We start from the raw sequence: 69,721 nt of genomic DNA on the forward strand, positions 1-69,721 counted from the left end.
AGACACACACACAGACACACACACGGACACGCACGCACACTCCACCACTTACCCATGAGGTTGCTCCAAGCACCGCTGCGAGCAGAGTCTGTGCAAGTGCTCAGTGACAAGGGCCCCCGGGGAGCAGGGGTGGGGGGGACAGTGATTCCAGCCTCAGCCCCAGCTGGTGCACGGGATAAAGATATTCCTTCACTCTTGCAGGTCCGAACTCAGACCCCAGAGGACAAGCCCTCCAGAGGGTACAAGGCCAGGACCCCAGGTGGGCGCCCAGGGCTTGCCCAGGGAGACCCTGAATGTTCTAGTCACTGCCCTCACGCCGGCTCCCGGCGGCCGGAGTGACTCGGAGAGGAGAGGGAGGTGCCCGGGGGCATGAAGACGGATTCGGAAACTCCCCTGGAGGAGAAGACGTCGGAGCCATCCCTGGGTTGCTGGCAAGTCACCCCAGCTGAAAAGGCCACTGTGTGGGGAGCTGCCGCCAATTAAATAGGTCTCACCGAGAAACTGGGTCCCTCCCTCCCGCCTCCCGGACGCCCCCGCCACCATCCCCCAGGCCCACCTCCTAGAGTCACCCCTCCACGAGGGAGCCATGAGAACAGGCGTCTCTGGGCTGGGGGAGGGAATATCATCTCCAGCCTCTGTCCCTCTCCCTTCCGGGGAAGCAGAGGCCAGAGGAAGAGGTGTGAAAGCCCCCTCCCCCGCCCTGTCACACAGCAACCAGTCCCCATTCTTGGGTAAGGTCCCATGGGCCGCCCCATTAAGCATCCCTCCACCACACACGCCCTCCTGGGGCTCTCCTCACTCAGGACATTCCAAAACCCAAATGAATAAGGACGGGAGAGACATCGCCGACCTGGTTCCATCCAGGGCTTCCCATAGGGGTTCCCCCAGCCTCGCCAGGAGTGATCCCTGAGGGTAGAGCCACAAGTAAGTCCTGAGAGCACTGGGTGTGGCCCCAAAGCAAACACAATTAAAAAATCAAAAACAAAAAAACTGCACAATGCAAGCAGAAGCCGCAAGGGGGAAGCGGGCGGTGGCACTATGGAGCCCTGAGCCCTTCCCAGAGGCCCTGGGGCAGGCCTGTGCCTCAGTTTCTACCCCTCAGGATCGCCCCACTCTCGGGAGAAGAGGAACCGGAGGTCCAGGAGTCATGGAGAGCTAAGTGGTGAGGATCTGGCTCAAAGTCACCAGCTCGAGCCAGGGCGAGGCTCCCGCAGCACAGCCTCTAATTAGCAAGGGTGAGGCCCATCCCAGGCACGGCCCCTCCAGCATCAGCAGGGGCGGCCCTCCGGCTGCCTCCCGGCACCACTGGACATGGCCCCGGTGGTCCCCCCAGCTATGTGGAATTAGTGTATCTGATGAGTCGTTTGAAATCTCGCCTGCCCGCAGCTATCTCTAGCCAAAGCAGGTTGGCTGGGACTTAGCGGCACCAGGAGGTTAAAGGATGCCCCAGACAGACAAAGCTCTCTGGCCCCTCACCTGGACCCAGACAGACCGCAGGACAGCAGGGGTCTCACCCTTGGGTGTGTGGCTGGAGACTAAGGAGAGCCGGGGGCACGGGGAGCTGCCGGGGTGCAGTCCTAGAGAGGCCCCGTGACAGGCACCAGAGCAGCAGCCCCTCCAGGGGACACAGGGCACAGGGCTGCAGCAGCAGCTGCCCAAAAGGGTGTGCACAGTGGCTGGGAATCGGCAGGACAAGATAAGATGGGGCTGCCGTGCACGGAGGGCGGCAGACGGCCAGGGACAGGGACAGGACATCATGATGCAGACGGCATGGAGGGACCAGGATGAGTGCATTGGAGGAAGGGCTCAGACTCATCGACCTGGACTGTACAATAAACCTGGACTTCTTAAGCATCCGGGTTTTTGGTTTTTGGGCCACACCCAAGCGATGCTCAGGGGTTACTCCGGGTCACTCCGGAATCACTCGTGGTGGTGCTCCGGGAACCGTATGGGATGCCAGGGACTGAACCGGGGTCGGCTTCGTGCCAGATGAGCAATCGACCCGCTGTGCTCTCTCTTCAGCCCTGCACCTGAGTTTTCCATGCAAATCTTCTATACAGTTCTCAAGAACCCGCAAGCTTGGGGATCAATCAACTTTCACAAGTACCGTTGGGTCAAGCTTTGAGGCGACTGACCCTTCCCCTGCCCACTCCCTCCCCACCCACCCAGCCCCAAGCACCTCTGGCTGCAGGGCCCTGGAAAATTCCCGACAGTGTGCCTCTATGAGAGGGGAAAGAGTGTGAGGGGGGAGGGCACACAAAATCACCACCTGCCTCCTAGACTAACGCTGTCTCCTGGAACTGAATTTTCAGCTTCTGATGAGTAGCTCATTCACCTAATTACACCCCCTGATGCAGAAGAGATGGAGATCTGATGCAGACTGATTAACACTGTTAATGACCCACCCCAGGAAGAACAAAAGAGTCATAAGGCAGAGCACGAGGTTTCTGAAAAATAGCCGTGGTTTATTGAGCTCTGAGTCAGGCCTGAAACTCAAGCACTGCACAGTTTGTGTGCCAGCCAGCCCTTGACATTGGGAAGAGAGTGTCCCATCCTACAACCAACCACCTGCCAGAGAGGTTGTTTTTCCAGTCCCACAGACGGGCCAGGAGAGCCAAAAACGAGGCGGCTGCAACCCCCAAGCTGGGGTGGCAGGACCAGGATGCGGAAGCATGAGAGGCCAAGCTCCGGGTTCTCTGCCCCCAACTCCTCACTCTGGGACCTGGCCGGGCTGCCGTTTAGCCAGGCCTGTCATTAGCGCAGCGCCTGAGAACGTGGAGCTCTGATGATTCACCCCTGGGAAGCCCACACAGCAGAGATCACAGGGCCCTTCTGAAGAGGACACGGCGGCATGGGTGCCAACTAGAGACAGGGTGCACACCCTGAGTGCCCTTTGCCCAGACCCGAGGGAGGCCCTGAAAAGTCTAAAGAGAAAAAGGTGAGAACCCCTCCCGGGCTCTGTGAGGAGCCTTTGACAGTGAGAAACCGGGGGCTGGAGAGATAGTACAGTCCAGCAGGTTAGTCTAGGGCCTCTGTAAGTCGCCTTGCACACAGGCGAGCTGGGGTCCGTCCCCCGCACCCCAGATGGTCCCCCAAGTACCACCAGGAGTGATCCCTGAGTGCAGAGCCAGGACGAAGCTCCGAGTAGCCAAAAGCAAACCATAAACCATTCATTGAGAGGGGCTGGAGCGATAGCACAGTGGGTAGGACATTTGCCTTGCATGCGGCCAAGCCGGGATCGATTCCCAGCATCCCATATGGTCCCCTGAGCACCATCAGGAGTAATTTCTGAGTGCAGAGCCAGGAGTAACCCCTGAGCATCACCGGGTGTGATCCAAAAAACAAACAAACCATTCATTGATAAACCACTTTGTAGTACACACAAGTTTATTCCCCTCGCTGGGTTTACCCACTGGAGATAAACATACCCCTCATTCTTCGCCCCCTTTCCTCGGGCAGGAGAGAAAGGTAGGGACCACCTGAATAATTCTCACTGAGCAAAGATGCTCTCGGGCTGGCTCAAGAGATAAGCCCGAGACAGCCATGTCCCAGGGCAGTCTGAAGACTTTCTCCTCCAGCCCAGAGAAAACAGAAAGTGCAGCCTCATCACTCCCGTTTTGTGTGCAATCATGGTTGCGTTCTTATAGCTCGTGTTCACCAGATTCAGAGCACGAGGTTTCTGAAAAATAGCCGTGGTTTTTCAGAGCAGAGAGCTGACGCTGGGGGAGGGGTCAGCGACCTCCCAGGTCCCACGGTGGAAGCAGGTCTGGGATGAGAACCGTCTCTCCTGCCAGCAGGTCCGTCCAAAGACTCATCTCTTCTGGGGCCCCTGTGAATAAAGGCTTACCAGACAAGCAGACCAAGGGACAGAATGGTACAGAAAAAGCTAGAAAGGAGGCTAGAGATACACAGTACAGTGGTTAAGGTGCTTGCCTTGCACGCAGCCAACCCAGGTTCAATCCCCGGCAGCCCATACGGTCCCTGAAGCACCACCAGGAATAATTCCTGAGTGCAGAGCCAGGACCAACCTCTGAGTATCACTGGGTATGACCCACCCCCCTTTAAAAAAAAAGGGAAAGAAAGAGCTGGAAAGTTCTAAAACTTTGGTTTTAAAGGCGCCACTAAGAAGCATCCATCATCTAATCTAATCAAGTTACAGTGTAACTGGGTAAACAGAACCAGCCCAAAGTCACATAGGGGAAAGGGGCAGATCAGGACCAGAACCCAGTTCTCTGGCAGCCTCATCTTTAGGCAAACAGCACCTGGCAAACTCTAGTTCTCTCGCGGAGATGGCAAAGCAATCGATCCACATGGTTTTGTTTTCTCAATACCAGATCAGGGCCATGCACAAAATAAACATAATGTACTGTCTTCGACCTTGAGAACAGCGAACCCAGCTAGAAAAATGGGCACATGCGCAGGAATTTTTTTAAAGGGCATTAAACATCATTCAGGGCTCCATCAAGAACTCAGAGGAGGCGGAAAGCGGCAGGCCGGCTATGTTGAAAGGCTTCCTGCAGGAAGGCTAAGGAAAGACGGGTTCCGGGTTCTGAAGCAAGCCTCGGAGTCCCACTGACGGGAAAAGATTAGGGACGGCTGGGCAGGAGTTCCCCTTTATGAAGGAGTTTTGGTGGGGGGGTGAAGTCTACACTGCAGGTGAAGGGTGAAGACCACGTCTCAGAGGCTGGGGGTCCTTCCACTGCAGAGCGGGTTTGACGAGGGGGCCACGAGGGGCAGTGCTCAGCATCCAACGGGGGCCTCCTACGTGGAGAGCACGTGACGCTCCAGCCCAGAGAAACGACTCCGGCCGCCCCGTGAAGGGTCTGTGGCCTGGGGCGTCCCACACGCCCGGCAGCACAGAAGCCGGCGCCTCGCAGCTCTTCCTGGTGAACCAGGGTTCACTGGGGACAGGGTGGCCATCAGAAAGCAGCGTGGACACTCCACCTGTGCAGCCACAACCACCGCCACCCGCGCTCCCGCCAACGAGAGAAACAGGCCCTGGAGTCGGACGGGTTCCATCCGGTGCCGCTGTGGAAGGTTTGTCCAGTGTGACTCGCGCACAGCAGGTACGGGGGCCACTGGGCTGAAACACCAGACGGGAAGAGGCACTGAGCACGGGAGAACATTCCAAGCACGACTGTTCCTCAGACTTGGGCCAGGCAGGCGGTCATACCATCTGAGAGGCCCCAGGCAGCGTCCTCTCTGAGCCTCAGTTTCCCCACCCGGCACAAAGGTGCGGGGGATGGGAGCATCCCCTGAGACTACGAGAGTGGACACCAGGTCGGCCCCTCCTCTGGTCGTCTTCGCAGGCCCTGGGCTCTCCAGACAGCCAAAGGTGTGGGTACAGCCGTTCCATCCTGCCCCGAGGAAGGTCCACTCAGGGATTTCCCCTTCCAGACAGGCCAAGGGTCAGTGCGGGCGGTTGACAAGCTGTTCTGTTTCCCCGCAGGGTCCAGGAGAGGCACGACACCCCGACTCTCCCCGCTGGCTGTGGGGTGCCCGACGCCCCCGAGCACGACCCGGATGTTTCCTTATGAAGCCATGTGAGCTCGCCCCGACGCTCACCTGCACTGCCGTCTGTCCCGCGGTCACCTGGCCAGGAACGGGCAGCACCCCGTGCCCAGGACGTGGGCTTCTATGAGCTGGCAGGGGCACGGGACCGTCGGGGAGTCTGTGTGCCTCGGGCCTGCTGTCGGGGGGAGCTGCGAGGTCACCAGGAGGCGGATGTAGTAGCCGCCGAACACCGCCAGCAGCTGCTGAGCCATTTCCTGGAAGAGACCAGAGCAGAGTGGGGGCCACCGAGACGCGCCCCTGTGTGTGCCGCAGTGGGGGCCGAGCCCCTCTCGCCGGCGGGACGCTCTCTAGAGACCCTCGGCCAAGCCCTTCGGGAGATGTCCCAGCTGGATCCCGGGCTCTGCCCCTCACTCTCCACCAGGCGCCTCCAGCCTCACATTGCTCTTCCCCAGGTGGCTTGTCTGACTTTGGACAAGTGGGGGCAGCGGCACCAGGAGCCAGGGGATGACCAACAGCACATGGCACGCACTCTCTAACACACACACACACAGGTCACAGGTCAGCAGCGCATAGACACACACACACACACACAGAGACACACACATACACACGCCTTCACATCTCTACCATGCACGGGGTCAAGTGCACATGAATGTCACCGGCAGTGGGGCCAGAGGGCAATGTCTCGGGATGACAGCTCTCTCCCTCTCTCTCTCCCTCTCCCCTTCACACCAGCGGTCTGACCTGCAGTCCAGGGTTCGAAGTGTATTAACACTGTGCTGACCTGGGCAGGAGCAATGGCACAGCCAGTATGGGAGCCTGCCTTCTACGGGGACAACCTGGGTTCTACCTCTGGCACCACCTATGGTCCCCTCGGGCCCCACCTGGAGGCATCCCTGAGTGCAGAGCCAGAAGGAAACCTGAGCAGAGCCTGGTGCAGGGCGGACGGGGACACACACACACACACACACACACACACACACACACACACACACACACACACTGCTAAGTTGTTTACCAGACCTGGAGAGAGCTCAAAGGGCTGAGAAGGGGTCCTCTGGGCACTACCAGGAGTGACCCCCACCTGCGTCCCCAGCACTGAGCCGTGGGTACGGCCAACTGTGGCTCCAAAGTCCTGCCAAAACTGGATTTATCACAATTATCACAAAAAAAGACTTATTTCCCTTTAGCAGAGACACCTAGAGGGCGACCCATCAGCAAGGCTCCTTCCTGGGCACAAGGTTCTGGGTTCAGTTCCCAGGGGAAACACACACACACACACACACACACACACACACACACACACACACACACAAAGGTGTTTTAAAAAAAAAAAATCTTTGCTTTTCAGAAACCTGTAAGGCCAACATGCACTTAAGTCTAATGGTGAATGGCTACTGCCAAGTTAAACAATGTGGAATCTAACTATCACTCCCTGCACTCCCACATCAAAAAAATAAAATAAAAAATAAGGTGGAATGATGGTTTCTAAGCGCTGAACTGCATCCGAGAGGAAGCCCAGCATCTAACTGGAGCGAGGAGGAAAGGGAGAGAAGCACAGCACGTTCAGCATGCAGTGCGGTGAATGGCACCAACATCATCAACAACAACATCACTGCACAGTCGCCCTGCTCTGCGGCAGTGCCGGACCCAGCCTCCGCGCTCGGAAAAGGAGACACGCCGAGTGTCTGCCGCTCAGAGACACTCGTCTTCTCGACCCCCGCCTGTAAAACCACGGAGGGAAGAAGCCAAGAACGCAGAGGGGGAAACCCGCCAAGTCAGAAGCAGTCACGAGGGGCTCCAGCCTTCGCCCACTGCCCCTTGTTCCTAGCTTGGGAAAGTCAGCTGACCTCTGCGCCCAACACCCCGCACCAAGGAAAAAAGGAAAACAACTCATACCTCAAGCATTCGCAACGAGGGCTTAAGCATGATTAGAGATCTGTTTGGGCCTTTCAGTACCAATATTGCAAACCACAATGCCCAAAAGGAGAGAGAGACAGACAGAGACAGAGACAGAGAGAGACAGAGAGAAAAGCATCTGCTAGAGAGGTAGGCAGGGGGTGGAGGGTGGAGGGTGACGGGAGGGAACCTGGGGACACTGGTGCTGGGAAATGTACACTGGTCGAGCGATGGGTGCTGGAAGACTGTATGACTGAAATTCAATCGTGAACCGCTTTGTAATGCTTTAAAATAATAAATAACGTAAAATAAAATCTGTTTGGGGCCAGAGAAATAGTCCAGCAGGAATGCACTTTGCCTCCCAAGAGGCCCAATGGCATTCAACCCCCCCGCACCCCAGATGGTCCCCCAAGCCCTGCCATGTGATTCCTAAGTGCAGAACCAGGAGTGTCCCCTGAGCATTGCCGGGTGTGGCCCCAAAACAAAACAAAAAATCTGTTTAAATGTAAGAGATCTAGGGCCAGAGCAATAGCACAATGGGTAGGGCGTGGTTTGTCTTGCATGCAGCCAACTCAGGTTCGATTCCCAGCATCCCATATGGTCCCCCAAGGGGCTGGAGTGATAGCATAGCGGGTAGGGCGTTTGCCTTGCAGGCGGCCAACCCAGGTTCGAATCCCAGCATCCCATATGGTTCCCTGAGCACCACCCGGAGTAATTCCTGAGTGCAAAGCCAGGAGTAACCCCTGTGCATTGCCGGGTGTGACCCAAAAAGAAAAAAAAAAAAAAAGAAATTCCCCATATGGTGCCCCGAGCATCACCAGGAGTAATTTCTGAGTGCAGAGCCAGGAGTAACCCCTGTGCATTGCCGGGTGTGAACCAAAAAGCTAAAAGAATAAATAAATAAATGTAAGAGGTCTTTGCAACTATTTCTCTGCCTTTCACAAGTCCCAGGTTCTGCCTGAAACATAACAGTCTCATCCATGCAGAGTCCTGGATCCTGACGATCCCCAGCTAAGCTATAAGAACAGCTGCTTTAAAAAACAGGTGCACACACACGGAGACTTGATATTCATGACAGGAAGTTGTATTCCTATGGCTTTAGATGAATTTGAAAAAATAATTTAAAAGACCCATCATCTTTAATGGGCTATTTCAAATAAAACCAGGCAGGTGTGCCACAGTAAAAGATGTGACCTTATCAATCTCATCTGCTCTTTTAATAAAGAGGGGGGAAGCGGGGCATGAGATGCAAGGAAGAGATTGAGATATGGGTCATCTCTTTTCGTATTCTGATTTGCAGCCTCTCTCACTTTGGCTGAGTGCGAAAGGGGGACTCCGAGCTGGCCCCTCCTTTACACCCCACCTCTCCTGACTGCAAAGGAAAGGCAAGTGCTCTCCCGAATCACATCACGGCTCCCTGTCTTGCAGCCGGTGCATCTGCAGAAGCTATAAACCACCTGAACGGCTTTCTAGTCTACCAGCATTTGGCTGTGTCCAACAGGCAGGACCCAAGAGAACTCTGAGGCTGGAACAGGAAGGTGAGACCCCCGTGGAGAGACGCATATGAAAGTTAAATCGCCAACCTCAATTTCAGGCGCTCGATGCACAGATGATCTTAACAAGGAGATTAAAAATACCCCAAATATCCACCCACATGTTCCTGGCTATGATCCAACAACATGCGATGACATATCCCATGGGATGACCAAAAAGAATCTCTAGACATCTCAAAGTGGCGGAAATTCTCAGGATGCATAAAATAAATCTGCAAGCTTTCTTTCTTTCTTTCTTTCTTTCTTTCTTTCTTTCTTTCTTTCTTTCTTTCTTTCTTTCTTTCTTTCTTTCTTTCCTTCCTTCCTTCCTTCTTTCTTTCTTTCTTTCTTTCTCTCACTTTTTGGGCCAATACCCGGCCATGCACTCAAGAATTACACCTGGCAGTGCTCAGGGGACCATACCAGATGCCAGGCCCTGTGCAAGGCAAACGCCCTCCCCGCTGTACTGGCCCCAAGCCTGCAACCTTCTTTTTTTTTTTTTTTTTTGCTTTTTGGGTCACACCCAGCGATGCTCAGGGGTTACTCCTGGCTTTGCACTCAGGAATTACTCCTGGCGGTGCTTGGGGGACCATATGGGATGCCGGGGATCGAACCCAGGTCAGCCGCGTGCAAGGCAAACGCCCTACCTGCTGCTGCAACCTTCTTAGTTAAATATTACAGTAAAGAAAAAATAATTAACAATTGGGCAACCCAAACAGCAGATTCCAATTGCAGGTTCCAGGTTCAAGCAAAAGTGGGAGGGGAGAAGGTTGAAAATCACTTGCCGGAAGAGCTGGTGGTTCCGACCAACTCTGCAAAATTGCAAAATACATCCCCGGGGTGGAGGGCAGAGAGACAGCACAGGGGTTCAGCGCTTGCCTTGCTCACGGCCAAGCCCCACTCAACCCTTGGCACCACAGACGGGTCTCGCCCAGGCACAGTCCACAGAGACCCCCGAGCAGAGCTAGGAGTGAGCCCCGAGCAGTCGGCAAGCCCCCTCCCCAGAACCAAACCTACATCCTAGAGCACAAGCCCCTCCGCCTGGGAAAGTGGCCCCACGGGCTGGGAGCCCTTACCTCCGGCTCCGCCTCGGGCACGAGCTGCCGAAGTTCAGTGTGCATGAGCGCCTTCTCCGGGGGATGCGGGCTGCCGGGCAGGAGAGGCGCGTCCTCCAGCAGGTCCTCGGGCCCCTCCACCCCCATCCCGGGGCTCACCCCAGTCTCCATGACAACACATATCTGGCTCAGTCGCCTTCTCAGCAGGGACTGCGGAGGAGATAAGAGTGGGTGATGTCATGAGGCTGACACCCAAGGACGGTAGATACAAGGGCCAGGGGGACTGCCCCATAGCTGGAAGCCTGCTTCATGGGCGGAGGGGAGGAGGCAGATGGAATAGAGAAGGGATCACTAAGAAAATGGTGGCTGGAGGAACCAGTTGGGATGGGAGATGTGTGCCGAAAGTAGATAATGGACCAAACATGATGACCTCTCAGTGTCTGTGTTGCAAACCATAATGCCCCAAAGTAGAGAGAGAGTATGGGGAATATTGCCTGCCATGGAGGCAGGGGGAGGGTGGGAAAGGTGGGGGGGTATACCCGGGATATTATATTGGTGGTGGGGAATGTGCACTGGTGGAGGGATGGGTGCTTGATCATTATGTGATTGTAACCCAAACATGAAAGCTTGTAACTATCTCACGGTGATTCAATAAAATTTGGAAAAAAAAAAAAAAAAACCTTCTAAACAAGGGAACGCCAGTTTGAGCACCTGACACTTTCTTCTAAGAGGCTCTCCTAGCCTCAGGAGTGAGAGTGTGGCTAGGAATAAACATAGGCAGGAGAGACAGCACAGTGGGTAGGGCAGTCGCCTTGCATGCAGCTGACCTGGGTTCAACCCCTGCCACCGCATATGGTTCCCTGAGTCCTCAGAGCTAAGAGTGAGCCCTGAGCATAGCTGGGGGAAACCAAAAACCAACAAGGTGTGGTGTGTGTGTGTGTGTGTGTGTGTGTGTGTGTGTGTGTGCTCACCATGAGAAAAACAAGCGAGGTGAGGAGTTGATGAAGAGTCATCATTCCCTAAGAAAATAACTACTGTTGCACTTTTTTCTTTTTGCTTCCTTCCAAGTCACCCTTTCTTAGACATTGTTTCAACAGTGAAGCAATCCAACCTTGAGAAACCCGGCTCCTGGTTCAATGTTGGTTTGTGGTTTGGTTTGGTTCCGTTTTGGGGAGGTGGGGTAGGGCACACCCAGCCAGTGGCGCTTAGGGGGTCGCTGCTTGCAGCATTCAGGGGTCCCTACAGTGCTGCTCCCTGATACAAAGGAGCTCCTTGCGTCCAGCCCTTTCAGCCTTCTCCCTTCGAGACTGAGGGGAGCTCACCTCTCGGCTCGTCTTCATCTCTTGCACGTGATCAGATAAAAACTGCGCACAGTTCTCCAGGTCAAAGTAGACGAACCAGAGCTGGGGAGAGAAGAGGCCGTGACCGCAGGAGCCCTCAGTCCCCCACCTCGCGCTGTCCATCCTGACACCCCCCACCCACCCACCCACCCAGTCCCTTTCTGCCTCCAACACCCGGACCTCTCCCAGAGAGCGAGTTCCAGCTCTGAGTTTCCACAGGGCTGAGAGAGAAAAAGGCTTTGTGTGCAAATCTGGAAAATTGCCACAGCCCGTTGGAAATGACCATAGCCACCGGGGCATGTAGCCGACGTGGAGGGGATCAAACCCAGAGACGGAGGCAAATGAAAAAAATCCTAATAATCCTAAATTAAACTGGCTGTGGCCCCAGATTGACTGCAAAGTCATCTGAACCGTGTGCTTCCGCCTGGGGTCACGACCTTCACCAGCCTGGGTCAGGCGCCCTTCTGTCGGGACCCCTGAGTGTATGTACATTAGTGAACCCCAACAGAGGAACCCAAGCCCTGCCAGAGCCCCGGGGTGGGGAGGGGGGCAGGGCAGGATGTCTTCAGCGCCCCAGTCCCCTCCCGCCCCGTCTGACCCCAGAAGGCAGGCTCAGCTCTGCCGGGCCACAGTCCTCCATGAGGGCCACTACCTGCTCCCCACAACCTGAATCTGTGGGCGCCTGGTGGCCTGCATTCTGCCCCTCTGTCCATTGAGCTCTTCCTCTGGGCCCTGGCCCCTCCTCCTGTCGAGTGACCCAGGAGTGACCCCGGAGGCACGAGGTCCCATTCACCCTCTCCCACTGCCTCTTCCCCAAGAGAATCTGTTGTTTTTTTCTTTTTGGGTCACACCTGGCGATGCACAGGGGTTCCTCCTGGCTCTGCACTCAGGAATTACTCCTGGCGGTGCTCGGGGGACCGTATGGGATGCCAGGGATCAAACCCTCGCCCTACCCGCTGCAATATCATTCCAGACCCCAAAAGAACCCCCTTTATTTCTTTAATTATTTGTTTGGGGGCCACTCTCAGGGGTGCTCAAGAGCTACTCCCAGCCCTTTGCTCAGGAGGAGACTCCTGGCAGTGCTCAGGGGACCACACGGGGTGCCAGGGAACCGACCCGGTCCTCCCTAAAGGCAAGCACCTGACTTCTTGTCCTATCGTCCAAGTGTCTTGTTTACCAGGCTGAGTTACCAATCGATAAAGCGAACCCAGAGAGCCTCGGGACGGGGCTGAACAGGACACTGCCTGCGAGGTCACCTTTGCCCCATCACCCCCCCTCCAGCGACCCCACCCGGGAGCTCTGGGTTCCCGGTGTTAGACAGCCAGAAGGCTGCAGATGTCTGTTCCCTGCAACCACAGGACCTAGAACAGTGCCCACCTGCCTGCCGGCCCTTGGGAGGCCTTCAGGACCACTCTGGGGGATGAACTGGCCTTGTGCGCAAGGGGCTTCTTCCCAGACCCCCTACCACAGGCCCACCCGGGGCTCCCCAGGCCGGGCAGAGCAGAGTGTGAAGACTGTGAGGGAGAGGCGCCAGGCACGGCTATGTCCCAGGGTCACTGCGGGACTTGTGGTGGGGAGGAGTCAGTCCCTCAGGATCTCCCCGACTGAGTGGAGGGACCAGGGTCTGACCTGGTCACAGGCTCAGAGGGGGCCCCAGTCCCCGCACCCTGCTCTGCCCCAGGCTGCCTCTGAGCCGCTAGGTTGGGCCCAGAGGGGAGTGTCCAGGAGGGAAACGCTAACGGGGAGGAAAGGGAGGGCCCGAAGAGACCTCATCCACTGAGCAATGTCTAGGAGTCACCCCCTCCCAAGGGAGCCGGTGGGGCTAGCCCTCCCCCTCAGCTCCGCCCACTGGGGGGGCCCTCCAGGAGGGAGACCCTCCCCTTCCCCCTGAAACAAACCCAGTACCTGAATAACGCTCTGGCAGCCTTCCACGGTGTCCGTCACGCCCAGCAGCACCCGGTGCCTGAGGAGCGCCCTGTTGGCCGCGGCCAGCCTGAGGTCGGTGTTGGTATTGGCCTGGAAGACCAAGGCCAGCGTGAGGGTCAAGCACTCAGCCCCAGGCCACCAGGGCACAGGCCGCGTGGAGGAGATGCAGCCGTCCTCTCCCCCACCCCTCCCCCACCCCCCGCTATAAAATGGGATGTGGGCTATGGAGACAGTAAATTCAGCGGCGTCAGACAGTGTCGACACCCAGCCCTGCTGCTTCCGGGCGCGGTGGCGAGGCCTGGACGCTTGCCTGGGCTTGAGCGTGGAACCAGGGAGAGGAAGGAGGAACCAGTGAGACTCCTGAGATTGTTTTTCTTTGTTGTTGTTGTTGTTGTTGTTTGTCTTTTGGGGTCACACCCAGCAATACTCAGGGGTTACTCTTGGCTCTGCAACTCAGGAATTACTCCCGGCAATGCTCCGAGGATCATATGGGGTGCCGGAGATCGAACCCGGGTCAGCCCCATGCAAGGCAAATACCCTACCCTCTGTGCTATTGCTCTGGCCCCGAGAATCCTGGGACTGTGTATGAAGGACTTAACCCCAGCCACGCGACAGCCGTCAGCTATGGGGCTGTGGGGTTGAGCACCTATTAAACGAGGCATCCGTTCAGTCTCAAAGGCCCCTGGTCTCCCAATCCCTAGCCCTAGGCCCGCGCACACAAGGGACTCTGGGAACCCATCACCCTGGTCTCCACCCAGACCCACGGCCACGAATTTAGCTGACTAGGGGGCTGCTAAGCAGGGAAAAACAAGCAGTGCAGGCCAACAGCCTGGCCGGGGGAAGACACCCCATACGGACCCATGTCCGATCAGGACAGCTGTCCCCAGAAGGGTAGGCCCCACAGGAGATTTCCACAGCGTGAGCAGAGTCTATGGCTGCTGCAGGGGTGGGGATCAGGTGAGGCTGGAGAGAGGGGGGCCCGGCACCCTGACCCCGTGCCCTCCACTGTTGGCACTATCTAATGCCCCCCTCCCGGGCGGGAAGGCAGATGAGACAGCCGCCCTAGTTCTCTCCCTGGCCAACCCAACTCCATCGTAAGGCTGACAGGTTGGTTCTTAGTGGGCTCGGATGTGTGGGATCTCTCCAGGAACTTTCTCCTCTGCAACCCAGGGGTGCTTGTGTGGGACTTGGCCTAGGACTTCGCCTGGGGGTGGCTCAGACACCCGCCTCACCCAGAGAGTGATGCACTCACACTGACTCCTTCTCCCACGCCGCCGTGTGGTAACCTCGGGCCCACTGCCCCCCCATCTCCCTGCTCTGCGCCCCCCGACCCTGCTTCCCCAGAATGGAGGTGATGATAATGCCCCGAGCCCCACACCTGGAGGTGAATGCGGCAGAAAGGAGGAAATTCAGATAGGCATTGAGAAGATCAACACTCCATACACCGGGCCGATGTATGCATCCTGATCATGCCGTCGGACTTAAATTAAAATTTTCGCAATACAAAGCTGTGAGCGGGGCTGGAGCGATAACACAGCAGGTAGGGCATTTGCCTTGCATGCAGCCAACCTGGTTTCAATTCCCAGAATCCCATACGGTTTTCCCGAGCACCACCAGGCGTAATTCCTGAGTGCAGAGCCAGGAGTACCCCTGAGCATCGCTGGGTGTGACCCAAAAAGCAAAAAAAAAAAAAAAAAAAAAAGGCTGTGGGCGTAAGTTAAAATCCTCGCATCCTCGCAATACAAGGCTTCGGGTGAGGCCCCGTGTGGGACACGGCCTGGTATGCCTGCGACCTGGGCTGTAAAACCGGAAAATACCAATAAAAATGTCCTGTTTGCCACTGTTATCACATTGGCCATAAAGATTATGCGGCATTTCCTGCACCCTGCCAGTGTGCTTTTAGCTTGCTGGGGAAGCAAGGCAAGACCTCGCCCGCCTTCTTGAACCTTCCAGCCTTGAGAGAAGCTGATCACGCTCCACGCAAGGCCACGCGGCCAATGCCTCGGCTCCCACGGGTGCTGTGTGACCTGGCAGGGACTAACAGTCAGCCCAACAAGGTCAGGAGGGGAAAGCTTCATGGTCGCGAATGGCAGGCCTTGCGGGGGGGCGGGGGGGACCCAAAGGAAGACCTGAGCAGGACTGTGTGACCCCTGACTAGTTACTTATCCTCTCTGAGCTTCCACTTCGCTGCGAGCAAGCTGAGTCAATAACAGAAAAAGCTTGCTGAGCACTTGCTTTTCTGTCTTTTTTTCCCCTTAAACCGTTTACATGTAGCCACTTTACTCCTGTCCCCGGGATGCTGATTAGGAAGGCCTGTCTCACAGATTGGGACGCTCAGGCCCTACAGGGTTAAAGGTCCGTGACCCCAGGCTGCAGAGCTAGCAAAGGGCGGAGTGCCTGCTTCCTCCCCAGGTGGTGGAAGGGAGGGGCCCAAGCACAAGACACGGAGTAAGGGCCTCTTGGGCCACAGTCCCTGGCTGAAAGGCTCCCCCCCTCCCCCCACCCCCCCCACCCCCCCCCACCCCCCACCCCCCCCCCCCCCCCCCCCCCGCGGCCCTGGGCCTGCCATCAGCTGCATCAGGAAGGCCAGAGCCCAGACGCCTGCTGCAGCTCCTTGGACACCTGCGCCTCGGGAAGGAGAGGAAAGGGGACAAAGGACAACCGACCCGGGCTGCAGCCACGGCCTGGAAGCCCGCGCCAGGCGGCTCTGGGGCTAACGCCCGGCACTGTGCGTGCAGCCCCGCCGACAGAAGCCGCCTGCAGCAGGAACTGCGGCTCCATTTGCTTCTTTATGGGCCAGGCGCAGGACCGCGGAAGCGTCCACAGAGCCCCAGGGCAGCGTTCTTTCGTCAGTCTCTCCCGCAGGCCTGACAAAGATCCTTTCAGAGTGATGCAAGCCATCAAGTTCCTGTTTGTTCCTGAGAGCCCGGCAGTAGCCGGGGTTCACAGCCTGACCACGTTTCCCAATAGCCCGTCCTCTCCTGAGTCAGGCGACAGGGCTGTGCTTGCAAAAGACCTCAAAGTTCAGGTGTGGGGGCTGAGTGTGTGTGTGCGCATCTGTGTGTGTGCATATGTGTGCGTCTGTATATGTGTGCATGTTTGTGTTTGTGTGTGCATGTGTGTACATGTGCATGTGTATGTGTGTGCATGAATGTGTATGTATGTGTGCGCGTGTGCATGTGTGTGCATGTGAGCATGTGTGTATATGTGTGTGCATGTGTGTACATGTGAGCATGTGTATGTGCGAGTGTGTGCATGTGAGCATGTGTGTATGTGTGTGCATGTGTGTACATGTGAGCATGTGTATGTGTGCATATCTGTGTGCATGTGTACATGTGAGCATGCGTATGTGTGCACATCTGTGTGCGTATGTGAGCATGTGTGTATGTGTGTGCATGTGTGTACATGTGAGCATGCGTATGTGTGCATATGTGTGTGCATATGTGCATGTGTCTATGTGTCTACACACATGTGTGTGCATGTGGGTGCATGCTTGTGCACAAGAGGAGCTCCTGGGAAGAAAGCAGAGTCATGGTCATCAGAACAATGACTCTGATCTGAATTTCCAAAAGCCGTGAATATGGCATGTTGCATGGCGAAGGCTGCAGATAGAATCAATGTTGCTGATTAGTTATTGCCCCAGAATGAAGATGACACTTTTGGGAGATTACAGGCAGCCAGCAAAACCCCAAGGGCTGGGGCTGGAGCAACAGCACAGCGGGTAGGGCGTTTGCCTTGCACGCAGCCGACCCACGTTCGATTCCCAGCATCCCATATGGTCCCCTGAGCACCACCAGGAGTAATTCCTGAGTGCAGAGCCAGGAGTAACCCCTGTGCATCGCCAGGTGTGATCCAAAAAGAAAGAAAAAAAAACCCCAAGGGCTGTGCAGGTGGGTGCAGAGGGAGGTGGGAGAGTCTGAAATGTGAAGGTCAGAAGAGATCTCAGCCTGCTGTGAGCACGGAGGAACAGGCCACAAGCGAAGGCATCAGGGGACCTCCAGGAGCTGAAACGGTCAGAAAACACTCTCCCCAGGAGCTGCCAGAAAAGATGCTGCTAAATTGTTGGTTTGGGTTGGAGTAAACACGGGGTGGGGGTTGGGGGCAAGCCGGCTGGAGCTAGAAGCTACAAAGCTATTCCCAGCTCAGTGCTCGGCGTTCACTCCAGCGGAGCTGGCGGGCTGCCTGGTGTGGGGATGGAACTTGAGGTTCCCACATGTGCTTTAAGCCCTTCTCACGGCCTCCCTGGCCCCTCTGTGTTCTAACTGACAGAACAGTGACAGGAAGGGAACGAGCAGGTGTTCTTTGGAGCCGCTGCACTGCCAGCCCCTTGCCACAGCAGCCGGAGCAGACAGAGATCAGTGGGTTCTGCACGGGGAGCGCAGCGTGGAGGCTCAGCCTCCGGCCATAATCCCAGCTCTACCTTTTACGAGCCCCGGGACTCGGGCTGCCCCTCCCGACTTCCATAGCCTCCGGTGGTGCCCACACGTCTGCGAGAGGAGTTCAGCGCCTCTCCCCAGGGATTTCACCCCGGTTCACGAGTTAACATCCGCAAAGCCTTTAACAAATTGACCTGGGCAGAGCACACCCCCCCCCCCCCGAGCAATTAAGAAGACGCTGAGGAAGGCTTTAGGGAGTCTTTTTCCCAACCACGATGTACCGGTCTCCTGTGTGAACGAGACGGGGAATCCCAGGGCTCAGGGGGGCACGCCGACCCCCCCACCGCTGCACCACACATGGCGGCCTGAGTCTGCTAAACCTGATCGTGAGAGGCCGTTCCCGGGACTCATACAGACAAGATTGTCAACCCAGGAGGGTCAGGTCAGCCTTGGCTGCCCGGCCTCATGCCTCAACCTCGGGCACCTCATGTGCCCAGGGGAGCTCAGGCCAGGCCTCTGCCTGCTCCTGAGTGTCTGGGGCAGAGAAGAGGGGCAGGGGAGGGCTCAGGAATCTCTTGGCACCTGAGGTGGGTTGCTTTCTGGGGCCCTCCTTCCTGCCCCGATGGGCTCTGTAAACACAGTTCGCCAGAAATGCAGCCACGGCTGGAGGGGGCGCTGAATCGGAAAGACAGGGCGGATCCTGTCATGGGCGAGTGGCACGGGTGGGACCAGTTCTTTGAGGCGGGCAAGAGACAAATGGGGGATTCCGAGTGATCGTGCAGCGGGTAAGGTGTTTACCTTGCACGCGGTCAACCTGAGTTCAATTAACAGCATCCCACAGCGTCCCCTGAGCCATGCCAGGAGTGAGCCCTGAGCACGGGGCCAGGAGTAAGCCCTGAGCACCACTGGGTGTGGCCCCAACACCCCAGCCCCCACCCCCAAATCTCAGGTCAGCTTGGCATTGTGCCCAACTGAAAGTGAAGCAGGTGTGTGCAAAGGCTGTAAGAGGGGGAAGCGGGGTGCCCGAGCACGTAGGGGTGTGGGTCTGGGGGTTCCCTTCACTCAGGCTCACCGGGGAATGTCTAGCATAGAGGGAGATAAATCTCGGTGTTCTGATACAAAAAGATCCCCAGATAGTCCGATGAGTTACACGTCAGCAAATATAAATTTTAAGTTTAAAAACAAAAAAATAAAACGGGCCAGAGAGATAGTACCGCAGGTAAAGTGCTTGCCTTCCTTCACGTGGCTAATAGGGGTTCAGACCCCCCCCACCCGAATCCCGGGATATGGTCCCCTGAGCACCACCCCCCAGGAGTGATTCCTGAGTGCAGAGCCAGGAGTAAGCCCTGTGCATCATTGCATGTGCCCCCACCCCCCACCAAAAAAAAAAAAGAAGGAAACAGGACTTAGGGCTTCTCCTCACATGACCCCCCTGCAGGGAGAGGGTAGGGTGGGGGTCTCCACGCATCTCACCTTCTTTTGCTGCCTCTCAAAGATGAGCACGAGAGTCAGCGTGAGGGTCACGGCGGCCAGGGTCACGAGCAGCACGCCCACCCAGTGGTGGCCCAGGGCGAACAGCTGGCTGGTGGAGTAGATGTTGGCCCACACCACTACGTAGAAGACCTGCAGGAGCCAGAGAAAGTGCCACCCTCAGCCGGATCCCCGCTCCTCGCCGCTCCCACCCTCTCGGGGGCGCTCAGGGAGAAAGAACCCAGCAACGGTCTGCTCATACGCCAGTGCCTGAGCTAAGGGTTCAGATAGCTTCTCCAAACCCTCGCCTGCCCCGACTTTAAAATAAGACAGAGAGGCTGGAGCAATAGCACAGCAGGTAGGGCATTTGCCCTGCATGCGGCCGACCTGGGTTCGATTCCCAGCATCCCATATGGTCCCCTGAGCAGTGCCAGGGGTAATTCCTGAGTGCAGAGCCAGGAGTAACCCCTGTGCATCGCGGGTGTGACCCAAAAAGCAAAACAAATAAATAAATAAAATAAATAAAATAAAATAAAATAAGACAGAAAGGGCCGGAGCAGTAAGACAGCTGGGAGGGCATTTGCCTTGCATTCTGCTGACCTGAGTCGAATCCCCGGTGCCCCATATGGTCTCCTGAGCACTGCCAGGAGTGATCCCTGAGCTCACAGGCAGGAGTCAGCCCTGAGCACCACAGGTTTTGGCCCCCCCCCCAAGCCAAACCATAAGAAGACAAAACAGCACGGGCGTGGGCATGAGGCAAACTCGGATCTGAAACCCAAGTGGAAGCTTCGGCAGGATAAGTTCTGAGTCCTTCTGGGTCTCGGTGGCCTGGTCCTACATGGAACTAGTGATGCCTGCTTCACGGGGTGCCAAAAAGGAGCAGACAGGATGCGGGGAGGCACCTGGGGCAGGGGGGTGGAGGGGAGGCAAGCCAGCCTCTCCGGACTTGGTGTGCACGGCACCCTTCGCTCAGTCGCTAACACCACAAAGGGGACTGAGGACGAGAAGCATCCACAGAGCTGACAGAGCCCGGCACTCACTCTCTAGAGGGCTGAGAGCTGCTGGCTGCCTCCGTTCCCCTCCCGAGAGCCGGGCAGAGGGGGTCGGGCGCAGCATCTGACCCTTCACGCCCTGACAAACGGCCCACCCACGCTGCCTGGGCGCAAACCCCGGCTCCACACATACATGTCTGCTCACAGGTACATGCATGGGAGGGCAGTACACTTCCATGTGTATGTACATAGACACGTATGCACACATACACACACACATACACGCACACACACATGCACACGCAGGGTCAGAGCTGAAACAAGCCTCTTGAGGCGACCAGACCGAGAGGCAGGTCTCGACCGAGGCCAGAGCTGGATCTTCACAGTCCAGGGGAGCCTGCACACTCCCCACCCCCAGCTCGGCCCTCAGCACCCCCCCATCCCCCTTCCCTTGGAAGCCACATTACAACGACCTCCCTAAATTTCCTCTTACGCCAAGGTCAGAGAGTGCAGAGGGCTCCTTCCCGGGCACCAGCAACCAAACTGCCTTCCCTGTGCCCACAAGGCTCCGGGACATGCTGGGCCCCGGCAGGGGTGAAAGGGGTGGGGAGGGGAACAAGCATGAGCAGAGGGGTTGGGGGGGCACCTCCCTCCTTACCACAGCGAAGGCCAGCCGCATGGGCCTGGAGTTGTAGATGATGTATCTCCTCACTTGGGGCTCCAGGAGCGCGCTCTCGGCCAAGCTCCTGTACTGGTCGGCCGGGATCTGCGGGTGCCCAAGAAAAAGAGATGGCAGGGGATGGGGGGACCGGCTAGGGGGAAACGGGCCCCACCTCGTGCCACCATCTCCAAGCTGCGTGACTGGGAGGCAAGGAAATGCAGGGGGGCAGGAGGAGGGAGCACTCAGAGCTCGAGGCAGAAGAGGGTAGGGCGTTTGTCTTGCATGTGGCCGACCCGGGTTCGAATCCCAGCATCCCATATGGTCCCCTGAGCACCGCCAGGAGTAATTCCTGAGTGCAGAGCCAGGAGTAACCCCTGAGCATCACCGGGTGTGACCCAAAAAGCAAAACAAGTACAAAAAAATAAAAGACAACTGTTTAAGAAAACGTTCTTCTGGGGCTGGAGCAATAATACAGTGGTAGAGTGGGTAGGGCGTTTGCCCTGCACACAGTACACCAGCATTTCGATCCCTGGGACCTCACAGGGACTCCCAAGCACTGCCAGGAGTAATTCCTGGGTACAGAGCCAGGAGTAACCCCCGAGCATTGCCGGGTGTGGGTGGCCCCAAAACAAAGAAGAAAGAAAAATGTTTGTCCGAGAACTGGGGCTGAAGCAGTCAAGCACATGTCTTGCATGTGTTAGAGATCAGGTTCGATTTCCCCCAGCACCCCCAGGAGGCAAGAGAAAGGGGAGGAAAGAAGGAGCGGGTCCCGGGAGAGAGCACAGGTGGACGGACGGGCCAGCGGGAGGAAGAGGGGACGGCACTCACCTGAATCCCCCAGGTCTGCAGCTGCTCTTCAGCCGCTGCCAGGTCGAAGGAGATGGGGGCGCAGGTATTGTCCACGCGGAGAACCGTGAGAACCTGCCCATTGTGCAGCTCTGCAAGCACCAGAAGCCTCTGCTGGAGAGAATGTTCCCACCCCACCGTCCGCCCGTCCCCACCCCTGCCCTGGAATTAGACAGCAGCACCCCCTCTGGCCAGCATCACCTCCTCCCCCAGCGAGAACCTTTTCATGGAGAGGAGACACAGTAACCCTCCTCAGACCACCACCCTCCCATCCCCCTCCACACACACACACCCGGGAGAAAGACTGCACGACTGCATGGACCCAGACCAAGAGGAGGCTGGCAAGGTCCAAAGCATGGGGGATGGACACATGATCAGGGCACAGCACGAGGCCTGGTAAAAGCGTCCCAGACGGGGTGGGTTGATTTTTTCCTCCTGGCCCCAACCAGAAACCCGGCAGCCGAAAAACCTCTAGAACCCAACCGCCGCCACGCTCAAGGCCACCCTCCACACGCCTCACCCAAGTGGGATCTGGCAGAAAACCCGGGTATGGGTCTAGAGCAATAGCACAGCGGGTAGGGCGTTTGCCTTGCACGCGACCAACCCAGGTTCGATTCCCAGCATCCCATATGATCCGCTGAGCACTGCCAGGAGTAATTCCTGAGTGCAGAGCAAGAAGTAACCCCTGTGCATCGCCGGGTGTGACCCAAAAAGCAAAGAAAAAAGAAAACCTGGGTATGCGGGAACCTGTGACTGAGAACTCCAAGCCTACTCGGATTGGGACTGGGTCTCCTCCACCCAGATCCCCAGTTTTCCAGTAGCTTGGCAGTCACACCCACAAACTGCCCCCGCCCTGTCATGTACACTCTTCAATGGCCAAGATCTAGAGACTATAAATCAAAGCACCCGGAAGAGAGCGACAAGACCTCTTATACTCTAGCCCACTCATGTACCAAAAGTAGCACACATTTGTTTGTTTTCAACAAACTTGTTTGTATTCTCTTAAATAGGGGCTTAAATGGCTCCAGAATGAAATACAACAACATACAACAACCTGCACACACTTCTCTCTTCTTGTGGTGGGAAGGTGTTCGGAGGTGGGATTGGTGTTCGAATGTTATCTGCCATGAACTACTGTGAAAATAAAATATTTTTGAAAATAAAATATTTTTTGAAAATACTTGATGAAAATAAAATATTAAAAAATTGCAAAAGTAAAAAAAAAAAAAAGAATGTCCCAGACGGGGAACGGGAGGAGGTGGGAACCCTCTGAAGAAGCTGCTCTGGGGGTCTGAGCCGGCATTTACCCCAATTGCTGTCACTGCCAGTGGGCACAGAGGCCCAGCAAGAGATGACCGTGGAAGGGCAGGGGGCAGTGCCTAGATTCTCCAATCGCCAGCATCCGGGAGGATATGTGTTACCTCACAGGGCACAGCAGTGGCTAAGTGGGTCCTGAACGGAAGGGCCACCCCGGAATGCCCAAGCAGTCCTGAGGCAAACACCAGAATCCTGCCAAGTGGCAGAGGCTGGAGGGAGGAGGAGAGGGCAGAGAGGGAGAAGGGGAGAGGAGAGAGAGGAAGGGAGAGGAGGAGAGAAAGGTAGGAGGGCAGGAGAGGGAGGGAGACCGGGAGAGGAAGTGGAAAAGAGGGGGGGGGAAGAGGGAAGAAGGAGTAGGAAAGAAGAAAAGAGAAGGAAGTGGGGAAGGCGGACAGGAGGGGAGAGGAAGGCAGAGGAGGAGGGAAGCAGGGAGGTGGGGCCGGGTTTAACTCAGTGGGAGCAGAATCAGGCCTGGCCTCTATGGCCCCCATCAGCAGTCTATGCTACAGCAGCCCCAGGAATCCCAGCCCTGCCTGACTAGGGGTGACTATGTGCCCCCCCACCTCCCCAACACACACACACACACACACACACACACAGCTGCACACAGCTGCATCTCACTCAACTGAGATGCCTCCTGTAAGGCATGGGGGATGGACACGTGATGTGTCTGTGCCCTGATCATGTGTCCATTTGGGTGCCTTCCAGGAGGGGATCCTGACCTCAGAACCAGACCTCACCCCGGGGAGCTGGTGGGCACAGTGCCCGTTGAGAAGGGGGCTGAGCCGGCCAGAGCTGAGGGGGATAAACACGCCAAGGGTCAAAGTCCACCGGGAAGAAGCCCCCCCACACACACACCGGGAAGAAGACCCCCACACACACACCGGGAAGAAGACCCCCTCCTGGAGCCGGGCCTGGCTGGCGGCTCCGGGCCCCTGGTCCTGCCCACACTCCATGCTGCAAAGAACTGACAGTCACCTCGTAAGGAGGAAAGGTGGGAAGATAAGTGATACATTCCAAAACAGGGCCGGAGAGAGAGTCGGGGTGGGGTTCCTGCCTGGCACGAAGCCCACCCGGGTTCCATCCCAGGCACCCCCTATGGTTCCCTAAGTGCCTCCAGGAGTGAGCCCTGAGTGCAGAGCCAGGCGTAAGCCCTGCGCACCACCAGGTGTGGCCCCCAAACTAAAATAAATAAACTGCACTGTCGCACTGTTGTTCCATTGTTCATCGATTGGCTCAAGCGGGCACCAGTAACGTCTCCATTGTGAGACTTGTTTTTACTGTTTCTGGTGTATCGTATACGCCACAGGGAGCTTGCCAGGCTCTGCCGTGCGGGCGGGATACTCTCGGTATCTTGCCGGGCTCTCCGAGAGGGACAGAGAAATGAAACCCAGGTCAGCCGCGAGCAAGGCAAACGCCCTACCCCCTGTGCTAGTGCTCCAGCCCAAATAAATAAACAAATAAATGTAAGAATGTCCATCAAAGAGGAAACGAAACAAAAAGAAAGCAGGAAGGAAACAGAACAATGCGGGTAAAACGGATCAGGGGCCGGGCATGGGGCAGGTCCTCGGGGCCGACGCCCTCCTCACCATCCTCAGGAGAAAGGTGCAGTCGGCTGTGCCGGCTCTCCGTTGCCGGGGAACGGGAGAAAGAGAAGGGGGGGGGTGCAGGAAGCGGTGAAGGGGCCCTCCCAGGACCAGACGGAAAACCACGAGCATCCGCGAGCACGTGAGCCTCCCAGCCCGGCCGGGCACTGCGCAGTGTTTGTCCGCGTCGCAGAGGCTCGCCCAGTCCTTGTTTGCTCTGCAAATCCCGAGTTCCTGGGCTGGCGGCCGTAACCTTTCTCAGCCGGGGGCTGGCCGGGCTCCTCGCGGCGGCGCTTGTTTTCCCGCTGATCTAAAGCATGGCTGCACCCGGCAGGGCAGCACTGACAAGGGCCGGGCTGGGGAAGGGGCTGAAGGTCCGGCAGCGGGGCCCGCTGCACCACGTGGCCTCAGGAAGGCTGCACCCGGCCTCTGCACCACAGGCACCAAGGTGGGGGGCACGGCGTTAGCCCAGCTAAGTCAGGAGGAGAAAAACCGTCGCAAGCACCACACCTAAAAATAAGCGTGAGGGCCACAGGCAGGAAATGTGGCCTGCAAGTGTGTGAGCACCAGAACCTGATGCAGGCCCCACCCCCAACCCCTACACCCCCCCCCCCGCCCCGTCCTCCCGTCACACACACACACACACACACACACACACACACACACACACACACACACACGCTCAATGAGCCAGTACCACAGCCAGGCTAGCATGAAGCCACCGGCCCCACTGTGTCACCAGCACCGACGACGGGCAGGCGAGAGGGGACGCACAGAGTGGAATCTGACATGAAAACCAACTTGAAAGTGAGAAGGATGGGGCTGAGGAGACGACTCCAAGCGCTGGGTGCAGGCTTTGCGTGCAGGTCTGGCGAGGCAAGGCCCCGGCAGGGTGAGGCCCCCGAGCAAAACACACAGAGACAAACTGCTCCCTCACAGGTGGATGTGAAGAAAACACAAGAGGACAAAGTCAAACGAAAATAAACTCTGACCACAGAACTGAAGTCACCCAGAAAGCAGGGGAGGGGCGAGGAGGGGCAGAGGAAGCCCGAGGGGCAGCAGGGAGGGGAGGGTTTCAATGTGGACTCTGCCGTGAAAGAAAGAGAGAGAAAGGATGGAAGGAAAGAAGGAAGGGAGGGAGGTGGGGGGAGAGAGGGAGGGAGGAAGGGAAGAAAGAAGGGAGGAAGGAAGGAAGGGAGGGAGGGAGGAAGGGAGGAAGGAAGGAAGGAAGGAAGGAACGAACGAACGAACGAACGAACGAAGGAAGGAAGGAAAGAAGGAAGGGAGGGAGGGAAGGAGGGAGGGAAGAAGATAAGACAGGAAGGAAGGAAGGAAGGAAGGAAGGAAGGAAGGGAAGGAAGGAAGGAAGGAAGGAAGGAAGGAAGGAAGGGAGAGAGGAAGGAAGGGAGGGAGGGAGGGAAGGAGGGAGGGAGGAAGGGAAGAAAGAAGGGAGGAAGGAAGGAAGAGAGGGAGGGAGGAAGGGAGGAAGGAAGGAAGGAAGGAAGGAAGAGGAAGGAAGGAAGGAAGGAAGGAAGGAAGGAAGGAAGGAAGGAGGGAGGGAGGGAGGGAGGGAGGGAGGGGAGGGAGGGGAGGGAGGGAGGGAAGGAAGGAAGGAAGGAAGGAAGGAAGAAGGAAGGAAGGAAGGAAGGAAGGAAGCAGGGAAGGAAGGAAGGAGGGAAGGAAGGAAGGAGGGAAGGAAGGAAGGAAGGAAGGAAGGAAGGAAGGAAGGAAGGAAGGAAGGAAGGAGGGAAGGAAGGAAGGAAGGAAGGAAGGAAGGAAGGAAGGAAGGAAGGAAGGAAGGAAGGAAGGAAGGAAGGAAGGAAGCAGGGAAGGAAGGAAGGAAGGAGGGAAGGAAGGAGGGAAGGAGGGAAGGAAGGAAGGAAGGAAGGAAGGAAGGAGGGAAGGAAGGAAGGAAGGAAGGAAGGAAGGAAGGAAGGAAGGAAGGAAGGAAGGAAGGAAGGAAGGAGGAGGGAAGGAAGGAGGAAAGGAAGGAGGAAGGGAAGGAGGGAAGGAAGGAAGGAAGGAAGGAGGAAGGAAGGAAGGAAGGAAGGAAGGAAGGAAGGAAGGAAGGAAGGAAGGAAGGAAGGAAGGAAGGAAGGAAGGGAGGAAAGGAGGAAGGAGGAAGGAAGGAAGGAAGGAAGGAAGGAAGGAAGGAAGGAAGGAAGGAAGGAAGGAACGAAGAGAGGAAGAGAGGAAAGGAGGAAAGGAGGAAAGAAGGGAGGAGGGGAGGGAGGGAGGGAAGGAAGAAAGGAGGGAGGGAAGGAAGGAAGGAAGGAAGGAAGGAAGGAAGAAGGAAGGAAGGAAGGAAGGAAGGGAAGGAAGGAGGGAAGGAAGGAAGGAAGGAGGGAGGAAGGAAGGAGGGAAGGAAGGAAGGAAGGAAGGAAGGAAGGAAGGAGAGGAAGGAAGGAAGGAAGGAAGGAAGGAAGGAGGAGGATGGATGGAAGGAGGAAAGGAAGGAGGGAAGGAAGGAAGGAAGGAAGGAAGGAAGGAAGAGAGGAAAGGAGGAAAGAAGGAAGGAAGGAAGGAAGGAAGGAAGGAAGGAAGGAAGGAAGGAAGGAAGGAAGGAAGGAAGGAAGAGAGGAAAGGAGGAAAGAAGGGAGGAGGGAGGAGGGAGGGAAGGAGAAAGGAGGGAAGGAGGGAAGGAAGGAAGGAAGGAAGGAAGGAAGGAAGGAAGGAAGGAAGGAAGGAAGGAAGGAAGGAAGGAAGGAAGGAAGGAAGGAAGAGAGGAAAGGAGGAAAGGAGGAAAGAAGGGAGGAGGGAGGGAGGGAGGGAGGGAAGGAAGGTAGGAAGGAGAGAGGGAGGGAGGGAAAACCTTGTATGAAAGCCACAGATAAGCTTCTTAAACACCTGGATGAAGGACAAAAGACGTGACCCAAAAGCGCAATCCAGATAAGCCTCTGCACGCCTACGTTCACTGCAGCACTATTCCCAACAGCCGGAATCTGGAAACAACCCAAGTGAGAACTGATGACGGCGTAAGGAGACTCGGAGGCACATACACAATGGAATACTACTCAGCCCTGAGGAGAGATGAAGCCATGCAATTTGCTGCGACGTGGGTGATCTGGAGAGCAGCATGCGGAGTGGACCGGTCAGAGAGACAGAAACAGACCCAGCACGTTCTCCCGTATGTGGGCTATAAAGCAACCTCGCTGGGGAATATCAAATGCCCAAAGGCAAGAGAGGCGAAGATCAGAGCTGGTCTTCAGGAGGAAGTCTGGCCCTGGGGCAGGGTGTGGGGGGAATAAGTTAGAGAAAGGGATCACTAGGACATCGGGAGAGGGGAAAGTGCCCGCCGCAGAGGCAGGCTGGGGGCTGGAGGAAAGCTGGGGTCATTGGTGGAGGGGAGTGGACACTGGTGAAGGGACTGGTGTGGGAACATTCTGTGCCTGAAAATCAATCATAGATACCCTTGTGACTTTGTTATTCAGTGGTTCAATCACTGTCATCCCGTTGCTCATCGATTTGTTCGAGCGGGCACCAGTAACGTCTCTCATTGTGACACTTACTGTTACTGTTTTTGGCATATCCAATACGCCACGGGTAGCTTGCCAGGCTCTGCCTCGCAGGCTCGATACTCTCGGTAGCTTGCCAGGCTCTCCGAGAGGGGCGGAGGAATCGAACCCGGGTCGGCCGCGTGAAAGGCGAACGCCCAACCACTGTGCTATCGCTCCAGCCCAGTGATTCAATAAAACAAATTAATAAATTTTAAGGATTAAAAACATGGGACCTGAAAAACTATCAAAGAAGCTTTCGTGTGGTGTGTGTGTGTGTGTGTGTGTGTGTGTGTGTGTGTGTGTGTGTGTGTGTGTGTAGGTGGGAAGCAATTTCCAACAAAGGAGCCAGTACTGGCTTGCCAGGAACCCAGGGGGCAGAGTCTTTAAAGTTCTGACGGGAGATATTTCCATTCCGTCCTACGGGGCGAGTGCGTATAAACTGCTTTCCTAAGAATACGCAGCAATAAAAGCAGCTCCTGTTTTTAGGAACCAAGTCGTGGCAGGAACCAGTCCCGCGGCCCAGGCGCCCAGGTTCAGACAGCCGGCTCTCTCACCCCCCCCCTCGGACCCCGGCCCTTCACTTGGAGGCCAAGCCCTGAGACAGGGCTGCAGGGGCTGCTGTGCTGGCTCTGTGGAGCTGTGGCCCTTCGGGAGAAAGCTGGACAGGCGACACGTCCCTCGGGGGTCAGTTGAGTACAGACGGGGGTGGGGGGAGGCCAGTGAGGATCTCTCGGGAAAGGGATCTGTGAACTGGCCCTGCAGGGGGACGGGAAGGAAGGCGGCAGGGAAAGGGTCAAAGGAGAGGAGTGCACAGGTGCAGGGCGCCAGAGGCAGGAAGCTGGGGGGTGAGAGACCCCGCCCCACCCGGACACACCCAGAGCAGAAGGTGGCAGGGCCTGTGTCCACGTCAGCGAGCCCATTCCCGACACGATGTGGAGGAGGGGAGGGACCCCGAGCGACAAGGTTCCAGGCGGGACGGTCTCCCCCGAGGCAGGGCAATTGAGGGGGCTCCTGATCTGATCTCCATTACTCTGTGTTCCCCAATCCCACCGGGGGTAGCCCTGGTGGCCCTCCAGCCCCGCCAGACCCCCACACCAAACTGGGTCTCGGGAGCATGATCAGGAGAGGCCCCGGCCCCCAACCCAGCACCACCAAACACAGACCAACACTCACCCTTATCAAAAGGTCGTGTGTGTGAGTGTGTGAGTGTGTGAGTGTGTGTGTGAATATGTATGAGTGTGTGTGTGAGTGTGTGCTTGTGTGAGTGTGTTAGTGTGTGTGAGTGTGGAGTGTGTGTGTGTATCAATGTGTGAGTGTGTGTGAGTGTGTGTTTGTGTGAGTGTGTTAGTGTTTGTTGAGTGTGTGTGTGTGTGAATGTGTGTGAGTGTGTGTGTGAATATGTATGAGTGTGTGTGAGTGTGTGTGTGAGTGTGTGCTTGTGTGAGTGTGTTAGTGTGTGTGAGTGTGTGAGTGTGTTTGAGTGTGTTAGTGTGTGTGAGTGTGTGTGAATGTGTGAGTGTGTGTTTGTGTGAGTGTGTTAGTGTGTGTGAATGTGTATGAGTGTGTGTGTGAGTGTGTGCTTGTGTGAGTGTGTTAGTGTGTGTGAGTGTGTGAGTGTGTGTGTATCAATGTGTGAGTGTGTGTGAGTGTGTGTTTGTGTGAGTGTGTTAGTGTGTTTGTTGAGTGTGTGAGTGTGTGTGAATGTGTGTGTGAGTGTGTGTGTGTGAATATGTATGAGTGTGTGTGAGTGTGTGTGTGAGTGTGTGCTTGTGTGAGTGTGTTAGTGTGTGAGTGTGTGAGTGTGTTTGAGTGTGTTAGTGTGTGTGAGTGTGTGTGAATGTGTGAGTGTGTGTGAGTGTGTGTTTGTGTGAGTGTGTTAGTGTGTGAATGTGTGAGTGTGTGTGAGTGTGTGTGAATGTGTGTGAGTGTATGTGTGAGTGTGTTTGTGAGTGTGTCTGTGAGTTTGTGGTAGTGTGTGTTAGTGTGTGTATTAGTGAGTGTGAGTGTATGCATATGTGTGTTTGTGTGAGTGTGTGTTTGTGTGAGTGTGAATGTGTGAGTGTATGTGTGTGTGTTTGTGTGTTTGTGAGTGTTAGTGTGTGTGTTAGTGAGTGTGAGTGTATGTATATGTGTGTTTGTGTGAGTGTGTGTGAATGTGTGTGAATGTGAGTGTGAGTGTATGTATGTATGTGAGTGTGAGTGTGTGTGTGTGTGCCCCCTCACCAGCCCCCTCTCCTCAGTCAGCTCTGTGTGGGTTGGGCTCAGGCTTCTGGGGAGGGGCGTGAGAAGGGGATGAAGGCGCGGGATCTTACCTGGGCCCCAGCCAGGAGGGCTGCCTGCAGGCAGGGCGTTCCAGCCGCCGGAGAACGCAGTGGGCAGTGGGCCGGCCGCCCCGCCAGGGCTCACGTGGGGTTCGCAGGCCATGGCAGACCGCCCACGGAGCGGCTTACTCCCCCTCCTCGGCGCCGCTGATCATTCTGGAAGCCGAGCTCGGCGTCCCTGCCTGCAGGGAAGAACAGGAGAACGCCCGTCAGGCCGGAGTCTGGGCCTCGGGCGCCTTCTGGGTTCCAGAGTCAGGATGTGGCCGAGTCGGGGAGTCCCTCGGCGGGGCTGGGGCTGAATGTCCTCAGCGCCAGCGGGAAGGGGAACCAAACCCCCAGAGCAGAAGGGAAGGGTTTGGACTTCCCTCCCCCACACCCTTCCAGTCTCGACTGAGTGTTGGGTCCCCTCCAGCGCACACACACGCGTGGACCCCCGGGAAGTGGGGGAGCTGGACAGACAGCCAGGTTCCCCTGTCTCTATCGCAGGGGCCCCAGGGCACCAGGTCTGCTCCCGCTGGGGAGCCCGGTGTAGACCAACCATCGCCAGGAGCTTCTCAAAACCCTTCACGGGGCCAGAGCGATAATACAGCAGGTAGGGCGCTTGCCTTGCACACAGCCGACCCGGGTTTGATCCTCAGCATCCCAGACGGTCCCCCGAGTGCTGGCAGGAGTGATTCCTGCCCATACGGTCCCCCCCAAGCACTGGCAGGAGTGATTCCTGCCCATATGATCCCCCGAGCACTGGCAGGAGTGATTCCTGCCCATATGATCCCCCGAGCACTGGCAGGAGTGATTCCTGCCCATATGGTCCCCCGAGCACTGGCAGGAGTGATTCCTGCCCATATGGTCCCCCGAGCACTGGCAGGAGTGATTCCTGCCCATATGGTCCCCCGAGCACTGGCAGGAGTGATTCCTGCCCATATGATCCCCCGAGCACTGGCAGGAGTGATTCCTGCCCATATGATCCCCCGAGCACTGGCAGGAGTGATTCCTGCCCATATGATCCCCCGAGCACTGGCAGGAGTGATTCCTGCCCATATGATCCCCCGAGCACTGGCAGGAGTGATTCCTGCCCATATGGTCCCCCGAGCACTGGCAGGAGTGATTCCTGCCCATATGATCCCCCGAGCACTGGCAGGAGTGATTCCTGCCCATATGGTCCCCCGAGCACTGGCAGGAGTGATTCCTGAGTGCAGAGCCAGGAGTAACCCCTGAGCATCGCTGGGTGTGACCTAAAACGTGGGGGGAAAACGTTAAAAATACTTTACAAAATAAAAACACTAAGAATTAGAACTGTGAGAAAAACAATAGCAGGGAGAGAGGGGTGGGTGTTGAATAAAATACCCAAATATTCGGGACAATCAAGGTCAGGTGAAGTTTTGTATTCAAGAATAAGGATTCTGGGGGGGAGCTATAGTACACAGGTAGGTGCTTGACTGGCACACAGCCAACACAGGTTCGACCACCAGCACCCCACATGTTCCTCCAAGCCTGCCAGGAGTGGAAACAATCCCCAGCATCCCATACAGTCCTCCAAGTACTGCCCGGAGTAATCCCTGAGAGAAGCGTCCGGAGTAACCCCTGAGCACTGCCGGTTATGGACACGCCCACCACCACCAAAAAAAAAAAATTGAGGCTCCCAGGGTGGTTAACTAATTTTAAGGCCACTACTATGACCACATTTACTGCTACGCCAATGTTTGCAAGTGACTAGCCCTTAAATGTGGCTCCTTTCCCACAGGGAAGGGCTGCTGCACAGGAGGGACACCAAGGCATCCGGAACAAACTGGTAGATAAGTACTAGAGCTTCTTGTTCCAGTTTTTTTTTTTCTGGTTTTGTTTGGGGTTTGGATTTTTTGGGGGGTTTTGGAGGGGGTTGGTTTTGTTCTATTTTTGTTTGGGCCTTTTGGTTCACACCCAGTGATTCTCAGGGGTCACACCTGGCTTTTATACTAAGAAATTACTCCTGGTGGTGCTCGGGGGACCTTATAGGATGTGTGCAAGGCAAACGCCCTACCCACTGAACGATCACTCAGAGGCCCTTTTATGTATGTATGTATGTATGTATGTATGTATGTATGTATGTATTGGCTTTTTGGGTCACACCAGGCTATGCTCAGGGCTGACTCCAGGCTCTGCACTCAGGAATCACTCCTGGCAGTGCTGGGGGCGGGGGGGGGGGGGGGGGGGGGGGGGCGGGGGAGGACCTTATGGGATGCTGGGAATCAACCCATGGAACCCAGGTGGCCTAACGCAAGGTAAACGCCCTCCCTGCTGTGCTATGGCTCCAGCCCCTCAGAGCCCCTTTTGAAAACTGACACCTTCCCTCCGGCCAGGCCAAGAACTGGCTTTTGAGCTTGAAAGATGGGAATGCTGTCAGTTAATCATCTGCCTCCACACTTTCTTGTTTACTTCCAATCATCGACCTCACCACTTCGTTGTTGTTGTTATTGTTGTTCTTTTTGGGAGGGGGGGCACACCCGGCGACTCTCAGGGGTTCCTCCTGGCTCTGCACTCAGGAATCACTCCTGGCAGTGCTCAGGGGACCATACAGGAAGCTGGGGATCCAACCCAGGTTGGCCGGGTGCAAGGCCAGAGCCCTGCCCACTGCACTCTGTCTCCAGCCCTCACCACTTTATTATTTTTTAATGGTGCAGGCGCCAGGGATCAAACCCAGGAGCTCACACACACCAGGCAAGTGCTCGGGTAGGAGCCACAGGCCAGTCCAGGCTCCTGTCATCTCTAAGGAGGAAAGAAAAAGGAGGCAGAGGAGCATCTTCCAGGAACTCTGAAAGAGGAAGCCTCGGTTTCCCCTTGTCAGTGAGAGAGGAAGCCAGTGTTTCCTCTTTTCAGATGTTCCATCTCTCCCCCCTCAACCTGAGACATACTTCATGGCTCAGCACTCCCGGGGCCTCCCAGGAACATGACACTGCCCTGGCGCCCAGCCTGACAGGGAGCCAGCAAGGGGCAATGCCCAGAGACGTCTGGACCAGCCAGACAGCCCTGGGACTTTCCCGTATCTTCCTTTTTTGTTTGTTTGTTTTTGTTTTTTGCTTTTTGGGTCACACTCAGCGATGCACAGGGGTTTCTTCCTGGCTCTGCACTCAGGAATCACCCCTGGCGGTGCTCAGGGAACCATATGGGATGCTGGGAATCGAACCCGGGTCGGCCACATGCAAGGCAAACGCCCTACCCGCTGTGCTATCGCTCCAGCCCCAGCCGTATCTTTCATAAACTGCTAAGAAATCAGTTTGAGGGCTGGAGCGATAGCACAGCGGGTAGGATGTTTGCCTTGTACGCAGCCAACCCAGGTTCGATCCCCAGCATCCCATATGGTCCCCCAGGGCACCGCCAGGAGTAATTCCTGAGAGCACAACTAGGAGTAACCCCTGTGCATCACCGGGTGTGACCCAAAAAGCCAAAAAAAAAAAAAAAGAAATCCGTTTGCTTGCCAACTGATGAGGAATGCAAAGAGCCTTTGAAAGGGCCTACCCCAGACTCCCTTTTAACTTAGTCCAACATGAAGTTGCTCCCCACCTGGGGAGTTCCTTTTTCTTCCTCTTATACTTTCCAATAAACTTTTCTCCTTCCCAACTCTGAGTCTCAGCATCTCTGTCACTCAACACTGTCGTTCTGGAGCAGACCGATTCAGAAGCGGGGAATCGTGGACAAAGAGAGACCCGCCACCGAGGCTCCTGCATCTTTTGCATCACTTCCACATGGCAAACTCTTCCCCGGGGTCTCCGGAGCCGGGTCCCTGCCAGCGTAGGGGCGGGCTCCTGGGCCACAGCAGCCAACAGAAGCAGAATCCCCTGGGTGGGTATTTCCTTGATGCCAGTTCGGCGTCTCTGGGGCCTCTCGCTCCAGCAGGAACCTGAGCACTGTCCGAAAAATGAACCCCACTCCTCACCCCCACGAGAGCCAGGCTAAGTCCTGGGATGACACACCAACCCTCCTGTCTGGGCTGCAAGACCCCCAGAGCAGCCTTCTGCGACCTCTCGACACCTGCTCTCCGGCAGTGGTCCCTGAGCCCACAGCTGAAGGTCAGTGCCCTAGAGGGCCAGGGTGGAGCTCTGGGGGAGACACCTTACACCTTTCTAACAGATTTTATAGCGCGGCCAGGAGATAGCAGAGGGGTTAAGATGCTTTTCTTGGACAGGGCTGACCCAGTTTAATCCCCCGCACCACCTACGGCCCACCAAGCACTACCAGGAGTGATCCCTGAGCACAGGGCCAGGAGGAAGCCCTGAGGATTGCCAAGTGTAGCCCCCTCAAGAGACAAACAAAAAAATCATAAGTAAAATAGGTTATAAAATCAATACGCAAAAATCGGTGGCACTTCTACACACCCGGAGGAGAAAACAGGAAAAGAGTTGTATTTATCACTCACCAGCAGGAATGAAATACCTAAGGATAAATTTCATAAAAGAAGATCTAAACACAAAAAACTATCAAGATGCGACTAAGACAAATGAAGAAAAAAAATCGAAAAAGAAGATGATTACCTCAAAATGGAGTCAGAGATTAGGAGAAATAATCTAGTTAAAATGCCATTTTAAAAAAAAATCACTGCTAATGGGAATGCCGACTGGTTCAGTGTTTTTGGAAAACAGTATGGATGCTTCTCATAAAATTAGAAATTGAGCTTCCATTTGACCCAGCAATACCACTTCTGGGAATATATCCCGGAGATTAAAAAAAAAAAACTACAATAGAAATGACATCTGCACTTGGATGTTCACTGTGGCACTATTTACAATAGCCAGAAACTGGAAAAAGGCCGAGTGCCCAAGAACAGATGACTGGTTAAAGAAACTTTGGTACATCTACACAACGGAATACTATGCAGCTGTTAGAAAAGATGAAGTCATGAAATTTGCACATAAGTGTATCAACATGGAAAGTATCATGTTAAGTGAAATGAGTCAGAAAGAGAGGGACAGACACAGAAAGATTGCACTAGTTTGTGGAATATAAAGTAACAGAATGGGAGACTAACACCCAAGAACAGTAGAGATAAGGACCAGCAGGATTACTCCACAGCTTAGAGGCCGGCCTCGCATGCTGGAGGAAAAGGCAACTCAGATAGAGAAGGGACCACCAAGTAAAGGATGCTAGGAAGGCCACTCGGGATGGGAGATGCAGGCTGAAAGTAGACTATAGACTGAACATGATGGCCACTTAATACCTCTACTGCAAATCACAACACCCAAAAGGAGAGAGAGAGCAAAAGGGAATGCCCTGCCACAGAGGCGGGGTGGGGTGGAGGGGACAGGGTGGGGGTGGTGGGAAGGATGCTGGGACCACTGGTGGTGGAGAATGGGCACTGGTGGAGGGATGGGTACTCGATCATTGTATGACTGAAATGCAAGCATGAGAGTTTGTAAGTCTGTAACTGTACCTCACGATGATTTGCTAATAAAAAACTTCTTAAAAAATTTAGAAGCCCCCCAAAAACTAAAAATAAAAACAATTAGTAAAGGATGATACCTAGATAACCCTTGGCCCGAGAGTGTAAAGAGGAGAAGAAAATTAATTGATTCATTGTAAAAGAGATAGATGAGAAGCAACGGGGAGAGGCAAGGGACAAGGGGACCCAGGAATGTTGGCAGTGTTAGGAATGACAGAGCCAAATATACAAACCACCAAGCCAACAACAATGAAACTTTAACAAGCAAACTTTAAAAGGGGCCTGTCAAAGGGGCACCTGGGGATGGGGTAGGGGTGTAGGAGAGGAAACCTGGGAACACAACAGGGAAACTGACAGTGGTGGTGGAACTGGTGCTAGAACATAAGTCTAAAACTCAACTGTGAATAACTTTGTAATTCACAGTGATTTCACAAAATAAAATTTAAAAATTAAATAAAACAGCCATTTTACTTAAAGCAATACACATGTTCAATGCAATCCCTACCCAAAACACCCATGACATTCTTTACAAAAATAGAACAAAAAAAAATCATAAAACTTACATGGAAATACAAAGCCCCCATGTGGCAACAAAATCCCAAGGAAAAGAAGAACAAAAACAGAGGTATGAGGCTACCTGTCTTCAAATTATGCTACAAAGCTGTAGTAATCCAATTTGGTATTGGACAAATAACAGACATACGAGTCAAAGGGACAGAATCAAGAATCCAGAAATAAAACAGCTGCACATACATGGACAGTTACTTCCTTATCTTTCTTTCTTTCTTTCTTTCTTTCTTTCTTTCTTTCTTTCTTTCTTTCTTTCTTTCTTTCTTTCCTTTTTTTTTCTTTTTGGATCACACCCAGCAATGTTCAGGGGTTGCTCCTGGCTCTGCACTCAGGAACTACTCCTGGCAGTGCCCAGGGGACCATACAGGATGCCAAGGGACGAAATCCCAGTCGACCTCATGCAAGGCAAATGCCCTATCCATTGTACTATCACTCCTGCGCTGGACAGTTACTTTCTGATGAAGGAGCTAGGAGAGTAAAGAGGTACAAGGAACATCTCTTCAATAAATGCTTCTGGGAGAGCTGGATCATATGCAAGGGAATCAAATAGACCACTACACACCATATACAATACTCAAAATGCAACAAAGAATCCTAGATCTTAACCATAAGATTAAAAAAATAAAAAGTCAAGTTGAGAAGGTCCTTGACCTCCACCTTATGAGGTCTTTGCAGATTCATCTAGGAGAGCAAGAGACACAAAAGCGAAAGGTAAACATATGAAGAAACGAAACCTAATTTGAAAAGACAACCAAAAAGTTCCTGCATAAGCAAAATAATCATCATTACAACAAAAAAGATGGGCTGGAATTCAGCAGCAACTCGAATCTCAAATAGGTAAGGCCCTGGTCTCCATCTCCAGAATCACAAAGAAAATAAGCTATCCTTTAAACGGGAGATTTTTCATAAACCATCTAACAAGGAAAAAATACCCAGAACATAGATCTGGAGAGATCGTACAGCAGGTCAAGCCACTGGGTTGCTTGTGGAAAACCCCAGTTCAATCCCGGGCACCACATATAGTTCCCTGAGCACCACCAGGACTGAACGCTGAGCACAGTGCCAGAAATAATCCAGGAGTACTGTTGGGTGGCACCCAAAACCAATCGCCAAAATAGTTAAGTCAGTAAGAACTCATAAAAAAACAAACAACCCAGTTAAAAGTTAGGCAGAGAGGCCAGGGAGATAGCTAACTCAGAGGACTAATGTGCACGCCTTGCAGACTTGAGGCCCTAAATTCAACTCCCACAACCACATGGGCCCTCCCGAGTACCCCCAGAGTGGTCCATGGTGGCCCCCATCATTTTTGGCCTGAGCAACAACCCATGAAATCCCTTCCATACAATAGGACTTACAATGGCCAAGAACCTAAATAATCTAAGTGCCCACAAACAGATAAGCAGATAGGGATGCGTGATATACACAATAGATTACTACTAAATATCAAAAATGAGTAAAAAAGCGTGCTCATGGCAGCAAGTTGGATGTTACCGTGATAAATAAGATGGAGAAAAACATTACAGGACCTCATTTACACACATGTCAGAAAGACACAGAACAAAATCTTTCAGATTATGAGAGCAAGAGTGGTTACTAAGGTGAAGGGGGGAGGAGTTGGGTCAACAGTGGTCAGTTAGAGTATGTGGTCATCCTGTGCGGATCAGAGGGAAAGGCTCCAGTGGAAGCTTCCTGAGACTCTGCCTCCGAGTTGCCATGTCCCCAGGACCCAGGTCAGGACAACGGGGCTGTGGATTCTATTTGCCCGGTGGGCCGACACAGGAAACTAGAACTCCAACAGCATGTAGAAGGGGGCCCACGCAGATCACTGACTTACAAGGCTAAACAACGGACCCGGTCTCTCATAAACTAATGTTCTTGCAAAAATTACAACTGGCACGGTCACATGATTTGTGGGACCCAGCGCACAGGGAATCCAAAAATGGTAAGGATATTCAAGAGAGTGATTGCAGAGCATTAAATCAAGGCGAGGGAGCCTTTCTCAGTGGGAGCTGAGCAGGGACCCCCCTTCACTTGATTAGTTTGGGTTTTGTTTGGGGGCCACATCCGGTGGTTCTCAGCATTTACTCCTAGCTCTGTACTCAAGAATCACTCTTGGGTTTGGGAGGCCCTATTTCGATGCTGGGGAGCAAATCTGGGTCGGCCACATGCAAAGCAAGTGCCCCATCCACTGTCCTGTCGCTCTGGCCCCACAACCTTCACTTTCATCCCCGAAGATCACGTGGGAGTTCCTCCCACCAGCCAAGAACAAATTAACTGCTCAAGCTTCAGTTATCACACTCCCACCCTGTACCCGACTCTGAGGCCAGGAAGCAGCAAAACTGGACAGAAATGAGTAAGAACTAGAGTTCCCAAGAACTTGGCCTTGAATCCCTGCTCTGCTTCTCCGTGTGCACCAGAGACACATAAGTCCCCAGGCCTTCCAGTCAGTCAGCAAAGCACAGGCCAGGAGGAGAGCGGAAATAAGACAAATATAATCAGACCTGACAGAAATGAAGAATGAAGTGTATGATATGGAAAATAATAATAATAATAATAAAAAGGTCTGAGCAGCAGAATAACAGCAGCTGAGGAAAAGAGCAGTGTGCTCCAAGATGAGATAGGTACAAGAACTCCCCACCCTACACACACACACACACACACACACACACACACACACACACACACACACACACACACAAAGTCTAAGAGAAGGTGGGGAAAAGTCTGAAGAGAAATGAGTGTCACACCAGAGAACTATGGAATGAGTTCAAGAGGAATAACGTAAGAATCTCAGCGTCTTCGAAGAACAGGAAGGCAAATTCAATGAAGAACTACGAGTTAAAGAAATCACACATTTAAAAAAAAAAGGGGGGGCTGGAACAATAGTACAGTGGGTAGGGGGTTTGCCTTGCCCGAGGACGACCCGGGTTCGATTCCCAGCATCCCATATGGTCCCCTGAGCACCGCCAGGAGTCATTCCTGAGTGCAGAGCCAGGAGTAACCCCTGTGCATCTCCAGGTGTGATCCAAAAAGCAGGAAAAAAGAAAAAAAAAGAATTTCCCAGAGCTGAGGAATGCAGGCACCGAGATTCAAGAGGCCCAAAGGGTTCCAGTGAAAATAGGCCCGAACACAAAAGCACCAAGACACAATGTACTCAGAATGACAAAGGCAGTGACACAGCTAGATTACTGGAAGCAGTAAGAGTTTTAAAAAAGGAACTTGCATATAAAGGGAAGTCCAAAAGATTCACAGAAGAGCTATCAAAAAAGAGACTCTAGGAGCTGGAACAGAATGATGTTATATAATTTAAAAAAAACAAAACAAAACACCTCAATATGAACACCTCACCAAGAGTACTCTATCTAGCAATATTATCGTTCAGATTTAAAGGAACAATTACAGAGCGTCACAGACAGGCAACAGCTTGGGGAATGCATAGCCTTGAAACAAGTGTTGCAAGAAGATTTCAAGGGGGAAAAAGGAGGGGGGAAGAAGATTTAAAGGAGCTTCTTTAAAAGATAAGACAGACCTCTAAGCACTTTGCTATTGAGTATGACAGTCAATCAAAGTACTTATGCCTGCCTTCTACTAGATGAAGAAAGGTCTGTTTATTCCTAGTTTGCTAAGAAATCTAATACTTTTTTCAATGATGAGTTAATGTTTAGTTTATACTAAATGTTCTAAGTCTATTCAGTTGGGATTTTTTTTTAATGCTATAGAATTTTTTTTTCCTTTTTGGGTCACACCTGGCGATGCACGGGGATTATTCCTGGCTCTGCACTCAGGAACCACTCCTGGCAGTGTTCAGGGAACCATATGGGATGCTGGGAATCAAACCCAGGTCGGCCGCGTGCAAGGCAAATGCCCTACCCACTGTGCTATTGCTCCAGCCCCATTGTGCTATAGAATTTTTTATTATAATCTTTTACTTATTAATGCAGGCACTCACGCATTATCTATGTTGCATGATTTATATTCTAACAGAGAGCCAACAATCCCTTTTTAGGACAAAACAAACCTTTATACTTTTATAGGCCTATTCAGATTTTCTTTTAATTTTTTAAATTCTCCTCACTCTTACCGAATTGTACATTATTAGGAGTTATCTATTTTATGTAAAATTCAAAATTCATTAACAGAATCACTCATTCTAATATCTTTAAAATTTATATAACTGGAAAAAATACACAATTCTTGAAAACAATTCTTACTATCATTGGTTTAACAATTTTGCAGAATTTCAAGGGTTTAGCTTTATTTATTAATCATTTATATGGGGTAGATGTCCCCACCTCCACAATAATATATATACATATGTGTGTGTGTATACATCACTGTATCACTGTAGCACTGTCATCCTGTTGCTCATTGATTTGCTCCATCGGGCACCAGTAACGTCTCCATTGTGAAACTTGTTGTTACTGTTTTTGGCATATCAAATACGCCACAGGGAGCTTGCCAGGCTCTGCCGTGCGGGTGGGATATTCTCGGTAGCTTGCCAGGCTCTCCGAGAGGGGTGAAGGAATCGAACCCAGGTAAGGAAATAGTTTCTGAATGTGAAATATTGATATGATTTGGAAAAAGTGAAATTCGGCTTATTCTATGAAGGAGAAAAAAATGGCTGCTAGCAAAGGAGACTAATTTTTTTTTTATTATAATGTAGGAGCTAAAAATTACTATAAAACAAAGCTCTAGTTCTCCCTCTCGGAGAACCTGGCAAGCTACTGAGAGCATCCTGCCCACACGGCAGAGCCTGGCAAGCTCTCCGTGGAGTATTCATATGCCCAAAACAGTAACAATGATGGGTCTCGTTCCCCTGACCCTGAAAGAGCCTCCAATGCGGCACCATTGGGAAGGATGAGTAAAGAGAGGCTGCTAAAATCTCAGGGCTAGGACGAATGGAGACGTTACTGGTGCCTGCTCAAGCAAATCGATGAACAAAGGGATGACAGTGATACAGTGATACAGTTATATCCTAGGTGAGATATAAAGAACATAGAAGGGAACAATGAATGGCCAAAGGCATCAGAACTAAAGATATTATCTACAAAATCAAGGTTGGCAGGGTGGGAGCAGGGAATGGGTTTGAGGCACCCTTGGGATACTGGTGGAGGGAAGCAGAGTCTCTGGAGATTGGTGTGGTGTTCCAGCAACGTGTGCATGAAAAGCATAATTCGCAGTATTATATATCACAGTACCTCAGCCCGTGGTAAAGGAAAAAGAACCGGAGCCAGAACAATAGTACAGCAGGTAGGGTGCTCACCTTGCATGTGGCCAACCCAAGTCCAATCCCCAGCATCCCATATGGTTCCCCAAGCACCATCATGATTAATTCCTGCGCATAGAGCCAGCAGTAAACCCTGAGCATCACCAGGTATGACCCAAAAAAGCAAAAAAAAAAAAAAAAAAAGAGAGAGAGAGAGAGAGAGAGAGAGAAGAAAAATGACCTTGTGACTTGCCATTCTCATCTGTGAAATGGGCACAGGAAGATACATAGAAAAAAAAAAAACCCAAAAAGATGCCCTCCTGGCCATGGGCCTGCCTGCACACACAGACCCCATTCTCACATGGGGTTCCCGTTTCACCTGGAAAGAAAACTGAGGGTCCAGAAGGTGAGGTGGTCTGCCTAAGGTCATCTAGATCAAGTCCAGACCCAGAAATCTCCTTTCTGGGCCTGTTCCTAAAACTCCTTTCAAAAACAAAGAAAGGGGCCGGAGCGATAGCACAATGGGTAGGGCGTTTGCCTTGCACGCGGCCGACCCGGGTTCGATCCCCGGCATCCCATATGGTCTCCCAAGCACCGCCAGGAGTAATTCCTGAGTGCAAAGCCAGGAGTAACCCCTGAGCATCGCTGGGTGTGACCCAAAAAAGCAAAAAAAAAAAAAAAAAAAGAAAGAAAAAAGCTGGGGGGCCAGAGAGAGAGCACAGGGGTTAGAGCGCCTGCCTTACTGTCAATGCTGATTCAAATCCCCAGGAGCACAGAGGATCCTTTGAGCACTGTCAGGAGTGGCCCCTGAGCACAGAGCCAGGATGAAACCCAAATCCCACCCCGCCCAAGAAGGTGACTGGTCACACCTGCATTCCCCACACACACTCTGGTGCCCAATCTCGTCAGCACCCCAGGGGTGCACACAAGGGGACAGGAACCAGCTCCTCCCCACTGGCTCACAGCCTGGCTCACGTGTGAGCACTTGTCTGCTGAGCATTTGTCTGTCCACGGCATCCCCCCAGGCCCCTCCCACTCTGTCCCTGTAGGAGGCATGAAAGCAGCAACCCCGGGGCCCCTGAGTCGGCCTCTCCAAGGCAGTTCGCAAAGCCTAGTCCTGCCTCACCCAGGGCCTACCCGGTAAACCGTTGGCAAACGGATTCCGCAGACCCCAGAGATACACGGCTCAGAGCCGGGGGCCGCAGAGCTGTGCCAGTCTCGGGAGGTCTCCCTCAGAGCCCACCCCCACCTCCACGGACAGGCAGCTGCACACCGGCCAGTCATCCTTCCAGAAGGTTCCTAGGCTTCCGGCTGCTTCCCAACTCTCCCCAAGCCAGGCCAACATGGCTTATAGGGAAGAAACACCAGCACCCCCCCGCCCACGCTCCCCACCCAGTCCCCACCCAGTTCTGCTGGGGGGGTGGGAGGGTACCTGGGGGCTCCTGGGGATGGGATAGGGTGGGGTCTCATCTGCACAGCTGCCCCTGCCCACCTGGAGCTAGTCACCAGTTCGGCCTCAGTGTTTCCACAGGGAAATGGGGACACTGGTGAGGTTAGGACAGGTGAAACTTAAACTATCAGAGGTAAACTGAGGCATAGTTCCCAAGTATATCAGAGCAGCGCTGGCAGAACTGAAATCACTAAAGGAAAAGTCCATCATTACTGTTTTGTTTTGCTTTGTTTTTTTCCCAAGGAACTTTCTAAAGCCAGTCCCTGAGCCTTCTGGACTGTGACTCCAGAAATAAAATCTTTTTATTTCCTTTTGGGGCCATTCCCGACAGTGCCTGGGTAAGACTCCAGCCAGGTGTTCAGGGATGCTTTCCAGAGATAAGGGGAGGGTGGGGTTACGCGGAACCAGGGATATTGCACCTGGAGTTCCCACGTGCAAAGTGTTGAGGCCCAACCCACTGGGCTATCTTCCCTGACCCGGTTCAGCACCCAGAAGGGGAGATAAACAGGGGAAGCAATAAGCAAGGGCCAGGCCATCAGGAGAGGCCACAGCCCCTAGGGAGGGGGGCGGGTAAGGAGGCTCCGGGCTTCGCAAAGCTGCAGGTGAGAGAAGGGACTGGCAGGGAGGGTGAGGGCTGGACCGTCAGGGCAGCTGTGCCCTCACCCTGTGTCCATGGGAAGAAGCTGCCAGGGCAGTGGGCTGGGTGAGACCGGCCAAGGGCAAGAGCGGTCCCACTCATTAAACTAACTGGTCATCCACCCGAGGCGTCCTAATTCCCCAGGTTCTCCCTGCCCACTCTGCATTTCACCCTGAACCGCTAAGCTGGGCATCTTTTCCAGCTAGCTGGCCTGCAGCCCTGCAAAGGAAGTTATCCCCAAATCTTGCTGAGCAAGCCCTCTGCCTCTGTTCTCCCCCAAGGAAGCGGCTCACGGAGTTGGGGGCAGAAAGAGGGAGGCGGGGTGCAGGGAGAGGGGGATCCCAGAAGTTTGCAAAAGCCAGGTACTGTTTTTGTGAAACCGGAGAGTCCCTGCCTGAGCGCATCACACTTACGTGCTGGCTGGCGTTTATTCGTCTTTGAAACGCCTCGAGAGACAGCGGGGGGCCACTTCTCTATCTTACAGATGAGAAACCAAGATCCCGAAAGTTTACACTGAAGGTCAAGGAGCCAGTCTGAGACCCGGCCAGAACCGGGCCGGCACCCCGAGCTCTGAACGCCTCGGGTGCAGGGTCGGCTACCTGTAGGGGGGAGGGGGAGCAGGGGGACCCCGGAAATCCCCCGCCGAACCCTCGGGAGACCCTCCAAAACGCTAGGATCCACCCAGACGTGTGCCCCGCGGGAAGCCCCTGATCCGGGGCCCGGGCCCAGAGAGCGGCCCCCGGAGCAGCGCAGCCGCCCGAGCCCGCGCACGGACCCGCGGACGCGCGCCCCGGGTCCGCGCGCGCGGGTGTGTAGACACGAACACGGACACGCGGACGCGCGCAAGGACACGGACGCGCGCCCCGGGCCCGCGCACGGACACTCGGACGCGCGCACGGACACCCAGACGCGCACCCCGGGCCCGCGCACGGACACTCGGACGCGCGCCCCGGGCCCGCACACACTCACCGGCCGCGCACGGACACGCGGACGCGCGCGCGGACACCCAGCCGCGCTCACGGACACGCGGACGCGCGCCCCGGGCCCGCGCACACTCACCGGCCGCGCCGCCGCGGAGAGTCAGGGGGCCCCGCCGCCCCTGGGCGCCGCCGCAGCCTCGGGCCACCGCCGCCCGCGCCGTCCTCCCGGCCCCGCCCCGAGGCCCGCGCGCCCGCGGGGACCCGCTGCCAGGCTGGAGGCGGCGGAGCCCCCCAGGGACCTGCCTTTCGTCAGCCGGGCTCCCCCAGGGGCGCCTCCGCCGCGCCCGCCACGTGCCCGTGCGAGCCCGGGGCGCCCCGGCCGCCGTCCCCGCCCCGCCGGTCCCCGCCCCCGTCTGAGCTGGGGCTCGGTGTCACCTCCCCAGGCCGGCCGGCCGGCCAGTCCCCGGCCAACAGTCACGGGATGGGGCGAGGAGGAGGAGGCGGAGGAGGAGGAGGCGGAGGAGGAGGAGAGGGAGAGGAGGGAGGACAGCAATAGCGGGGACCAAAAGTTTCTCCAGGACTGGGGCCTGCCGGGTGTGGGAGATCGTCACCTCCCCTCCCCACATAAACCCGACCCAAGGTCAGGATAGCCCCCTGGACAAAACAGCGCGGAGCTTAGAACATAAACGGGCATTTTAAAAATGCACCGGGAAAAGACAGGTTCCAGGGCAAGCAAAAAAGTGCGCAGGAAAGGGTAGGATGAAGCAGCCCAGGGGGGTGGGAGAGACTGGACAGCGGGTGGCCGACCTGGGTTCGAAACCCCCCCCCCCCCGCATCCCATATGGTCCCCCGTGTACCATCAGGAGTGACCCCTGAGCACAGAGCCAGGAGTAACCCCAGTACTGCCCAGTGTGCGCCCCCCCCTCAAAAACAAAACATAAAAACAGTTTAAGTTCTTCTAGGGGCAGAGCACAACACGAGCAAAAATACACTTAGAAAGTGTCCCAATGGGCTGGAGCAATAGCACAGCGGGTAGGGCGTTTGCCTTGCACGCGGCCGACCCGGGTTCGATTCCCAGCATCAGCATCCCATATGGTCCCCCGAGCCCCGCCAGGAGTAATTCCTGAGTGCATGAGCCAGGAGTAACCCCTGTGCATCGCCGGATGTAACCCAAAAACAAAAAAACAAAAAAAAAAGAAAGTGCCCCAAGCTTGCTCTCTAAGGTGCCTGCCGACTGGCAGGTGCGGGCCCAGCCTCTGCTCCTCATGTGCCCGTAGAATGTTGATGTGCTTACCCACTTGAATGCCTTTGATACCTTTCATGCCGCTGTGACCCAAACACTGGGAACCAGGGTGGGGCAGCAGCAATATAGCGAGTAAATGCCAGCCTCTACGGGTTATGGCTGCCCAGGCGGCCCTAACGCTTGGACAGCCCGTGTGGGTGTGTTTGCCTCATTCACCCCTTGCAAAGTCATGGCACGTGCCAATCAGATTGGCTTGGGACTCTGGAGAGCCTGGAGCTGGGGGTTCAGGCCCCACCCAAGCACTGAACCAGCTCTCTCCACTTCCTAGCTTGGCGTGGGTGAAGTGGTGCACCTTATATGCTTTCCTTGGCGTTAAAAAAAAAATGTTGGGGCTGGAGCAATAGCACAGCAGGTAGGGCATTTGCCTTGCATGCAGTCCACCTGGGTTCGATTCTAGCATGCCATATGGTCGCCTGAGCACTACCAGGAGTAATTCCTGAGTGCAAAAGCCAGGAGCAACCCCTAAGCATTGCCGGGTATGACCCAAAATAGCAAACAAAAATTTTTTAAAAAGAAGTCAACACAGCTCTCGCTTGGGGTTTTATCAAGCTGCTCTGAAGTAGGATATGTGGCTCATACGCATCTCAGCTGCAAGGTGTCACTAGAAGCCACAGTCATGCCCTGGCCCCCCACTGTCACTCAGGATTTCAGAGGGGCCAACTGAAGAGTAAATACTTCCCCCTTATCCCGCATGCATGCGTGCGCGTGCGCACGCACACACACACGCACACACACACACACACACCAGAAAGCAGCGACCTCGTGCAGCTCTCCACACCTACTAAAGGAAGGAAGGCGGCCCTCTCGTGCTGCTGCAAGCACCCTGAGCACCCTCGGTGGGCCAGAGAATCGAAGCATTCACCTGGGGCTGAGCTCCCGGCCCGGCCGGCTCCTTGAAGGGGTGCCCCGACCTCCACAAGGCAGCCGGCATGTCCATCAGGAGACTTGCTGAGTCCGAACATGGATGCATTTTTGATTTCAGCAGACACCGCCAAATTGGTGGGGAGGGGCGGGGGTTGTGCGTCGTCGCAGACCCAAGTCTCTGCTGGCCGCCTGCTCTGCCGGAGGCAGGGACCAGCGCCGGGTGGTGCAGAGCAGTGACCGAGAGCCGGGCGGCAGATGGGGCCCAGGCCCTGCCACGCGCCCAGCTGCGGGCATGCTGGCAGCCAGCTGCTCACAGTGAACAAGTCCTTTATCCGCCGCCCGCTCCTCGGCCTGGTGCTGGGCTGTCTGAGCCCGTCACACAAGATCCTCATTGAGTGTTGCCTGACTAACTTCCCTCCAAAAACACCGCCCCCCCCGTGGGGGCGGGAACAAGAGACACAGGTATGCAGAGCTTGACACTCGACACTCGACACTCGGGATGCTGAAAGGCTCATCTGACCTGCGTCTCTCTGAGTCCTTGTCTCCCTGTGACACCAGATCCGCTGTCCTGCCTGCTGGGGCGGGGGGTGGGGCCTGTGCCCCTGTGCCCCTCCCTCTCAGGCCCACCAGCACCCGCCCACATAGGCCTGGACAAGGAACTGGCCTTTGAAACTGGCTGGCCAGTTTCCGTGCTTAGAGGCCTGGGACCCAGACCAGTTTGGGGACAGGGATGTCACAGGAGGGCCTGAAAGATGGGCGGGGGGGAAGGGGAGAGAAGGTGTAGGCTGGAGAAAAGTGAGCAAAACGCAGTAGAGGGGCCGAAGCGATAGTACAGTGGGTCGGCAACAGTGCAGCGGGTAGGGCAATACTACACCAGGTAAGGCATGGCGCCGTGGATAGGGTAACAGGACGGCAGGTGGGGTGGTAGCACAGTGGGTCGGCCACTTGGCTCGCATGCAGCTGACCCAGACTCAAGCCCCCGGCATCCCACATGGTCCCCCAAGCTTTCCAGGAACGATTCCTGAGCACTGCCAAGTTTGGACCCCCAAAACAGAAGAAAACAGAAGAAAAAAATGAAAGTGTTCGAAAGGGAGAGGCAAACTTCAGGAACGATCCCGAAGCAGCCCCAAGGCTCTCAGTGGGCCCAGCCCCCCCGCGTTCTCTCCCACTGCACCTGCCGGATTTTCCTCCTCAGCCTTCTCCCCTCAGCCACCCGGAGCCCCGAGAGCATCTCTCGGCTCCCCCAGGCCCCCTGCTCTCGGCGTGCTCTCTCTGCCCGTCCTCAGTGGCTGCCTGTCTTCTCATCTGGGCGGCACCTCCTGGTCCAGGCTGCAAGTGTCCTTTGCATGGCCCCTGGACAGTCCAGCCTCGCTGGACCCCAGAGCACAGCTTCCAGGTTCGCTCCCCCAGAGGGCCAGAAAGTGAGCTGAGTGCATGGGTTTGGTTTTTGGTTTTTGGTTTTTTGATTGTTGTTTTTTTTTCTTTTTGGGTCACACCCAGCGATGCACAGGGGTTACTCCTGGCTTTTGCACTCAGAAATGACTCCTGGTGGTGCTTGGGGCACCATATGGGATGCCAGGGATCGAACCCGGATCGGCTGCATGCAAGGCAAACTCCCTACCCGCTGTGCTATCGCTCCAGCCCCTGAGTGCATGGCTTTGCGTGTGGTGAGATCTGGGTTTGACCCCAGCACCACCGGCTTCCCCCGAAGTGCAGAGCCAGGAGTAGCCTCATGAGCACTTCAGGGTGTGTCAAAAAAAAAAAAGGAGGTAGTGGTGGTAGGTGGGTGGGGGGGAGGTTTGAACCTCTTCCCTGCCTGGCAGAACCTAGCGGTGTGGCAGCAGAGGCAGGACAGGGAGGGCCCAGGCACAGCTGGTTGAAGGAGCGAAACTGCAAAGATCAAGGGTTAGATCTTGTGTTTGGGAGTTTCACTTTCTAACCGGGAGGAAACAGCAGGGGCTGGGCCTGACCCCTGGCCTTGGACCCAATCCCCGTGATGCAGGCGGGGGGCTGACTCAGGCCGAAGCTAGGCATTCGCCACTTATTAACCCTGTGGCCTTGAGGGGGGTGGGGGGAACAGGTCTCTACATTCGTTTCATCATTTATAAAATGGGAACAAAGCCTTAGAGAAATGGTGGGTTGGGTTATGTAGGATATAAAACACCACGAACTCTTCCTATGATAGAGTTAAGTTGCAGCTTTTTCTACTCTGGAAAAGCCCTTAACATTCTCTCTCTCTCTCTCTCTCTCTCTCTCTCTCTCTCTCTCTCTCTCTCTCTCTCTCTCTCTCTCTCTCTCTCTTTCTTCCCTTCCCTCCCTCCCCCTTTCTCTCTCCTCTCTCTTCTTTCTCTCCTCTTTCCTTCCCTCCCTCCCCTTTCTCTCCCTCCTTCCCCCTTTCTCTCTTTTCTTTCTTTCTCCTCTCTCCCTCCCTCCCCTTTTCTTTCTCTCCCTCACTCCCCTTTCCTTCTTTCCTCTCTTTTCTCTCCCCTCTCTTCTCCCCTCCCTCCCCCTTTTTCTCTCCTTCCCTCCCACTTTCTTTGGCCTCTCCTCTCTCTCTCTCTCTCTCTCTCTCTCTCCCTCCCTCCCTCCCCCCCTCTCTCTCTCTCTTGTCCTCCTCCCTCCCCCTTCCTCTCTCCCCAACCCTCCTAAGACAGTTGTAGACAGCACAGTTAGGCTCTGGAACAACCAGCCTACTTTTCTCCTAATCTTATCTTCAGCTGCTGTCATCTGTTCTAGAAGGCTCCCACTCTCTCCTTTCAAAGTGCTTCTCAAGCAGCCATAAAAAAAATAAAAGGTAGTCTGCAGAAAATAAAAAGTGTAGTCTGTCTCGTGATGCCCCAAACCCACCCACCCCCCTCCCTTCCGTCCTTCCTCCCAACCCAGCGGGTTTCGGCCTCAACCCAGGAACGAGGCATCCTTTCAAGGGGGAAAAAGGGAGGCTTCAAGGCCAGCAGTGCTCAGGGGCAGAATGGCACTTCCTGCACCTCTTCCAGGAAAATCTGGGCCTTGTCAGCCTCCTAAGACCTTTTGTCTGCAAAGGAAGGGGCAGGGAAAGAGCCGGTGAGCAGACAGAAGAAGGACTCAGGGCTAGACCAGATTGTCCCTGAAAAAGGGAGGGTGGGGGAAAGGGAGTGTTTGAAAAGGGGCTCTCACCGCCAGGAGTGATTCCTGAGCACAGAGCCAGGAGTAACCAAGCCCTGAGCACTAAAGCAAACTGTTCTTGGTGTGGCCCAAAAACAAACCAAAAAACCTCCAAAAAGGAGTTTGCAAGACTCACAGCTTCCGACATGCCATAACCACGCCGCCGGACCCTGCACCAGGCTGTTTCACTCGGGACGCCCCAGAGGGGGGCGGGTGAGACCCCTCCCTGCCCCAAGGGACCCAGCCCCCACAGCCGAAAACCTCCAGAACCCACTCCACACGCTCGGGCCGAGCCTCATCCAGAAGTGAACGAATTTCTGGACAACTCATAGCTCACACCACCCTATACTCCAAGAGTGCCGCACCATATTTGACAGGGTTTAAAGTAGGAGGCAACAAATCTTAGAGGGAAATGTTTTTTTTGTACATATGTACATATATGTACATATGTACAAAAACCACACAAGAATCAATATTTAGCAACATGTTAGTGATCTCTTATAGAAGGGCTTAAGGGCTTAATGGCCTCTGGGTAAGATACAACAATCTTCACACTCTTTCCTCTAAGGAAATTTTTTGTAGCATTTTCAGTTTTTTCATAACACACATTAGCACTGTATAGCACTGTTGTCCCATGGCTCATCGATTTGCTCGAGTGGGCACCAGTAACGTCTCCATTGTGACACTTGTTGTTACTGTTTTTGGCATATAGAATATGCCACAGGTAGCTTGCCAGGCTCTGCCGTGTGGGCGAGATATTCTCGGTAGCTTGCCGAGCTCTCCGAAAGGGATGGAGGAATCGAACCCAGGTCGGCCGCTTGCAAGGCAAACGCCCTACCCGGTGTGCTATCGCTCCAGTCCCTCATATTTATATACATAGATATATTGTTTTCAATAAATACACATGGATACTACTGGGTTGTTTTTCTGAAGAACTCTAATAAGTTATATATGAAGCAATAATTTTTATATATTTTATAGAAATACAAAATAAATTATTTTGATTCTGCTTTGGGGTGGGGGTTGGGGATCAGGATGGAAACCTCTGAGATATGGTGGTGGGAAGGTGTAATGATGGTGATGGGGTCGATGTTGGGTTTTTTTGTTTGTTTGTTTTTGTTTTGTTTTTGTTTCTGTGGGGTTTTTTTTTGGCTTTTTGGGTCACGCCCAGCGATGCTCAGAGCTGACTCCTGGCTCTGCACTCAGGAATCACTCCTGGTGGTGCTCGGGGGACCATATGGGATGCTGGGAATTGAACCCGGGCCAGCCGTGTGCAAGGCAAACGCCCTCCCCGCTGTGCTATCGCTCCAGCCCCAAGGGATGGATGTTGGAACACTAAATGAAATCAAATATTGTGAACTACTTTGAAATATAAAAATATATTAAAAAAATAAAGAGACTCACAGCTTCCACTGACTTCCGCTCCCCCCACCCTCCAGCTGTGCCCAAGGTGCCCGCGTGGGCTGAGTAGGAAGCTTTCCGGGTGAGGGGAGAGCCTGCGGGTGGCACATGCAGCCTCCCCTGCAGCCCGGGAGGAGATGGGAGCTGATTGCTCTCAGCCCTGGAACCCGGAGGTGGGCCTCACTGCTCCCGCCCAGGAGGGCCTGACCACACAGCGCTTGGACTTGCTCCAGGCTGGAACCCATTACCGCCTAGGGGGTCTTTTCCTGTCCCCAGCCAGGGCTCAAACCCGCAGGGAACACGCACGCTGGGGTCTGAAGCCCAGAACCTGGGGTCTGAGTGGGGAACTCCACACAGAGAGGTCAGCGTCTGTCCTGGCAATGGGCAGTGTTGGGGCCCCCTCTTCAGACAGCGGGTTCACAGCACCTGCACGGGCCCACGACACTCAGTCTAGGACGGGGAGACGTGGACAAGATGGGGCGCCTCCCCCAGGTCTGAGGATAAAACAAAACTCTCACCCCCCCCCCCATGCGGTGGTGCCTGACTCTAGTTTACAGGACTAGGGGGTGGGGAGGGGACTGCAAAGGTGCCCCACAGGGTGCCTGCCCCCCACCCCGCCCCCCTGCAGCTTGTGAGGTGAAAAAAGAAGAATCTCTTTCTCAGCCCTGCACTGAGTCCTAGGTCTGATCATGTGATCACTGTGGCTGGGGAACAGTGACCCTCAGTGTGCCTCCTCGCCTCCCCCCCACCCAGTCTGTCAGGTTTAAAATATATATATATATATACATATATATACATATATATATGTATATATAATATACATATATATTGAATTTTAACTTTGAACATAGCCAAATAATCTACACCCCAAACACCCCAAAACTTAACCCTATTCCCAATTGTTGGTGTACAACATCCCATAATCTCAGGCCTAGCTAGGCTTGGATGTAAATGTCCTTTTCCTGTTATTGTTACTTTGACTGACTAGACTTCTGGGTGTGTAACTTACTTTGATACTGTTTCCATTGACTAAGTTAATTTGCATATTCTGCCTATGTGGCTGAATATCATTGGTACATCAACCTAATTCCCCTGGCCCTGAATTAGTACATCAACCTAATTAATAAAAGGGGGTTGAGCAGGCTGCTCTGTGGCAGGCCACAACACAAAAACCTCAGGAGACAGTTATGTGACCCTCCTAAAAAATGTATATTTCTTCCCCGATTGAAATGCCTTGGCTGTCAAGTAAAACTGCAACATTGTTGTAACACTCTTTTTTTTTTTTACTTTTTGTTTGTGTGTTTGTTTGTTTTGGGGTCACACTCGGCAATGATCAGGGGTTACTCCTGGCTCTGCACTTAGGAATTACTCCTGAGTGCTCAGGGGACATGTTGTATGCCGGGGATCAAACTCAGGTCAGCCGCATGCAAGGCAGACGCTGTACTAGCCGCTGTACTATCCACCCCTCCCCCCATGCTAATCTTAAACCTCAAACTAAACCTATCTTGTCCTCAACCTAACTGCCTCAATATCACTGTCATCCCGTTGATTGGCGATTTGCTCGAGCGGGCGCCAGTAACATCTCCATTCATCCTAGCCCTGAGATTTTAGCAGGCTCCTTTACTCGTCTTTCCCAACAGTGCCACATTAGAGGCTCTTCAGGGCCAGGGGAATGAGAGACCCATCATTGTTACTGTTTTGGGCATATGAATATGCCACAGGGAGCTTGCCAGGCTCTCCCGTGCGGGCAGTAAACTCTTGGTAGCTTGCCAGTTTCTCCGAGAAACAGAACTAGGCTATAAGAGGTCTCGTGGCTGCATTTGCTTCTGGGAGCTTGGTTTTATGGTCTCTGGATCTTGGTTGATGGGATTACACAGCACCAGGCCAGTTTCTGGGTATGACTGCATAGCTACTAAAAAATGGAGGATCTGGGCAGAAGTGACCCAGTCCCGATCCAAGCAGGCTTGGAGATCTCAGCCCCGGGTCCCTCACACCTGGGTTCCTCTGCTAACAGTCAGTCTAAATTTAACAAATGCCTTATGCATACTTTTTTTTTTTTTTAATTATATCCAGTGATGCTCAAGGTTTACTCCTGGCAGTGCTGGGGGACTATATAGTATTAGGAGGATCGAACCGGGTCAGTGCGTGCAAGACAAATGCCCTTCCCGCTGTGCTATCACTCCAGCCCTGAACTGTATTACCTGAACAAACCCTGACCCATGAGGTCAGGCTGTTGTGTGTGGGCTCGTGGGGCGGGGGGGGGGGGGGGTTCCCCACAAGCCTGTGAGGGGAAAAAAACAGAATTCCAGGCCCCACCCCGTGGCTTGTGCCTCTGCTCTGTGCCATTTTGTGGCGGGCCGGGGGCTTCAGCCCCACAGGCGCCTCTCACCACCGAGGTGTGGAAAACACAAACATGCCACCCCAGCTCTGTGGCCTGGGCCTCCGTGTCTGGCTGTTTCGTTTGCACGGCCCAAGCGGAGGCGCCCAGCGGGCTCCATGGCCAGCCCCTTGCTGAGGGTCAGCACCAACACTACACCAGACTCCAGTCTGACACTGGCTTCTACCGACGTGCTCCCCAGGGCGAGACTCCTCTCACCCCTGCACACCCGAGGGAGATCCCTCATCCCTGCGCACCCCCGGGAGAGACCCCCCTCACTCCAGCACACCCCTGGGAGACTCCTCACCGCTGTGTACCCCTAGGAGAGGCCCCTCACCCCTGCACACCCCTGAGGCCCCTTACCCCTGCACACCCCTGGGAGACCCTCACCCCTGTGCACCCCTGGGAGAGACTCCTCAGCCCTGCACACCCCTGAGGAAGAGACCTCTCACCCCTGTGCACTCCTGGGAGACCACCTGACCCCTGAACAGCCCTGGCAAGTAGAAACCCCTCACCCCTGTGCACCCCTGGTGGGAGGGGACCCTTTACCCCTGCACACCCCTGGGAGAGACCCCTCACCCCTGCAAACTCATTGGGGAAGATCCCTCACCCTTGCATACCCCTGGGAGAGACCCCTCACCCCTGCACACCTGTCAGGGAAGATCCCTCACCCTTGCATACCCCTGGGAGAGAACCCTCACCCCTGCACACCACTGGGGGATAGACCCCCTCACCCTCACCCCTGAATACCCCTAGGGGGAGGCCCCTCACTTTTGCCTCAGCCCTGAAAGCTGCTCTGAAGCTGTGTTCGTGTCTCCCTCGCCCAGAAAGCTCCTGCTAGCAGTTTGACCCGCCTATTTCTGCCCCAACACACAGCCTGGCCCCGCCCACAGCCCCAATCCTCAGCCTCCCTCTGTTAACGGGCCACATGACCCACACTCTCAATGGGTGAGAGCAAGTGCCCAAGGTCACTCTGAAGAGTGGAAGAGCCGACACCTGTTCGCCCACTTTCTTCCCCTTTCTGCAGCAGTGGAAGCTGCGCAGCGCAGGCAGGAGTCACCGCAGTCCCCTGCCCTGGAGCTGGCCAGCACAGGAAAGACACTTCCTGGCTGAAGTCGAGGAGATTTCTGAGCCTCTGGTAATCACGGACCATGAGGATGTGATCAAGACTCGTGATCAAGACTCGGCATCCGCTGAGCACTGCACCAGGGACTTTGTTCTTAGTAGCGCTTCTCAGCTGGGGGTGGATTTGGTTCTCAACACACACACACACACACAATTGTGGCCAGGCCTCGACCTTGAGGGAGGAGGCCACAGCCAGACACCCCTAGGGCATGGCTGGCGTCCGGATGAGCCCTCTCACTGCCGCCCAGAACTTCTTCCCGGACTTTCTGGCAGCAGCCGTGTTCCGGACCCCAGACACCCCTACAGGAAAGTCTCTGCCCGCCCTTGGGCGCAAACGGGAACACATGGGCACCCTGGACCGGCTCCCCCCTAACCACAACCGGCCTGCCTGCCTTCGTGTGACAAGTACGCTCACCTCAGGGCCAGCAGCACGGCTTACGGGGCAAGAGCACCAGCAAGAGGACCAGTTCCCTCCCCAGCACTGCACGGTCCCCAGAGCACCACTGGACGTGGCCCCCAGAATAAGGCATGCGCACGTCCTGAGCCGGGGCACAAGGGGACCCCTTCCCTTCATCTTGTAACAGACTTGACCCCCAGTCCCACCCGACAGGGCCGGGGCGCGGCTGAGCAGAACTGCACCTGAGAACTGGAGAGCTGGTGTCCGCCCACACCCCTCGGGGAGCTCGCTGCACCCCCATGTCTTCTCCCACTTCCCGTCCCCACCAGCATTTTGGGGCTGTCACCTCCCTCCTTCACGTCACCACACCATCGAGTCTGTTCCCCCTTCACTAGCTGTTTCTCCACTCCCTCGACAACCAAGTTCTTCTTCAAACCCTCTCATTTCCTCTCTCGGACCCTGCAACCCCATCTGTCCCAGCCCCACCACTGACGCCAGGTCACACCTTCTGAAGTATTGGTTGCTTTTGAGAATTGAGCTGCTTGTCTGGAAGCAAGTCGGGCAATCACGTTAGTTCAATCCTACCCACCCAGGGTGAAAAGCCACATGAAAGATGCCAGGTCTTGGGGCCGGAGCAATAGGGCACCTGCCTTACACACGGCTGACCTGCGTTCGATCCCCAGCATCCCATATGGTCCCCCAAGCACCACCAGAAGTAATTCCTGATTGCAGAGCCAGGAGTAACCCCTGAGCATCACTGGGTGTGACTCAAAAAGCCAACAAAAAGAAGAAAGAGAAGGAAAAGAAAAGAACAGAAAAGAAAAGAGAAAAGGAGAAGAAAGGAAAAGAAAAAAGAAAAGAGAAAAGGAGAAGAAAGGAAAAGAAAAGAACAGAAAAGAAAAGAAAAGAAAAGAAAAGAAAGGAAAAGAAAAGAAAAGAAAAAAGAAGGAAAAAGAGAAGAAAAGGAAAAGAAAAAAGAAAAGGAGAAGAAAGGAAAAAAGAAAAGAAAAAAGAAAAGAAAAGAAAAGAAAAGAAAAGAAAAGAAAAGAAAAGAAAAGAAAAGAAAAGAAAAGAAAAGAAAAGAAAAGAAAAGAAAAGAAAAGAAGAGAAGAGAAGAGAAATAGGAAAGGTGCCAAGTCTAACACAGTTGAAAGTTGGATGCAGGGGTGCTTCCTTCTGGTTTCCCAGTCCGGGGAAATTAGTACCTGTAATAAGCAGGGGTGAAGGCCGCAATTGCAGGAGTGGGGAAAAAAAAGAAAAACAAAAAATCCCTTAACGAAAAGACATATTTAACATGGGAAGGTTTATTAAATATCTGAACCATCAAATAAGCAGTGAGATATAAATTTGCACCCTCAGTAACAGAGCCTGAGCCGCAAGGTCACACGCCACTGCAGTCACCCTGTCAGACAGGACCCGGGGGAAGGCAGGACGGGGCACTAATCCTGACAAGCAGCTTCAATGGAGCGGCAAGGCTGTTCCTTCAGCAGCGTTTGCTTTGCATCGCACACACCCCCCAGATGTGGCCCAACATCAAGCCATCTGGAGGCACAGACACAAGACTTTAAAGTCGTCTGATTTCCTCACAGTTCCACAAAAGAGCCCGTGTGTCCTTTCAGTGGTTTCTACTTGCTGGGAATGACTTTGCAGCCCAAGGCTTTGTGCAACCAGGGGCCCTGGGGCTTCAGCAGTGGAGGCCTGCCGTGAGGCCACCAAGGCGCTATTACACTGCCATTGAGCCTACCAGGACAGAGAAGAGCTGCACAATTGCCCGTGGGGGCTCCAGCACAGGCTGCCGGCTGCCCAAACAGCCCCTAAGCGCAACCGTCAGGGACTCCCTTCCACGGACACACGGCCATGCCTACCTCTAAGCGTGGGTGCCCCGGTATGTGATGCACGCGCTCCATCTCTGAGTGCCAGTGAATGCGTTCTCGAGAAGGGTGAGCGGGAGGAGAAACACGCGCCACACACAGTCCTGACTTCACAGTCTTTACTTTTAAACGCGTGTCGGAACACAAGGAACAAGATGGGACAAGTCCTCCAATTCTACCACCTAGTGATTTCAGGGAGGGGAAACGAAAAGCAGCCCCCGCGGTGCCGCTGCGAGTCACGTGCCGGCCCTGGGCAGGGCTGGTTAAGGCCGGCGGCTGCTTGACGTGGGGAAAAACAACTATTTACTACTTTTTCATAGATGAAGCCCCTGACCTTTAAGAAAGTTTTAGGGAAAAAAAAAATTTTTTTTTGATCCCTTTCTTTCTTAAAACAAAAAACAAAACAAAAATACACCTTTTTTTTTCAGAACATCTAAGAAAGACACTCAGTATTGAGACATATTTATACATCGCTTGAGCTAAAAGGCATAGAAAAGCAAAGTATATTAAATTTCTAAGAAAAATGAGGTAAAAAGATGAAATCTTTGGATAAGCTAGAGTTCGTACAAAGAAACTAGATTTGCTATTCTTCAGAAAAGGGAAGGAACCTACCACCATATAAATAACTGAATGCCTTTGCACAATTACAACTCAAGCTCCACTAAAGCACCGTGCCCGGGCAGGTGTCAATCCACGGGAACAGGTGTGGCTTTCTTCTCCGCCTAGCCATTGATGCGATAGTTTTCGTGGATTTGCGGCTGGATGTCGCAGATGAAGGCCAGGAGGTTATCCAGAACCTCGTCCCTGTTCTGCTGGAAGTAGGTTTGGAGGACGGTCATCTTCTCCTGGGTCTCCTTCTCCACTTCCGTGCTGCAACTGCCGTGGGACCCCAGCGCCTGCAGCCAGGGAGAGGAACACAGACACTCAGTAGGCAGCTCGCTACTGTGGACAAGACCCGGTCTCCGAGGGGAACAGTGAGAATCAGCAGGTGTCCGGCAACTCAGGACTGCAGAGAAGCGGGGAGCTGGCATTCCCACGGTTACCGGGAGCAAAGACCACCGCTGTCGAAAGCTAAAGCCAGAGACGAAGGCCCAAGCTCCGTGGTAGAGCAGAGGCCTCAAAAACATCAGCAACTAGATTCTATCCCAGGTACAAAACAGTCAGCTGCAGAACTACCCAGCCAGGACATTGTCCCAGTGATCTAGTCACATCTGCCCAGAGTCGGACACCTGGCCTTACCCAAAGACTGGAAAGAATCTCAAGACCAGTGACAGGGTTGATTCTTTAGGAGTACGGTATGGGACCAGAGCGGTAGTCCAACATGAGGGCGAAGCTTCCCTTGCACATGGAAGACAGAGGTTCGACCCCCGCAACCCATATGGTCCCTCAAGCACCGCCAGGAGTAATTCCTGAGTGCAGAGCCAGGAGTAACCCCTGAGCATCGCCAGGTGTGGCACAAACACAACCTCCCCCAACTAAATTAGTACAGAGATACCAGAGAACACTGTCCCACTGGGAGGGCAAGGCACGGAGATACAGGCACAAGAGAGACAGAAGTGTAAAACACTTTGGAGAGGACAAGCAAGGCAGAACGGGATCAGCGCGGGCAGATATTTTCCTAGTGTTATTTTAGTGCAAGGCAAACGCCCTCCCCGCTGTGCTATCGCTCCAGCCCCTCTAGTGTCATTTTTAAAGGGAGTTATATGTGGTGTTTCTCGGAAAGCTCTTATACACTCATACACACGGGAGAGCAACTTAGGAGGAGCAGCGTTTCCCACTGAGGGCTACCGCTGTGGCTGTGCGCTCAGCAGCAGTCCCCAGCTCAGCGTTCTACCAGCTCACGCAGGAAGCGGAGCACTGACGAACAGAGGCGACTGCACGTGCGGGGAAGGGACATGAGCCTCGCCACGTGCTCGCTCCTTTGCTCCTTTGCACCGTCTGCACGGAGCCCTTCACCCCCCGACCCCGGGCTCCAGGGAAGGCGAGACTTGCTTCACTCCGACAGTCTTCCGAGCACAGCGCTGCTCTGGCTACCTGCCACACCTAGTCCTACAGCTGCACCTTCTGGGGTCTATGAAGTTCATGGGGAAGGAACCCCGGCAGGGCCATCACTGCTCTGCCTCAGCACGCCCGGGCTGCTCCCAGCCCCCTTTCCAGCTGAGAACGCCCCGTTCTCTCACTGACCCGTCCCTCCCAGCCTGAGGAGGCTGCCACACCCCTTGCCCACAGGGAAAACCGAGATGCTCACAGAGAGGGGAGAGCACCTGCCAACACCCAAATACAGGGGTTCCGAGCTCCAACTCGGGACTCTTGCTGGACCGTGGCTCTCTGGTAAAGGGCGGGCTTCCGATGTCTCAGGCCACGGGTGCAACACACAGAAGCAGACAAATGCAGAATCTGTCACGTCACTTGAGAACTGCTCAGTGACAGAAATTCCATGGGCATGTCCTCAGCAGCGCAGGTGCCAGCTCATCACTGTAACAGCCTGTAGCGCGCCCCCACCCCCCCAACTTTGTTCTAAGAACAGAAGCTACGTGCCGGGCCCCAACAAGCAGTCTCCAGCGGCACAGCTACTGTGTGCTCGTGCCCAGTGTGGCGCTGAGACAGGCCCCACAGGCAGGTGCAGAAGAGACGTGATAAAGAGAAAAAGCCGGCGAGATGGCTCAACCGGCTGGAGCACATGCCAGAGGCCGGGGGCAGATACCTGCCCTTCCTGGTCCCCAGAGCACGATTAGAACCATCCCCAAACCCCCAGAATCAAAACAAATTTTAAAAAAAATGCGGTCTGCCTTTCACCTGGAATTTTAATTACAGCGGTCAATAAACTCCGTCCTGTTGAGACGCGTTGGAACTGTTTTCTAGCACCTCGTGACACCAAGGCACGTGCCCTTGGAGCCTCCAGTCAGAGTCCTGACCGGTCCCTTTCTCTGGGGAGCCCCCGCCAGCCACTCCCAGAGAAGCGGCAGGACCGCTGGATTCCTGTTCCTCATGCCACCGTGCCCTCCAGGCCCCAGTCTGGCCCATATCTCCCGTGATACTACGCTGACGTGGCACTCCCTGAAGCCGGCCTTTATGGAAGTCGCGGCCCTCCTCACAGTGGCAGGTTGGCGAGACTCTCATTGGTCACGGAGTCTCCCTGGCCAGCAGCCTGGGAGACTGGCCGCTAAGCCCCAAGAGGGCAGGGAGGCACGCGCGTGCAGTGCGTCAAGTGTGCAACTGACGAGCAGGCGTGACCGTGAGATGAGAGCCCACACTCTAGCAGCTGGAGCTCGTGTGGGAGACGTGGCGGAGTGTGTGCTCCATCTCTGGTGTCTGTGCGTACACTGTGTGTCCCAGCCCCCCTCCCCCCCGCAGGTGTGGCCCTCGTGATCCAAGGGTACATGCACCTGGAGCTTGGAGGTGTGGTGACGGGGGGTGGAGGGGAGAATAACCCAAATTTCAGAATGCCGCCACAATCAGCAACTGCACTGAGCTATGCTGGTGTTGGGGAGGGGGTAGGGGAGGGGGGAGAGCGGGCGGATTCCCGGGAATAAACAGTAAAGGATGCCCACCGCAGCTTCCTTGGCCTTGAACTCCTTCTCCCTCTGCAGGCGGTACTGCTCGATTTCTGCCTGAGCTTCTTCTTTGGCCTGCTTCAGTCTCCGATTCTTTCCTGTTTTCAAAGGAAAGAGCTTCATCAGGAAGTGGTTCGAACTGCCAGAGGCAGAAGGAGAGAGGACCCCGCGAGTCTTAACAGCAAACACTGAGAAAGTCATTTAAAGACACAGTGAAAGATCATGCCAGGGAAAGAGGAACGGGGTCAGTGAGTGAAAGAGGAAGAAAGGACTGCCTCTGGAGAGAAGAAAATAAGGTCAATGTGTCAGAATACTCCCTCAGTCCCATCTACTAAAACCAGAGCGGAGTGGATGCCAGAGCCATCTGGGAGCTTCTCTTCCTAAGAAGTCAACACCTACGCCGTGCTGACTGCAACTGGAGCTCAGCTCAGCAGCTCCGCCAGGAAGCTAATGTGCTCTCAGGGGATGCCAGCCTACCATGGAACCAATGGAACAGATGATGTCATGTTAGCAAACGGACCCGAGGGAGTCCTGCCGGGGGCTGGGGAGGTATTCTGAGCACAGGGCACTGGAGGGGAAGGAGGCTGGAGCATCCATCCGGAGTGAGGGACAGGGGGCTCCAGTTTCTGTGGCAGAAGAGTGACCCATCACACAGCTGGGACGATTATCTAGGTTCCACGAGCTTCTGCAGGCAAACTGACCACAAAACTAATCAATCATACCCTTTGGTTTGACTCTCTACTAATTAAACTGCTCAGCTACTCAAATGGGAAATTAAAAAATGCGGGGGGGGGGCAGGGTGTCTGATCCCAGTTTACCAATGCGGAGGGTAATATACAATTCAGAGCAAACACACCCTGTAAGGAAAATCACACTTGATCTGTACGATCGCATAGCAGCGGCAGGCCCCCACATCACCTTTAACCTTCCACCTCTGGTCAGGAACCGGATTCTGAGGGCACAGCCACCCAGGTCCACACTCCAGGGGGCAAGTAGGAACCATCGACAAGCGGTGAGGGCCCAAGGGCTCTTTCTGCACGGCCAGCCCCGCTCCAGTCCTCCACCAAACTATCCTCCTTCACCACATTCAGGGGAGTGTTTAAAAGCCAGAGATCTTTTCTAAACCAGCTTGCTAATAACCTTCATGGAATTACGTGGGAGCTCCACACGACTTCCAAACACCAGCTTCCTGGTCACTCCCAACTCCTCTGGCTTCCTGATTTCAGCAAATTATCTTCAGAGTTTAGTTCTGACTGGCTTCTCTAAAAACCAAAAGGAAGTATTTAAACAGGAAATCATATTTCTTCTAAAACTGATTTTTTGGGGCTGGAGCAATAGCACAGCGGATAGGGCGTTTGCCTTGCACACGGCCAACCTGGGTTTGATTCCCAGCATCCCATATGGTCCCCTGAGCACCACCAGGAGTAATTCCTGAGTGCATGAGCCAGGAGTAATCCCTGTGCATCACCGGGTGTGACCCAAAAGCAAAAAACAAACAAACAAGCAAATAAATAAATAAATAAATCTGATTTTTCGGGACAGAGCAATAGTACAGCAGGTAGGGCATTTGCCTTGCATGTGGCCAACCTGAGTTCAATCCCCAGCATCCCATATGGCCCTCCAAGTACCACCAGGAGTAATTTCTGAGTGCAGAGCCAGGAGTAACCCCTGAGCATCGCAAAGGGGTTAACAAAAATAAAAACAAAAAGAAAAAAGATTTTTCTTGAGTCTTACATGTAGAAGCCGACCATTTGTTTCGCTCCAATGACACCCATAACACACTTTTATTATCTTATGATCCAAAGCGATGATTCCTACAAGATTCAGTCAGACCAGACTCCCCGCAGCCCAGCCCCATGAGGCTCATTCTCAGCCATCTGGGCCGGCCAGTGAACCAGACCCAAGGACCAGACCCGTGTTGCTCTGTCCTGTGGTGCAGGAGATTCCTTGCGCCACCCCAGTAGCACTCTAGGCCCCCAGGGGCCACACCTGCAGTGCTCAGGGATCCAACACGGGTCTCACATGCAAGGCATGTGCCTTAACCCTTAATATCTCTCAGACCCTGAAGTGATCACACCACACACCTTCGCTTTCCAAAATGTTGTTTGGTTTCTGGGCCACACCCAAGATTGGGTCGGGGGAGGAGGGAGGGGTGTATTCCTGGTGGTTCTCAGGGGACCATAAGCCAAGCCAGGGGTTGAGTCCAGATCAGTCCCAGATCAGTCTCGTGTAAGGCAAGCTCCCCACCCACTGTACTATCTCTCTTGCCCCAGGCTTTCCCATCTCTAACAAGTCATAGAGACCAAAAGAAAGCATTCTTTTATCAAATTTCCTCCCTCCTTCTGATCCTACTCACTGCAAATTCTGATATGTATATAAGCCCATAAGCTTATTTAAAAGAAACTCAGGAACAGTGAGGTAGTACCGTGGGCAAGGTGCTTGCAGGGATGGGCCCCCCAAGTCCTGCTAGACACTATCGCTGGTCACCACTAGGTGCAGCCCAACACCCCCCCCCCAAATATATTAAGAAGTATGTAACCCAAGACAGACACATCTTCCCACCAGAAGAGATATAAGCCGTATCTCAGACTTCCCAGGCCGTCAGGATGATTCCCACCCCACTCCAGAGGTGGCTGCCTACATCACCCCACACAGGCTCACAGGCTTCCTGCCAGAAACAACCTCCTGATGAGCCATCAAAAGACAAACTGAGAAGTCACTCTGGAAATAACCTATCAGGGGCATGGCCACAAACATTCTGGAGAGACAGCTCAGAACTTTCCAGTCATCGAACTAAGAAGACAAGCCTGTTCCCTCCTGTGCTCCCTCCGAGCAAACTTTCCTAGGAAACAGAATTCTAAAGCCCCTCCTCAAGAATGCAAAGGAGCCAAGATTTCTTGGGTGGGGGGGGAGAGTATAAGTGTCATACGGTGATTGTGATTTTGATACTGTGCCCTCGGGGAAAGAAAGGCCTTGATGCCTCTGCTATGCTGCTTCCCACACTGGGTCAGATTGCTTCCCCACGAGCCTCACTTTTTCTTCATGGAAACGGGGATAGAAACATCCCACCCAGGGAGAAAATGAAAACACCAAGTCCAAAAAGCTTGGTCCCTGTCTCCGAGTCGTATGGCTTACTGCAGCGCTTGGATAAAAACTGACAAATTGGGACTAAGTAGTCCTAGCCTGGATGGAGAGGAGAACAAGAAGTCAGGGAGGACTTCTTGGAAGCACCGTCCCCTAAACCAGCATTCTGCAACGAGCACCTGTCCTGCGTCACAGTGATGTCCAACCATTCTACACCCGCGATCTGGTGGCCTGCTGCCCTGGACCTTGATGGGGTAGAGAACAAAGAGAGAAAACTGGGGAAACGACAGCCCAGAGGGCACAAAAAGTGCAAGCCGGTGAAACCCAAGACAGTAACTTCCAGGAATCTCGGTTTGGCCCTGAAGCCTGAGACGAGGGAAGAAACCATGGGTCGGGTCCAGTGTGGGCTTGGTCCTGCAGGGCCCACCGTGCCTCTGCGGGCAGCCAAGGAGGTGGGGAGGTGGATTTGCATTTCTCAAGGATGACTGACAGCGGGTGAGTGGGCCCGCAGGGGAGGCGGCGACCTGCTGCCACCGGCCCATCCGGATCCACCGGTTAGCTTCTTCAGCGACCTCGACCTTTTCTCCAGAGCTGCCCTGGTCGCCCCTGCAAGGAAACCTCTACAAAATCTGCCTCCTTTGCTACATATTCCCCCCCCCCGATTCCCGGGGGGGGGGTGCGGGGGAGCCCACCGAAGCGCTCGGCATTTCTGCGCGAGGCTGGGACCCCGAGGCAATGTTTGTTACTGTTGCAGTTTGAAATAGTAAGCACCCTTGAGCGATCCGTCTGACCGCCCGGGGCGGGGGGCCCTCGGGGAGCTCGGGGGCGCCCGGGAGGCCGCAGTGTGCGAGAGTGAACAGAGAAGAATGAGCAGGGAGAAGACAAAGGGCGGGGCACGGGCTGGGGAGGCACCCAGAGGGAGCCTCGAAGGCCTGATCGGTGCAGGCGCGGGCGCCTGTCCTGACCCCGGGGTGGGCCCGGGAGCCCACTGGGGGTGCTGGGGTGGGGGGCGGGGGGGCTAATCCGGCTCTAAGGACGCCCCCGGAGCCTCGCACGCCCGCCGGCCACCACGAAGGCTGCCCACCCACTCACCCCGGAGTCACACGCTCCCCCCAACCCCGCCCCCCCCGCAGCCTCCCGGGCCGCTGGCCCCGCGCTCCGCCACCCACGAGCCGCGGCGGCGGTCACTGCCCCCACCCCCGCCCCCCGGGGCCCCGCGGTGTCCAGCCAACGCACCCCCCACCTCCTCCCCCGTCGCGCCCCGCCGGCCCGGTTCGACTCACGCTTGCGGGCCTCCGACACCTTCTCGGCGGCCCGCTTCTCGGCCTGCAGCAGCTGCTGGATGCCCTGCGACTGGCTGGCCATGGCGCCGGCGACCGCGAGCCCGAGGCCGGCCGCTGCAACAGGCCGAGCGCCGCCGCGGGTCAGCTGACCCAACCGCCGCCGGCCGGCGCCCGCGCCCGCGCGCCCGCCACGTGACCGCCGCGCGCGCCAGCTGACGGCTCTCAGCGCCGCTGATTGGACGCGGCGCGGGCGGCGACTGCGCCTGCGCCGCGGCTGCTCTTTGTCCGCTCCCTCCCGGGGACTCTGCCCGGGCCGGGGTGCAAAGGCCGCTTGCTGCGTGGGTTCCGTCGTGGCGGTCGCTCCCCCTTTCTTCGTGCGGGGCTTTCTCTCTCGATCTGATAGCTACCGTTGAATCCAGAGAAGGGACGGGAGACACTGTTTCTTATGTTTTGCACACTGCCTTACTTGCTTCTCTCGCTCTCTTTTTTTTTTTTTTTTTTTGCTTTTTGAGGTCACACCCGGCAATGCACAGGGGTCACTCCTGGCTCATGCACTCAGGAATGACTCCTGGCGGTGCTCATGGGATGCTGGGATTCGAACCCGGGTCGGCCTCGTGCAAGGCAAACGCCCTCCCCGCTGTGCTATCACTCCAGCCCCTGCTTCTCTTTAAAAAAAAAAAATTATATTTACTGAATCACAGCGAAATACACACTTAGAAAGCGGTTCGTGATGGGGTTTCAGTCAATGTGCCAACGTCCATCCCTCCACCAGTGACCATTTCCCACCGCCAATGTCCCCAGTTTCCTTCCCACCACCCACACCTCCCCCAGCCTCCTCCATTTCTTCCTTTTTTATTATTACTATTATTTTCTTTTCAGTCTTGTGAGGTTTGAGCTGCACCCAACGATGCTTGGGGGCTACTCCTGGCTCTGTGCTCAGGAGCTGCTCCTGGTGAGGCTGGGGAAACCCTGTGTGGTGCTGGGCAAGGCTTACAGCACCTTAACCCATGTTTTATTGTCTATGTGGGTCCTTATATGCTCCTTTTCTGGAAATTTCCTTGGCACTCTGAGTACCTGAGAAGGCAGATTAGGGGATTCTTGGCCAGGCTCTTAGGATGGTGCTTGGGTTAGGAGGGAGATGTACCGAAGGCAGACTTGCCAGTTTTCTGTGTGATTAGACAGATGACGCTTTCCCAATGCATCCGGAGTTCCGGGACAGATTGGGCTGCTTTCCATCAATATTTGATGAGTGTCGGCTGTGATCCTAGACCTCGGCCATTGTTAGTACTGACAGAAGCAGGCAGTGTGGAAACGGCTGTAAACAAAATAAAGGACTATCTTGTTCCATTACCGAAAAATAAAGGGGCCTTGAGACCCCCAGGTCAGGCATTCTTGAGTTTATCAACTTCCTAATTAAAAAAAAAAAAAGAAGAAGAAGCTTCCTAGGTCAAAAATTCCTCTCCCTGACAAGTCCCAAGCAACTCTGGGGTGTGAGTGAGAAATACCGCGTGATCAGCTTGGTCAAAGCAATGCTTGGAAACTTCAGTCCAGAGTTGACTGCACTTCCTTATTTTGAGTATTGTTTGTTTCTTTGTTTTCCGTTTGGTTTTGGTTTTGGTCATACCAGGCGGTGCCCAGGGGTTATCCCTGGCTCTGTGCTCAGAAATCACTCCTGGCATGCTCAGGAGACCATATGGGATGCTGGGGATCAAACCCAGGTCAGTCCCATGTAAGGCAAACATTCTACCCGCTGTACTATTGCTCCCGCCCATGGATGTGTAATTTTGTCTTTACTTCACACCTTCCATTTTAGGGATGCCTACATCCAAACTTGGGACGTGCAGTTTATTTCTTCTACTTAGTGAGGCATTCCACCGGGCAATTTCCTTCACTTATGGGGCTGCCTCCTCTCTGGAGAAAACCGTTTTATTTTCCCACTTATCTTCTCAAATTCTTTTCAGCACCTGGTGAAGATTGGAATCGACTTCTTTCTCTCTAAACAGAGCATCTCATCGCAGCCTGAGAATCACAGTTCCCCCAAAATTCAGGCAACAGGGTCCAGCTCCCACACCAGGAAGACCAAATGAGTCTCAAGGGTAGCTTGGCAGCCGTCCTGAAGAACAGACTGTAATGTCCATGCCAGGCATATGTTTGTGCAGACTTTACATGATCTCCTGTACTCCCTGACCCTGTTCTCTCAGGGGTCAAATACCACCGAGGACAGTACTGAGGCTCCCTCAAAGGAGAGTAAGACAAGGAAGGCCCCTGGGGGTGCTCATAGATTTTGCACAGAACAGACTTCAATAAATAGAACAAACTACAAACTATAGTTTGTTCCTACAAACTGACGTAGAAACAGTGCAGGGTGATTTAAGAAGAAAATAGGAGAGGGAACTCTATACATGTTTGAGAAAAGAAGGGACATTTACTATTATTATTATTATTTTGCTTTTCGGGTTACATCTGGCGATGCACAGGGGTTACTCCTGGCTCTGCAGTCAGGAATTAACCCTGGCCGTGCTCAGGGGACCATATAGGATGCTGGGAATCGAACCCAGGTCGGCCACATGCAAGGCAAACACCCTACCCATTGTGCTATTGCTCCAGCCCCAAGAAGGGACATTTAAAATGAGATCAGACATCCAGATCAGGCGGCTACTTCTCCCGGAAGGGAACATAACATGAGGCCCCCATAGCCATGCCACTAGTCTCAGAGCCAGGTTGTTTCACTCCGGACGCCCCAGAGAGGGGCAGGTGAGAGCCCTTCTCGCCCCAAGGGAACCAGCTCAGGCAGCCAAAAACCTCCACAACCCAACTGCTCACACGAGCCAAGCCGCCCCCACACACTCGAGCCTAGCCTCACGCATGAGTGAAGTCCCACGGAACCCAGGTAATGCGGAACTTTGTGAACTTGGACTCTGTGCTCGCTCAATGGGACCTGGGAGCGGAGATCCTCTGCCTGTTTTCCCCAGTCTCCGGCAACCCAGGGGTCACGCCTATAAATCACCTCCTGCCGGCTCCAGATAATCTCGCCTCCGGCCACCATCCACATCACATGGCTACTTCTCCCAGACGGTTATGAGGCCCCCATAACCATGCCACCAGACTCTGCGCCAGGCTGTTTTCACTCGGGGCACCCCAAAGGGGAGCGGGTGAGAGCCTTCCCCATCCCAAGGGACCCAGCTCTGGCAGCCAAAAACCTCCACAACCCAACTGCTTGGGCCGAGCCTCACATATGAGTGAACATATTTCTGGACACATCATAAGACATTCCCTACCCATTCTCCATAATTGCCACATCACATTTGATGGGGTTCAGATAGTAGGCAACAAATCATAGAGGAAATATATATATGCATATATACATATTTTCAGATATATATACCAAAGCTCACATCACCCAAACTTTAACATGTTAGTGATATCCTATAGAATGTCTTATGGCTCCTACCAAAATAGAACAATCTTCACACTGTTTCCTATATGAACACTTTTTAGTAAGCATGTTCAGCAGTTCTTCATAACAGACAATACAAAATATATTATTATTATTATTATTATTATTTTGCTTTTTTGGGTCAAACCTGGCGATGCACAGGAGTTACTCCTGACTCTGCAGTCAGGAATTACCCCTGGCAGTGCTCAGGGAACCATATGGATACTGGGAGTGAAACTCAGATTGGCCATGTGCAAGGCAAACACCCTACCCACTGTGCTATTGCTCCAGCCCCCAAAATATATTATTTTGGTTGTGTTTTGGGACAGGGATTGGGGATTGGGATGGAAACATCCTGAATTTGGTGGTGGGAAAGTGTAATAATGGTGGTTGGATTGGTGTTTCGTTATTAAATGTAATCAAGCATTGTGAACTAACTTATAAAATAAAAAAATAAATAAAATAAAATGAGATCAGAAGAATGAATGTGAGCTAACAAAGGGATGTTGATGGTGAAATGGAGGTGGGTGGGGTGAGGTGGGGAGATGTAGGAGTAAAGGACCCCAGACCAGAGTGTGAGGTATGTGCACTCAGGAAGTATTTGGACACAGAGATGATTGCCTTCACAAATAGCTAGGTACACAAATTTCAAGACATGATTTGACATGTGCTTTCCTAAACACCTGGCTTACTCTTCATAGACATTTCAAGTAGTTATTAGCCCCAGTCAGTCATGACCAAACTGAAGCTCAATGAAATGAAGCAAACTCTGTGAAGTGCCTTAGAGGTGTTCAAATGCAGCCAGATTTTGTGGACAATGTGAAGGGCTAGACGATTCCTTGAAGTAAACCAAGCACGAAGAACATTATTTTTCATGCTGGTACCTTCCTTAACAGAATTACCTGTACACTTCTGGATTCAGAGCCCGGGACACTTTCATAGGAGATTGTGTAGGGCAGGAATTGAAAGAAGGCTAATATCCATAACTTCCACCTTTTCTGATATAAAAACCAATCTTGTTTAAAAATTGAATTGCTCTGAGTTATGCAGCTTCAAAACTGTTCATGATTGGGTTTCAGTCATACAATGTTCCAACATCCATTCCTCCACCAGTGTACATTTCCTATCACCAATATCCCCAGTTTCCCTTCCACCACTCCCCGACCCAGCCTGTCTCTTTGGCAGGCACTTTCCTTATTTCTCTCTATACTTTGGGGCATTATGGTTTGCAATACAGGTACTGAGAAGTTATAGTGCTTAACTTTCAGGATGCAGTTCTTACCCAGAGTGATCGTTTCTGACCATCATTGTCCTAGCGGTTCCTTCTCTACCCCAACTGCCTTCTACCCTAATCATTGAG

At 54.2% G+C, this 69,721-nt stretch overlaps 2 protein-coding genes across 5 annotated transcripts; both read right to left on the reverse strand.

The window, feature by feature from the left end:
* Positions 1-2,450: 2,450 nt before the first annotated feature.
* TMEM268 (transmembrane protein 268) lies at positions 2,451-44,961 on the reverse strand. Of its 4 annotated transcripts, none has more exons than XM_055120046.1 (10): positions 44,665-44,961; positions 30,324-30,514; positions 21,594-21,703; positions 20,763-20,870; positions 19,116-19,265; positions 13,246-13,356; positions 11,323-11,403; positions 10,022-10,210; positions 5,566-5,768; positions 2,451-5,083 (listed from the first exon to the last, which is right to left on the reverse strand). In XM_055120046.1, exons 2-9 carry the CDS (start codon positions 30,433-30,435, stop codon positions 5,589-5,591), a joined length of 1,041 nt encoding a protein of 346 aa, XP_054976021.1. In that variant the 5' UTR covers positions 30,436-30,514; positions 44,665-44,961; the 3' UTR covers positions 2,451-5,083; positions 5,566-5,588. The 4 variants fall into 4 exon arrangements, with proteins under 4 accessions (XP_054976021.1, XP_054976027.1, XP_054975999.1 ...); XM_055120052.1 differs by having other exon boundaries at positions 2,451-3,829; positions 44,665-44,960; XM_055120024.1 differs by having other exon boundaries at positions 2,451-5,768; positions 44,665-44,960.
* A 12,145-nt stretch (positions 44,962-57,106) lies between these two features.
* On the reverse strand, positions 57,107-65,117 carry ATP6V1G1 (ATPase H+ transporting V1 subunit G1). Its single transcript, XM_055122128.1, has 3 exons — positions 64,926-65,117; positions 60,556-60,656; positions 57,107-57,900 (listed from the first exon to the last, which is right to left on the reverse strand). The coding sequence occupies exons 1-3, from the start codon at positions 65,005-65,007 to the stop codon at positions 57,727-57,729; spliced, it is 357 nt and encodes a 118-aa protein (XP_054978103.1). The 5' UTR covers positions 65,008-65,117; the 3' UTR covers positions 57,107-57,726.
* Between the last annotated feature and the right edge of the window lie 4,604 nt (positions 65,118-69,721).

The sequence above is a fragment of the Sorex araneus genome, chromosome 1 (assembly GCF_027595985.1).
Source record: "Sorex araneus isolate mSorAra2 chromosome 1, mSorAra2.pri, whole genome shotgun sequence".
NCBI lineage: Eukaryota > Metazoa > Chordata > Mammalia > Eulipotyphla > Soricidae > Sorex > Sorex araneus.

What these genes read in the sequence shown, in the direction of transcription:
- TMEM268 (XM_055120046.1), bottom strand. Translation starts at nt 30,435, where the DNA reads ATGGCCTGCGAACCCCACGTGAGCCCTGGCGGGGCGGCCGGCCCACTG. An exon ending in TGCAGACCTGGGGGATTCAG is followed by an intron (nt 20,871 to 21,593) that starts GTGAGTGCCGTC and finishes GGGCACCCGCAG; the next exon opens with ATCCCGGCCGACCAGTACAG. An exon ending in AGATGAAGACGAGCCGAGAG is followed by an intron (nt 10,211 to 11,322) that starts GTGAGCTCCCCT and finishes TCTCCTCCGCAG; the next exon opens with TCCCTGCTGAGAAGGCGACT.
- ATP6V1G1 (XM_055122128.1), bottom strand. Translation starts at nt 65,007, where the DNA reads ATGGCCAGCCAGTCGCAGGGCATCCAGCAGCTGCTGCAGGCCGAGAAG. An exon ending in GGTGTCGGAGGCCCGCAAGC is followed by an intron (nt 60,657 to 64,925) that starts GTGAGTCGAACC and finishes CTTTGAAAACAG; the next exon opens with GAAAGAATCGGAGACTGAAG. An exon ending in TCAAGGCCAAGGAAGCTGCG is followed by an intron (nt 57,901 to 60,555) that starts GTGGGCATCCTT and finishes CCCTGGCTGCAG; the next exon opens with GCGCTGGGGTCCCACGGCAG.